The following is a 69,151-nucleotide window of genomic DNA, read 5'->3' as shown; positions in this document are numbered from 1 at the left end:
GTCCCTACCCCTGACTGCTGAGAAGCGACTACACACCGTATCCAATCGCATCCAACGTCAAGCTTTGACCAAATACCTGCAAAGCCGAGGAACGTTTTAAAAAATGTTTTCAAGAAAGACTTTCAAATCTGATTCTGCTTGTCCTCTCTGTGAACAATACAAACGCGAGGAGAGAGTTCTGGCTGTGGTCTGTACACGTTCAAAGGCAGATGCATATGCTTAGCCTCATGAGAAATACAAGTCAATGACTGATCCTCTATTCGAACAGACTGGAGAAAAACTAAAACCCCTTGTTGTGTTGGCAGTACCGCTTGACACCCCATTCCTATGCAGAAACGGAAGCGTTTTATTTTTGGGCCCAACTCAAACACACAGAACATTGTTGCTCGCCCCCGAAAAAATATTCCCCTAAAACCTCCCCTTCGCTTTCATTCCAAGTGACTCATTCAAATTTAGACATTGGGGCAACCCTCCCCTCTCTTCCACAGACAAAAGTATCCGCTTGTTATCCAGTATTTGGATGAGTACACAGGCTCCAAAGTCATGAAACCCATTTTTAAACACATCCTTTGGGGGTGAAAACCCCCATTGTGCTGTGTTAGACTGGACCAGGGAGTTCTCTTTCGAATCAAAGGCGGTCCACGGGCAGGCGTGCAGGAACCGCTCAGAATTACATGCAAAGGCAGACTTGTGATCTTTTTAATTATTCCGCACTTCATTTTTGTCCCACCATTCCAAACGCAACATGAAAATTGATTGCCTTGAAGATCCATCTTTATAATCTCCCAAGCCCATAAATTATCTAATTTTGGACAGGGGACGAGGAGCGTAGTCATTGGAGGAACCCTTTTCCCTCCTACCCCGCAGTGTACTGGGGCTAATTGAATGGACAGCTCTTTGAGGTTGAAAAAATGAAAAGAGTACACTTGTTATCTTGTGAACCCTCAAACATGTAAGATAGGAATCTTTTGAATGTCAGCGACAGAAATGGAATTAACAAGAGATCTTTTTATTGTTCCAGAAGGTCATTAGGCTGCCATTCGGGGTAATTATGGAAATGATCACCCCGGCTCTTTGGAATGTTTTCCAGTTTCCATAAGGACTGGAGAGCATTCAATCAGTCTCTCTCGTGGGAAAGTTCAGCCATAACTGCAAGTGTACCAGCAAAATCAAATTAAGCAAAGAGATTTCATTAGTATTTATAGCCTGAAGGCATTTGTAAAAGTACAGAGCTGAGAAGTTATGTAGGACTGTTGAGGGTGGAATTACAGGCTAATGACAAAGGCCATACCTGGAAGTCATGCACATGGATAATGAATAGGAGGCATTGATTGCCTCTTTATCTGGAAGGAATATTAAACATTGATATTCATACAGTGTGATGTTTGACTTATTGACAATGAGTGTTAGAATATCAAAACAGGCACATTTACAGTCAATTATATGTTTTATGAAATCATGAAACAAGTATCCAAAGGTTGACATAACAATATTAACATAATTTATTGAAAACCAACAATGATAATACCAACATTATTCTGGATGTTTAAGACATCGTTTTAGTATCGTTTAGTAAAACGGAAATAACGATTTAAGAATCCATAATTACATTCAAATTCTGGGAAATTCCAACCATATGAAAAATAAATTTACATTCACTCATAAGTTCATAAATTTAAAATAAAAGAAAATGTTCCGATTGTTTTTCGGAATGAGAGAGATCGTAGACTGAAAAAAATGATCAGAAATCAAATCAATCAGTCAGAAACCTCCTCATTTCTCCGGTCCAGGGGACCGACCTGTACCTGGGACTTCACCAAAAGGCGTAGGTACTCCGCGAGTCCACCACACATCCAACGAGTCTCTTTCACAACAACCACAGGGTTTTCCTCTTCATCCATAATTTGGGTAATTGGGTTCGAAAGAAGGTAAATCGGGTAAAACATTGCTGGGGGAGGATCTGACAGATTATTAAAGGCAGCTACCTCGAGTAGAAGGTAATTTACTGTGATGTTACAGATATGTATGCATCAATAGGCAAGAAGAGATTGAGTTCAAGGGTCACTATAAGTGCCACGCGGAATAGGCTACATTACCAGGCTAAGGAATGACAGTTTCCTTTAACATAAATTACAGGACGTGACTTACCATTTCATCTAGCTGGTGGCCATGTAGGTATTGTCAGGAAGGCAAACATTAAAATAGCGTGTACATGTGGTTTTATCACTCCCTGCTAGCATCTCCAAGGTTCTATCTCTGATGTCGTTTCTAAGGCCTAAGGTTTTGTATTGTTCTTGATGTCACATGTATTTTATCACCTGGCCCTGTTTGTGAGTTCTTCGGTTCCCCAACATTAAATTCTCATCTAGGTGCCCTGACAGCCTACATCTTCAATGTCGGCCTACGTTATCTTTCTACATTTCTGATGCTAAAATTGTCACATTTCGTTTCCTATATCGTTGTCCTGTTACCACAGTAGGAGGTAATGATGTAAAATGCTACTGTAATTTGCATTATGTAGTAATCCAATTTCAACCAGCATTTCCCTGTGCGACATTACATGTGTTTTGTATGTCGGCTAGTGGGCTGTGTTTTTTCTGCTTGATATTGTCACCATTATTTGTTTTCGATAACATTGCACTGAAATACAGAAGCCGTCGATATCCTTAAGACGGAGCGTTGAGCTGGATTTGCGTATAGGCTACTTTGTGTTGTTTACAACCGCAATGGCTGTACTCAAATAACACTCCCTCCACGTGCTAATGTGCAACTTCAGTCCTCATCTAAATGACAATAAAACTTACAAACTAGGTAACATTGCACATACTTAACAAGACACATTGGTATGTAAATCCAGCTCACATTGGTGTTACTTTCCCACCCGCACCATCCACAGGGCCATCCATCCCGGCCAGCCCTCACGGGCCACAGACCCCACTGCAGACCGTCAAACCAGCAGAAGGAGTCTCGCAAGCTCTCGTTTCAGCGGCGAGATGCCCTGAAAATATTGCCGAGATTAAATAAATACACAATAACGACAGCAAATCATGGATAGGCTACACAGGATTGCGGCATCATCATTTTTTAATCACGTGTGAAAATAATAAAGTGGTATCGATCTTAAACATTAGCAAACGGAATAGCAACTTATATTAACAATTTGTACAAATAAATCGGCATATCAAATTGCCTTAATAAGAACAGTGAAAACACAATGACATGTTCTCTATCAAACATGTGTTTATGTAGCCTACAGCCTTATGGAACAAAGTGTACGGCAATGGATGATCATGGTTTGAGTTAAATCTTCAGTAAATTTGATGTTCTCCAAATCTAAATTTCCTAAAGCTATCTGAATTCTAACAACAGGACATGCATATTCGTTTTGTGGCAATAGTTGAACAGAGTTATTATCAGTGACATAATATTGTTCAAATAGTGTTGTAACAAATGTAACAATAAAGCCAAATGGGTGCATGTTATTTATCAAGCTAAGTGGGCATTTGTGAATATTTTGCTAACTCTTTGTGTATGGGCAATCCGAAATGTGAAAATGCACTGTTCCATGTCCATCATCAATGCTGACCGAAATATTCCAGGTGTTCTACAGACGAATCTGTGAACGTATTTGTTAAAATGATTCAGTCATCGGCCTAAATTATGGTGAATCCAAATCTGCAAAAAATAGTCGACGTTGTTCTGGAATTTAACAGTAGACCTATTCTGTCATTTCCTGTTTTGTTAACAAATAAATGATGTCGTTACTTCAGGTGCATCTACTGAGTGCGACACACTCGCTGTTTTGGCCCTTTGCGCAGTGTTGTGACGGCGAGAAGCGCCTCGAAGATGCCCACAAAAGGGACGGTTAAAAATGAGCTACATCATATTGTTTGACAGAAAGTTGCAGGTTGATAGAGTGGATTCTTCAAGGGGGTGAAAATGGCGATTCTGGGGGAAAAAAAGGCTGAGATCCTGCCTTCTGGTGGGTATAGCCTTGAGGGAATCACGGTGTCGACCATGAAAAATCCAATTAGAGATTACATTTAAATGAAAAGTCATTTTTTACCTAAAGTATGACGTGAACACTTTCCCCTCTGCATGAAAAAAAACTGTTTTCCATTGAAAGGCTCGTTTTTATTAAATCTGACATGCTGATCATTCCGCGTTGATGTTAAATAATTAACATAATAGCCGTAATTAAAAGCGCGCTAACAATGCCATTAATTTATCATACCGTTTTACTAGCTTGCTGCCCCCAACTGCTCTCCCGTAATTAATTAAATGAGTTGCCTTTCAAAAATCTGTTTTTCAGAGCAGCTCTTAGAAATGTCTTGAAAAATGTTAACTTTGTATGATCACCCATTTGCGTGTTTCTAAAGGCCTATTTGTTCTATAAGGATGTGTTTTCAGTTATGTTGGTCTGGAACATTAAGATGGAACTCGTTGATTGAATTGTACAGGAATATGTTTGCCGAAAGGCTAATTATTAATTATTTCCTCTATAATATGTTGGATCATTAGAGGCTGCTGTTTAAAAAGCATTGTAGATATTTAAACGAGTTAGGGTTATATGGGTTATATATATACTATATATATATATATCCTATATACTATATATGGGTATGCATCGGTATAGGCTATATAAATACAAAACGTTAACATCTTAAGATTAATATAGCAACCAATTTTGTCAGGTCCAAAAAATTAATAAATAAGGCTTAGATAATGCTGAGTACACAACCATTTACAGAGAGTGAAGGTTTTAAATAATAATGAAGCATCCTTTGATTTGGCAGTCCACTAAGGTGATTAGCTGTAGATATACGTGCTCGAGCCACAAGAGCGTCCTTCGAATCTTTAACGTCTCTTGTTCCTCTAGAACAAGATCACCCAAAACGTTAAAAAAAATGTTTTTATTTTTTTACTCGTGAAATAATGAACACAATTCAGAATCAAGTGTGATTGACACCCTAAATCATGGATATGCATATGGATATCCGCGCGCATTACGCACGACTCTAGGCGCATCATTTCCTCATTCCCTCGGATCCCGTATCCACTCGGAATAGCTCTTCGCATTCAGAACACATCCCACACCTTTCAGTTTCATCCTTCTTGCTTTTTATTCTATCAATTTAATTAGTTAGAAATTCTACAACGTTTTGCTATTTGGGGGTGTATTTGTTTCTGACCTTGCTTAGTAATCACATGCGGCGACTGTCTCCGCTTCGTCACCTGCTATCGCTGCGTCCTCTAATGGTTCATGCTGGAGAGAGTTAGCTTATTATTCTAAAAGGTTTTGTCGAGCTAAGCCGTGCATGTGTGCTTAAATGTACATTTCATTAACAAACTGCGAAGGTATAAAACCGGATTTATGAGGCTTCAAAAGATCACAGGAAGGACAGGTTTGATCCCCTCTCGGTGTAATATCAGTTACGCTGTCTTTCACAACACGGCGGCTCGCATTTAAAGAGGAAGGAGACTTTTACACCGATCTGTCAGCAGCTACTGTTCGTGTTCAGATAATAGATTATCTAATGTATAATTACAGCCTATACGTCATGCTAAATAACTGTGTCAATACATAAGCACTATGTAAAAATTCACTCTAAAAGGGGGGAAAAACGAGAAAAACAAAAAGATCTGTCTCTGATTTCATCTGCTAAGTAGCCGGTATTGATAGACTGCGGATCTTACAGGTCACCGGGTGCTTGCCTGAGCTAAAGATTAGTACAATGCATGTCTAATCGGAGGACCTTGTCACCATTTTCACCATGACACACCATTATTAACGATATCATTAATTAATCCAACTTTTATCCAGCAAAGAGAACACTGTGTCAAAGGTTCTGGGAGAGAGTCCATATGCCAAAGGATATAACATGGAGTTCACAAGGAACCTCGATTATATTCGGACATAATGTGCCAACGTCAACGTCAAATAATAAAGTATTTTTGGGACAGAATCTGAAGCTCAGATATAATAAAAAAAAATTGTATTCGTTCTGTGATACTGTAAACTGTAGGATTTTTCTTGTTTGCACTTTGAGCCTATAATTGAAAAAATAGCTTTTATCATTTTATGAAGTTATAGCCTAATTATGGGTAAAAGATTTCCAAAAGCATGCATTGTACATTATGTTTAGTCATTATTTAATATCATAGGTGACAGATAATACTATGTACACAACTAAAAATAAAAAGGCTAGTAGACTACTTAAATAGGCCATTATTAGCCAATTGGCTAATATTTTATAATAATCTGGTATAATAATCTATGGTAGCCTATAATTGTTTGGTAGGCCAATGTGTCATCAATTAAATATAAATGTATTTTAGGGCAGCATCAACGCGTTGCATGTAATGTGTTCAATGAGAGCTTTGTGGTGCAAGCGGAATCCTAACAGTGTAACGCCAATCTGCAGAGGTAGCCGTTTTCCTTTACAATGCGCTCTAAAGAGCCGCTTTGAACTGAGTGAAATAGACCCTGTCATGCTTAACTGCTACTCCGTACCCATTGTAAAGTTATTTACACATTTTTGTTGGTTCTAAAATAGGAGTGGTAGGAATAATTGATTCTGTTGTCAATTAAAGATATTTTCATTACGACTTTAGAGGAGTGCCCGATAAAATCAATGGGACGTCATTGCTTGTGACATTTAGAGGCCTGGCAATTAGGCTTCGATGCTTCAGTGTGACTTACAAAAAGCATCATGTTTTGTAATTTCGTTATTTAGGCTGGAACATTTAAGAACGAATTTTAGACCCCGATTTTCTTAAAGGAAAGCATGGCAAAGGTTATTTTCATCTCTCCATCTACAATGATATAGCTCTGGCAACGTTTTCTCACACATCGCACGAAGCGTTTCAAGTTCTGAATTTGTCCTAGATCCCTTCTTGAGAACCCCATGCGCTTCGCCGGCAGGCTTCCGAAGGCTTCCGAATGGCTCCTTTGCATTCGCTTGGTCTTTCATTTCCTACTATTTCATATGTTAACGCATGCAATGATTAGGTAGTTAACACCTCAGCAAAAACAGTTAAGAATTCTTTATTGATACTTTCCATTGTTATTTCTCAATACCCTTCCCACCGTTGTCAAATCCACGGAATTAGTCGATTGTATATTGCCTTTTTTCGCATTTCAAATCCACGATTTTAGAGATTCAAAAAGTGAAACGAATTTCCCATGCACAGAAACATTTAGTATTTAGCCCATATTAGGCCTAAATGGAACCACACGTAAAATAAATTAAATTATTATTCAATTCCATGCAACAGACGAGCACAAAATAACTAAAATAGATTCAATTAACTTAGCTGTCGACGTTTTCACCCAGAAGCCCTCAAAACAATTTGTTTAAGTAAAGTTAAGATTTGGTTTTAGCGCAGCCGAGTTAATGCGCATCACATCTTTCAATCATCTAGGGCAACTTACCCCCCCCCCCCCCCCCCCCCCCCCTCTGCTACCGTTAAATGGTCTATGACGGACGGACACAGCCAGAGAGTGGGAAGCAGTGTTCCTGTTGTCCCTCCTTTGTTGACAAATCCATGAACCAACTTCAGTTTGCATGGTTTAACAGGGGGACGTCTGACGTCACGCCGTCACGTGGCGCTACTGATAGTATATCTTAAACAGAAAAGTAATCTATCAGACAGTCCTTAAAGCCGGCTTTAAAAGCATGTGTCATATTGACTTCGCACTCAAAAATCACTTTTTTGCCGTTGCTATAGGAGATACCGACTGAAGGACACCAGGCGTGAAGCACATCAACCGAAATCCGAAAGACGCGACTGGAGAAATATTTTCTGAAGTTTAAGTTTCCCTGGCAGGCGACTCTGCCCTGCATTTAGATTTGGTGACATCTGATCTGACGGCGACGGGCCGTGCGCGCACTCACCTACATCCCAGTTGTTCCTCGGTAAAGTAAGCTGTGATGACCCTGTCTGGAGGCAACAGTTCCAACGACATGTCCGGTCAGACGGTGCTCACAACCGAGGATGTGGATATCGACGTGGTCGGTGAGGGCGATGAGAGTATGGAGAGGGACAGCGACTGCGAAAGCCAAGGTATGCAAGACCGCCCGGAGGAGGTGGAAGAGATCGAAGTGAAGGAGGGGTCGGGGAGCCCCTGTGAGAGCACCGGGGAGGGAGAAACCAAAGCGGACGGACAGGAGAGCGCGTCGGGTGCCACGCAGAGCAAGCCAAAGAACAGCCTGGTAAAGCCGCCGTACTCATACATCGCGCTCATCACCATGGCCATTCTCCAGAGCCCGCAGAAGAAACTCACTCTTAGCGGGATCTGCGAGTTCATCAGCAACCGCTTCCCATACTACCGGGAGAAGTTTCCAGCCTGGCAAAACTCCATCCGCCACAACCTTTCGCTGAACGACTGTTTCGTCAAAATCCCCCGGGAGCCGGGCAACCCTGGCAAAGGCAACTACTGGACACTGGATCCCCAGTCGGAAGATATGTTTGACAACGGTAGCTTTCTCCGGCGGAGGAAACGCTTCAAGAGGCACCAACCAGACATTCTACGCGAGCAGACAGCTCTCATGATGCAAAGTTTCGGGGCATATAGCATTGGGAATCCTTACGGACGTCACTATGGAATTCATCCTGCCTATACACACCCAGCGGCTTTGCAGTATCCTTACATGCCCCCGGTGGGTCCCATGCTGCCCCCGACAGTTCCTCTGTTACCCTCCGCAGAGCTCAACAGAAAAGCTTTCAACTCACAACTCAGCCCCAGCCTGCAGCTTCAGCTCAACAGCCTGAGCACTGCGTCGATGATCAAATCCGAACCCTCAAGTAGACCCTCTTTTAGTATAGAGAATATCATCGGGGTCTCGAGCACTTCGTCCAGCGCCCAGACTTTTCTGCGGCCTCCGGTGACCGTTCAGTCCGCCTTGTTGAGCGCGCAGTCCCTGTCCCTTACCCGGACATCAGCTGCTATTGCGCCAATTCTGAGCGTTCCCTCTAATATCCTATCTGGACAGTTTTTACCCACAGTAACTTCAGCAGTCTCCAAATGGCCTTCTCAGTAAAAGTAAAAACTCTTATTTTTCTATAGCTTTGGGGGGAACACTGTACAGAATTATAGGCAGCACTGGAGATTGTCCGCCAATCTGTAGCCATGTATAGACTCTAAATGAGAGAAACTAAATGGAAAGCTTTCTGTACAGGTAATATTTGTACATATTTGTAAAAAGAAAATATTATACTTGTTTGAATTTGATTTGTTTAATTTTCTTGTTTGAACTGAACGACAGTTATAGATAGACGAGCTGTGGTATTATTTTACATTTTCTTTATTGTAACTGGAAGCTCACTGTTAATGGTTTGTAATCAACGCGGATATTCTTTCCTACAACATGCTCTGAACAAAAAGTCTGTTTATAAATTCAAATATGTATTCTATGTAGATCTATTGTGTTGTAAACTGGATTCATTTGTAAATAAATCTAAGACAGAAACATAAATCCTCTTAACATTTCATTTAACTGATTCGTTAATTCAGAATTTAGAAAACACAAGAACAAGCAAGGTTTCAAACCCTTAAAATATAATTGAACAATCTAGTCCCATAAGTGATAATAATGCAAGTGTAATGGCATGTTTATTGCCTTTGGTAATTGGCAATTAGGTCTGTGTCCTGGAAAAAGGTTCTCAAACATATATAAAATGTGCTTTAGAATTGTCACCAGCAAAATAAATCGTAACAGGTTTTACTTCTTTTGAATTTTAGCAAAACAATTGCCTATAGATACAAAAAAGACTTGGTTTATTATATAATGCTATTTAATAACAAACCATCCTTGGTGTTAAAATGGTTATTGAATATTTTAAATCGTGAAAATATATTACTGTATTTTCTTTATGGAATGATTTAACGAATTGTAAGCCATTTCAAAACCACCCTTGAAATACTTGAAACAAAACAATTTCTCCTAAAATTATTTTTGGGATACAAACCAAGCAGCTTCTATCACAAATGTTAATACATATGTTGTATAGATTTTTAAAATATTTATATTATATTTAAAGCAATTAAATGTACAGATATTTGTAAACATGAAAGGTGATGAAAGGCCGAGGCTTCTTATGTAATGTTAATGGCGAGATACCAGCTTGCTATATCGTGTTACAAGAGAAACAGGCGATATGCATGTTACAGTTGCTACTATAAAAGTAACACTTCGTCTCACAGTTGTGTCTGGCTAATCAGTTTTACACAAACAGCAAATGGCGAGTGGTGTGCAGGCGCGCAGGGGTTAGGGCTATATTTAACTGATACCCATGGGAAAAGAGAAATGGCTGTCTTCTTAAATTCACTTTCAAGACAGAAAAAGCTGCTGATCCAACGCTTCTCGGTGACCGGATAACGGGGGCCCATTCCACGAGTCCATCCGCAACTGTGCAATATTTTATGCCTTTTGATATTATAGTTTGTCGGGTCAGTGACAAGCAGATGCAGGCACCTCAACCAGGTTTAGCCGTGTTTCCAATGAGTCTTGCTGTGAACTATGTATCTAAATAGTAGGCTAAATAGCCTACTAATAACATTATCACATTTAGTTGGTTTTATTACCTTTCTTACTAGGCCTTGTTATATTATGCTTATTAGGCTAATCTTGTTTTGTGTTTTGTCTTTTTCACTAAATATATTTAGATTTAAATACATCTGAATATATATATTTTTTTCATCTAATTTCTAATTTTCTAAACTATTTCATGTCTTGGAATAGGCCCTATATATTTTTTTTAAGAAGCTAAATCCATGGCAATTATTTTCAAACAAAACAAAACACCCAACTACTATTATTACGTAGGCCAAAACATTATGAAACACATTCTCAGACAAAACAAAAAATTGTGAAAATATGGTCTTCCATGTCATGAATGCCTTCCTTTTCTCGTTTTGGTACGTTTCCAAACCTGAATGGTATTCTGATACAAACACTCCGAGACATTGATTGCAGAGACCTTAACTCATAAACACCACTAGGTGGCGTTTATTGACACAGGCAGAGATGTAATTAAACGCGAAGAAACATAAGGATAGACGTCCACATAGGAAGCAACACAAGACTGTTTGTCGGCACCGGAATAATACACTCAACTGTATAATGTACTTATCTGTAAGGTGTCTTTTTGTCTGAAGGTAAAGACACTGCAAAATTGTTTCGATTCAACGGGTTTTGATGGTGGGGCTATTTTAAGACCAGCTGGTAGGAAAGACTTGACTCTTTAACAAGTGCAAGGTTATAATAGATTCCGCTTTCTATAGTCCAACCTGACGTCAACCCGTAACCTTCGCTGGCAATAGGCATCTTATCGCAGAGTTAGGCACGTTTATGTTGCATTCTCTGTCTTGACTGATTGAGGCTATTGTAGATAATAGGGCTACCATTCAGACCAAAATTACTTCCAATTTTTAGCATAAATGAGACTATACATTTTTCTTAAAAAACTAGAAATTGTTGGAGTGTACTATTCAGTAGGCTACTAGACCTATGTGAATAAACGCCAAAGGCCTATATTTTTATGCTTTTAGGAATGTCTGCAAAATAATTCAAATAAATAATTACCAAGTTACCTTATAATCCTTCAATGTAAACTTATTACATGGTAATTGAGTGAACACATCTCTCTTTCTAGAATTAATTTGTGGATCAGACGGACGAAAATTCGAGTGAATGAAAGTTGTTGGGCGCTGCATATCGCGAGAAGTTCACACGCATACTCGACTTTGACCTTTGTAACTGCACCTGCTTCCTCGTCAGGTGTGCGGCTGTGTGCACAGTGAGAGTGAGCGGTTCCCATAACCCCGTCCAGCAACGACAACGAAGCCCGGACCACCTCGAGGAGGACCACACCTCAAGAGGGTTAGGGTTTAGAGTCCTAATTCCATGATTCCATGATCTACTAAAATCTAGGACTAATCAAAACTCAGAGCGATGCAAAAAAAAAAAAAAGATTGATAATGTGAAAAACTGCTTTTCATTTGTGAGTTGTTGATTTTAATTAGATCTAAGTTATTTTAACTATTTATTTGAGAACTAGGATTTATTTTATGGAAGGTTACTTATATACGATTGAAATATTGATTATCGTCATTTATATCATGGCCAGCTGTAGTAACAATAAGTGTCTGTGTTAGCCTACTAGAGCATGAACGAACTTCTCACCAGGGATATGAACGCATATGGCTCCTTCATAAGCCAGAGGTGAGCATTCATCCCTTCATATTGTTGGCCCACACAGTGTCTTAATATCGGGAACATTCTGGATGTCATGATGGGGGTAATAAATTAGATGAGTGCATGACATTGGAAAACAGGGCACAAGCTCTAATTCTTCATGGGCGATCTTCCAGCCCAGGCCATGCTGTCTCCGGGCGCGGATCATAGACAGTAAATGTAGATATAGCAGTTACTGAATATTAAAAGGTACAAAGATGAAGCAATAAATGACAAAGTAAAGCTGGCATGCCATGCATTAATAACTAATGGGCAACAATGAGTCATATAGGCCTCTTATTGTCAGGAAACTGTCGTTGCAAATCAACGGTTGTCCAAGGTTAGTATTATTTATTAACGAATGATGTGAGAATCACAAAGAATGTATTTTCTCTTGCTTCTAAAGACCCTTTGGTAACAGTGGATGTCAACTGACTTAAAGGTCAGAAAGGACCTCCCCTGGGTATGACTCCTGGACAGAATCGCCCAGTGTCCATGTGACCTGCTTGTGTGTGTGTGTGTGTGTGTGTGTGTGCGGGGGAGGGGTAACATTATTTGCTTACACAATAAGACCACTTCAGTTATTCTTCCACACATCAGGAGCCAACAGCCCATAAACTGAACGTTTGCGGGTGGGCTCTAATATCCAGGACTGTATCGAACAGCTGCTACTATTTTTTCATTTTTATTTAATTCTAAAAGCCTATGTTTATGCTATTCAGTCATAGAAAAGCTTTATTTGTATTTACTCTTTTGGATAAGGGTATCTATAGACTCTGTAAGCTAAAAAACTTAGTCTGACTGAATTAACTAATAATCATGTGCATTGTCATTATTTAATGAGGCTATTTACAGTTAAAATGTTCCCCGCACTGAGACATTTATGAATGAACGAATAACAGACCACTTCAACCCATGACATATCGAACATAATCCCTTGTAAATGTTGCACAACCGTTGTTGGGGAAAAAAAACGGGGTTTGGACAAATTGCCGATGTCCTTACAGACAATCATCTGATGGGTGTATCTTCAGAATCAACTCCTCCGGACAGTTTCCAAGACGTCATCAGCCAGCGTCCAATGACACTGTACTACGAATCCATTTCCGCTTACGTATGAGGAAATATAAACAGTCAGTCAAAGGAAGACTTTCTGAGAGTTTTGCATTTAGATAGCGAACAAAATACTCAATCTTTTATGTTGCCATGGAGAGCTGGAGCCTTGTATCTGCCTGTGTTTTGATTAGTCTTACAGCGAGGTGGTGCGTTTCATTAAACTCGTATTCAGGTAACCATGACGACTACTTAGAGAGGTGTATCTACTAGCTAGCAAGGTCTAGTTTAAATGGCCAATACATGCTGTTTTATGCGTATTGTAAATAAAACCGTAATTTCCGACGTTTGGTGGTTTGTATAAACTGCACGCTAACATGGTGGATTAGATTTTCTATCGTTTTACCACAGCTAGATTGCTACTGTTCTGTTCTACAGGGGCAGGTAAACCACCCATGTTCGGCGATTATGAGGCTCAGAGACACTGGCAAGAAGTGACACACAATCTCCCTGTTCATGAATGGTACATTTACAGACACGTCCACTTGATTTCAGCACGTCCACCACACACTCAAAAGTAAGAGGAGGAAAAAGGAAAAACTAGAGTTTGCTTTGTTTGCGCAGGTACTTCAACACCACAGACAATGACTTGAATTACTGGGGTCTAGATTATCCACCCCTCACCGCATACCACAGCCTGCTCTGCGCTCAAGTGTAAGTTGGTAAATGCATTGTTAAAGTCAGTGTGCCAGTTAAATATGCCCACTTCTCGTTACCAGTGGTCAAAACCAGATGTTGTGTTTCCAATTCTGTACACGTGTTTGCTTTCTTTTAGCGCCAAACTGATCAACCCCGAGTGGGTGGCGTTGCACACATCTAGAGGTTATGAAAGCCCAGCACATAAACTGTTCATGAGAGCCACAGGTGAGACTTCTAAATGGCAGTAAAAACAACCCAAATACTGTGTATTATGGGTAAAGTAAAATTACAAAAGAGTCAATGAAATATGTTTTTTAGTGGCTATCGTAAACACTAACCATGTCTCCTTTTCTGCATCTCAGTCCTAGTGGCAGATTTGCTGATATACATTCCTGCAGTTATCGTATACTGTATGTACGTAAATGACGGAGCCCCAAAGAGGAAGGTAATGTTGCTACCTCCATTCGAATCCTTCTAGCGGGGAGCGGGAAAAGAGCGCGTCTAATCACGTTGTGTGTGTTCTCCTCTTCAAGGTATGTACAGCTTTCTGCTTTCTCCTCTATCCTGGTCTGATCCTCATCGACTACGGACACTTCCAGTATCCTTCAGATATTATGCGCCATATAAATCTCTTAATACAATTCTAAGGCATTGAACAAAAAGAGTTCCTTAGGTACGTGAATCTGTGGAAGGCTGTTTCCCTTGACCGGTGTGTCTGATATAACGGTGTGAGCCTGGGGCTGACCCTGTGGGGGGTGGTGGGTCTGGGCCTGGGCTGGGATGTGTTGGGAGCACTGGCCTTCTGCCTGGCTCTCAGCTACAAGCAGATGGAGCTCTACCACTCCCTGCCCTTCTTCTGCTACCTGCTGGGGAAGTGTGCCAAACAGGGCCTAACAGGACAGGGGTGAGGCCACGGGTGTCTGTGTGTGTGTGTGAGAGAGAGGGTGTGTGTGTGTGAGAGAGAGAGAGAGACAGACAGGGTGTGTGTGTCCTGGGCTTCACGAACATGTGTGTGCATGAGTCACAAATGCAAACCAGAGTGAGAAACCTCAGAAAGAGGATCAGTCAGTGCTCTTTGTTTTTGAGACCTCCGACCAGGCAGAATCCTACCCCATTCTGCGCATGCTTCACCGCAGCCCTACTGAGGCAGTCAGATCCCATGCTGACACAGATCCTGCTGACTGTTTATCTAGTAACAATGTACCAAGGGCATGTGGCAGAGCAAGGATAGCTGGATTAGATGGCCAGAGAGAGATACAGTGCCCTCCAAAAGTATTGGAACAGTGAGGCGAATTCCTTTATTTTTGCTGTAGACAGAAAAAATTTGGGCTTGACATCAAATAATGAACGTGAGACCAGAGATCAACGTTTCAGCTTTTATTTCCAGGTATTTACATCAGGATCTGATGCACAACTAAGAAAATATCACATTTTGTTTGAATCCACCCATTTGTCATGTGAGCAAAAGTATTGGAACAGATATACTTAAAACATATTTAAGTGAATAAGACTTAATATTTAGTTGCAAATCCTTTGCTTTCAATAACTGCAGCAAGTCTGTGACCCATTGACGTCACCAAACTTTTGCATTCTTCCTTTTTGATGCTTTCCCAGGCTTTCACTGCAGCCTCTTTCAGTTGTTGTTTGTTTTGTGGGGTTCCTCCCTTCAGTCTCCTCTTAAGCAGGTAAAATGCATGCTCTATAGGGTTTAAGTCTGGAGATTGACTTGGCCAGTCTAATACCTTCCATTTCTTGCCCCTGATGAACTCCTTTGTTGTTTTGGCAGTGTGTTTTGGGTCGTTATCTTGCTGCATGATGAAGGCTCTGCCAATCAGTTTGGTTGCATCTTTCCTTAAATTGGCAGACAAAATGTTTCTGTAGACTTCCGAGTTCATTTTGCTGCTGCCATCATGTGTTACATCCTCAATGAAGATTAATGAGCCCGTCCTAGAAGAAGCCATGCAAGCCCAAGCCATGACATTACCTCCACCGTGTTTCACAGATGAGCTTGTGTGTTTGGGATCATGAGCAGTTCCTTTCTTTCTCCAAACTTTAGCCTTTCCATCACTTTGGTAAAAGTTAATCTTTGTCTCATCAGTCCATAAAACTTTGTCCCAGAATTTTTGAGGTTCATCTCTGTACTTTTTGGCAAATTCCAGCCTGGCCTTCCTATTCTTCTTGCTAATGAGTGGTTTGCATCTTCTGGTGTAGCCCTTGTACTTTTGTTCATGAAGTCTTCTGCGAACAGTAGATAGTGATACCTTCACTCCTGCCATCTGGAGGTTGTTGCTGATCTCACTAACAGTTGTTTTAGGGTCTTTCTTTACAGCTCTCACAATGTTTCTGTCATCAACTGCTGATGTTTTCCTTGGTCTACCTGTTCGACGTCTGTTACTTAGTACACCAGTAGTTTTCTTCTTCTTCAGGACATTCCAAATGGTTGTACTGGCTATGGCCAATGTTTCTGCAATGGCTCTGATTGATTTTCCATCTTCTCTAAGACTCACAATTGCTTGTTTTTCACCCAAAGACAGCGCTCCGGTTTTCATGTTGTTTTCACCTCTGAATACAGTCTGCATAGACAAAACCTATCTTACCCAATCTGAACCTGAGTGTAGACATTCAGTGGTATTTATTGATTGAATAATGTATGTAATAGGACACACCTGGGCAACAAAACACACCTGTCAGTCATATGTTCCAATACTTTTGCTCACGTGACAAATGGGTGGGTTCGAACAAAAAGGTGATATTTTCTAATTTGTGCATCAGATCCTGATGTAAATACCTGGAAATAAAAGCTGAAACGTTGATCTCTGGTTTCACATTCATCGTTTGATGTCAAGCCCAAATGTTTTCAGTCTACAGCAAAAATAAAGGAATTGGCCTCACTGTTCCAATACTTTTGGAGGGCACTGTATGTCCAGATGACTCTCACTATGTCCAGATCCTCAGCTATTCCTGTGAGCAGCTCTTCCACCAGAGAGCTGAGGCCCAAAGGAAGGAGCCTTCTAGCTCATTCACGACTTTCAGAGAGGTTTTAAACATGCGTTTGAATCCTAACATGTAGTTCATGCCATACAGGGACAGTTTCAATGACGAGAAATAAAGAATAGGGTTTTTCTTTAGGCTTTCATTGGATTAGAGTATATTTTTTTCTTTGTCGCCTCTCTCTGACATTTCAGTTCCCTCTCCCGCTCTGCTCAGGTTGCTCCTGCTGGTGAAGATTGGGGTGACAGTGTTGGTGACCTTTGCCCTCTGCTGGCTTCCCTTCCTGTCTGAGCCCGGTCAGGCTCTGCAAGTCCTTCACCGGATCTTCCCCGTGGGACGTGGCCTGTTTGAGGTACACACCGGACAACGTGATTGGACAGTGGCTTGTTCACCGCCCTGTGACCTAGTCCTCTTCTCCATGTCAGCAGAGTGCACAGCCTCTAACCCTTACTTATATATATACACACCCCCGTAGTGGGTTTTGGTTTTGTCACCCGCAAGCTGTATTTTTGTTGTAGCTATTCACCAAATGTGTATATCCGGAAATGAATCCACAAGGTAGTTTGTGCTTGACAAAATGGTTTCTCACTGGTTGAAAGATGTGTGCCAGTCAGCAAAGCCTCCTTTAGGGATGTTACTACCCTTCCCATAACATCCCACACACACGCGCACGCACACACACAACCACTCACACTTGTGGTGAGACAACCTGCTACCCTCCATCAATTGCGCTGTGCTCAGCCAATTGGAAAGGGATCCTCAGCAGGATCAAAGAAAACAGAGAAATAAAATGTTGAAAGGTCAGGAGATCAGTTTTCCCCTCTCTAGACGTGTCGTTGTGGTGAGGGACAGATAAATCTACCCTGTTGACTGCCAGGGTCTTTTCAGCACGTCATTGCAGAACCCTGTTGTAACGGTGTGGTGGGGGTGCCAGATCGCGGCGCGGCACATCCGACGGGCGTCTCCCCCCCCATGCGCCCCCCCCATCCCACTCGCCCCCCCCCCCCCCCCCCCATGCGCCCCCCCCCATCCCACTCGCCCCCCCCCCCCCCCCCCCCCCCCCCACATGCCCCCCCCTCCTCCCCTTAAAAAGAACCCGTGTGGATGCAGCCGTGCACACAGTGTACGTCCAGGGTTGGAAACGCAAGGCGCTCTGCAATTAGTCAGGATGTGGATGAGAGGGCCGTCGCAACGCTTCCGTAAAACAACACCTGCGTCAGGGGGTGGGGGGGGGGTGAGGGGAGCGGGAGGGGTGAGGGGAGCGGAAGGGGGCCAGACTCCAGGGTCCCTGACTCCCTCGTCCTGAGAACCCTCGCCGGCCCCTTGTGCCAGTCCTCGAGGTGTCGTGATACGAGACGTAATTGAAAAATTCACCGGACGCCGTGTTTGTTAGTGACAAGAGGGAAACTGATAATACACAGGGTGAGAGACACTCTATCCTCTCCCCTCCACCCTCTCACCCCCCCCCCCCCGGAGGGGGAGAGGTGGGAGTTTACCCACAGTGCACCTCCACGCAGTCTCAGGTTGCCTCTCACAGAAACGGCACCAAAATGCCGCGGTCTGTGAAATACCACGCTGGCTTATAGGTGAGGGCCTCAACAGCTCCTCTGCAACTGTGTCGTGGAAGCGCCCCCCCCAACACCCCCCCCAACACACACACCCTCCCCCCCAACACACATACACACCTCCCCCCCCAACACACACACACCTGTACAAAAGTACAGACATCCTTCACTCAAGTGTGCTCAAAAGTAGCCATTACTGCTACCTGTTTTAGTGTCACGCTGGTAACTGGACCATTACTACTCCCTGATTTAGTGTCACGCTGGTAACTGGACCTCACATCATATTAATACATGAATACAAAAATATACTCAACACATTTTCCAGGAATCCTTTTAGACATATGTTTTACACACAGTGACACAGTGAGACTGAAAATGTAAGTGAAAGTAAAATAAATAGTGAAATAAAGTACTGATACTGGAAAAATCAAATGGAGTACAGTAACAAAGTATTTGTACTCTGTTACTTCCCATCTCTGTTTAAATCAAAGAAATACCACCGGTATGTCGCTGGCGGTCCAACAGAGAGAGCCGTTCAAGCTGACAGTTGGGAGCAGATTCCTTCAGGGTATGATGTTGGGGCCGTGCGATCACAGACGCCGTGCGATCACAGACGCCGTGCGATCACAGACGCCGTGCGATCACAGACGCCGTGCGATCACAGACGCCGTGCGATCACAGACGCTCCCACCCTACGAGGTGGTCTGAATCTGCCGCCTACGCAGAAACGCGTCTCTCCGGACATTTAACCCTGTGTCTCCAAGTTTACAAATATGTCCACTGCTTTTTTTGACGTCCAGGACTCTTCTGACAGGAGGGATTTACGAGGGGGGGAATGCCTCCTCAAGCCCTCCTGTACAAATGGCTCCGTGGAATGCCAGTGGAATTTTTATTGGCTTTTCAGCTGGGAAATCATTACTTAGAGCAATGCCACTTATTTGCTTTCACTTCGAAATGGAATGCGTCTTCGAAGAGCTGCCCATATTTGTGTGCGTCTAATTTTGAAACTCTTCTTGCGAGATCCTCACAGACGCTATCTATTATATTTCTAGATTTTAACCGTTTATTTGTATATTACAACTTTTGGAAATGTATGACGTGTAATATTGCCAGTGTTCAATGATTAATTAATGGTGCGTGTGTGTGTGCGTGTGCGTGTGTGTGCGTGCGTGTGCATGTCTGTGGGTGTGTGTGTGTGTGTTGACAGGATAAAGTGGCCAACACGTGGAGCAGCCTGAACGTAGTGATAAAGATCAGAACCCTCCTGTCTACTGACTCTCAGCTCTATCTCAGGTAATCCCTCTCTCCATCACTTTATCTCCCTCCTCCTCTCTCTCCGTGCCCCCCCTCCTTCCTTCCAGAGGGAGGCTTCGCAGGGAACACAAGGGGAAGACTGTGTCGTATGAAAACAAGATTACCCTCTTGTAATAATATCTCAGAGCCGCTCCTGAGCACCAGCTGCTGCTGACACTCGGGCAGCGCTCAGATCTGGTGATGGGACGTTTGCTGCCAAGGCCACCGCTCTCCCCTCCTCCCCCCCCCCCCCCCCCCCTCCTCCTCCAGACTTGAACCCTCCTTGTTTTCCCCACTCAAGCCCCACGTCCTAGTCTTGAAAGTGACATGTTATGTCAGCCCAGCGTGTCTCTGTCTCCCCCGAGGCCCTGTTTCAAGATGATGAAGGCCGTGGTGACCTGTGCCCGATGGAACAGGCAGGCTGAATGTAGGCCTCCTCTCTCTCCTGATAGGCTGAATGTAGGCCTCCTCTCTCTCCTGATAGGCTGAATGTAGGCCTCCTCTCTCTCCTGACAGGCTAAATGTAGGCCTCCTCTCCTGACAGGCTGAATGTAGGCCTCCTCTCCTCTCCTGATAGGCTGAATGTAGGCCTCCTCTCCTCTCCTGGCAGGCTGAATGTAGGCCTCCTCTCCTCTCCTGGCAGGCTGAATGTAGGCCTCCTCTAAATGAAAATGCTCAAGGGTGTTTCGGCTGCTGGGACGGTAACTTTTACAAGTGTGCGTGGGGGGATGTGTCACCTGTGGGACTTGACCTTCCAACTCCGCTGAACCCTTCCCATCCATAACACACACCCGCACACATCCATTACTTTCCCAGGCTAGCAGGCCTCACCCCCTCTCCCCTTCTCCCCAGGGGCTCCTTAGGCCCTAATAGATCCTCACCCCCCTCAACCCTCTTCCTGTTCCTATACCCCCAGAGAGAGTGACAATTGAAGGGTTAAACTAATACAGGGCAGTCCTAAGCCTGGGCCTCCGTATTACGATACATTTCCCGCATAGCTGGGTGGCTATGTGTTGACCAAGCCGTGTTTATAAAAAGAGCCGGCAGCCGTGGGTCTCTGGTTCGTGCCGGCAGGTTTGGTTTCACGGCCTGGCCCTTCCGCCGCTGGTTAATAACCCCCTCTAATGAACCAACAGGCATAATGTTATTTTTTCTTCCTCTTTTATTTCTCAGTCTTGGAATGACACTTTTGGCTGTCTTGCCTTCGTCGATAAGACTGCTGACCAAGCCAACGCTGTGGCAGTTTAAGCTGGCATTGGTGAGTGTTGGGTGTGCTTGTCCTGGGGGTTTGGTGTGGCATCGTGCTGGTCTCATGCCTGACCGGTGGTTCTGTTCAGGTCAACTCCTCTCTGGCCTTCTTTCTCTTCTCCTTCCAAGTTCATGAGAAGTCCATCCTTCTGCCTGCCTTGTGAGTATGACACACGCACACACACACACACACTTAGAAAGTCAGGTACTATATGATCAAACACACAGCCTATATTGTTTATTCAATAGATAATCAATTTATCAATCTATTTGTTCATGGTTTATTCAATCCATTGTCACTAGGCTCCTCCTTCTAGCCTCTGATTGGTCAGTATCATCGGGCTGTGTGTATGCGAGCGTGTGCTTGTTAGTGTGTGTGTGTGTGTGTATATATATATTTACTAATCATTTTACCTCACTTTTGTGCATATAGATAAAACAGGCAGCTGTAGGCCCAGATTCACCCTCCTGGATGGCTAGCAGATTTCACTGATCTATTAATCTAGATTAGGCGTATTGTTTCTTTATTAACTATTGAGTTCTAACTCCCACCTGTCTGCTGAATCAATCAATTATGAACGTCCCAGGATTAAGAAGGAATGCAGAACAGCAGAGGAGGGCGGAGTGTGTGTGTGTGTGTGTGTGTGTTTGTGGGATCAATGATTGGGCTGTAGGAATAACTGTAACAGGATCTCCAACGGATGCTGTTGTGATTATGGAAAGTGCTCCTCTGTGTGTGTGTGTGTGTGTGTGTGTGGTCACAGCTACCAACATCAGTTTGACACCGACACAGCTCAAGTTAAGACCAGGCTAACCACCCAGATATAGCCTGTCCACCCGCCTGTCCACTAGATATTTTTGGCTGTAGTGAGAAGGTAAACAAAACATTATACCCAACTGCTGATGTTCTGGAACACAAGTCTGTTAAGCAGTGTCCAACACAAGAGTGTGTGTGTGTGTGTGGGGGGGGGGGGGGGGTGAGGTTAGGGGGAGGAGGGGGGGGAAACAGCCGGTGTCGCACCGTGCACGTAAAAACGAAAATGTGAAATATGTGAGGCTGACGACAGTCTCCCTCGTTCCTGCGTTCCTCACGTCTAGAGCCGTGTGCCTGCTCCTCGACCACCTCCCCCTGACCGCCATCTGGTTCCTGCTGACCTCCACCTTCAGGTAAGGAGCCACTTCACCGGGCATCGACCGTAGGTGCCACACCCAACCAGGAAGTGTCCGAGAGAGCAAGCTCTCAACACAAGGCCAGAAACCCCAGAATTGATGTCGGACGACTCCCCACCCCCCCAAAAAAAGAGAGACCAGTAGATGACCTTGTCCCCTCCCGAGATATTAATTCTGTTTTTGTATTAATGGAGGACAGGTAAAAAGGGAGGATGACACAGAGAGGAGCGAGGGAGGAGGAGGTCTCCAGCGCTTTGCCAGCTGTCGTTACATTCTTCCGGCGAGGCCCTAATTGTTGTGCGCGTGGTTTAGTGTTGGGATATCTGTGGATTAGACTGCATGGTCAGCATTCCTAGTCTGTAAGCACACTTTGTGTTGGGACAGCCAGTCATTCTGCCAGCCCTCCTGCTCCTCCAGTACAGCCTCCCAACGTCTGGGTTCCCCTGTGGGCCAAGACACTCATCTTTTGTTGGGGCCAATTTGTGAGACGAGGCCTTAAGCACACTTATTGTAAGAATACTGAATGCCGATTCTTTGTCAGATTGGGGGGGAAGTATGTATTTCTAAAATGTGGTACGTTTATCCTACCGAATAGACCAGGGTTTTGTTGGATATGAGCGTGCGTGTCACTCAAAAGACCTGTTGTTGTGGTTCCTGCGTGTGCAGCATGCTGCCTCTGTTCCTGAAGGACGGGCTGCTGCTCCCATACTCTGTCACCTCGCTGGCTTTCCTCCACCTCAGCACCCACCTGCTCTCCGCCCTGCAGCGCTGCTCCGTGGAAGAGCTACGCCTGGGGCCGTACCGCCGCCTCGCCTCGCTCTGCCTGCCCTGCCTCCACCTGGCCACGCTGGTCCGCTGGAAGGTGAGTAGGAAGTAGGGGCAGGAAGCAGGAAGTAGGGGGAAGGAAGTGGGGGGCAGGAAGCTGGAAGTAGGGGCAGGAAGAAGGGGCAGGAAGCAGGAAGTAGGGACAGGAAGTAGGGGGCAGGAAGTAGTGGGCAGGAAGTAGGGGGCAGGAAGAAGGGGCAGGAAGTAGGGGGCAGGAAACAGCGAGCTTTGGGAAAGGCGCAGCGCCATGGCGAGCCCAGGAGGTCTTGACCTAAATTGCATCAGCATGAGAAGACGTGGCCCTCAACTGTATAAATATCAGATCATGTGTGACTGTAAGCCTGTGTAAGCTGCCTGGCATGAAAGCCTGGCTGCCAGGCAGGGAATTATTTATCACTTATTGAAGTTTCTGCTGCGGCGTCTGAAGAGACTGCAGCCCCCACAGACAGTCCAACCTGGCAGGGTGTCAAGAGATCTGGAGGAGGTGTCTTTTTATAGAGCGTGTCATTAACACAGGTTTGCCTAGATATATTTATTTACACAAGCGGCGTAAATAACAAGGCCCAGTGATGAGGTTAGGGTTTCACAGGGGGGTGGGGGGGGGGTGTTGGCTTGCTGGCCACAGGGGGGTGCTTACACCACCTGCCCCCCCCCCCCCCCCCGGTCCCACTCCCCCTCGCTGATCCCTGGGTTGCAGGTTCTAAATAGACATGTGAATGATGATCTGGCTCCCAACACAATGTTTGCCTTTCCATCGCTGTGCGAAAACAAAATGTACGCCTGAAGAGCGGCGCCCGGGGCCCTGTCGTGTTCGCGGGTTCCGTCCCCTCGCCGCGGGCTGCGCCGCTTAAGACGATTAGACTATCGTGTTTATGATTCGACTGGAAATAGACCCAAATCTAAAGCTCTGTGTGGGTAGCTAACTCTGTTAGGGCTGGCTTTGTTGATTGGCTTTGATGTCTAAAACTGATACCCTCACTGTCTCCTCTCTCTGTCATGTGTGTGTGTGTGTGGTGCAGTTCTGTGTGTGTGTGGTGCTCATGGCTGCTCTAAGCGTGTCCAGCGTGGTCCTGGTGCCCCCCGCAGGTCTTCCTGACCTGTTCCCTGTCCTGGTGTCCTCCTTCTCCTACCTCACCTTCCTGGGCTGCCTCATCTACTTCAACCTGGTCCAGCTCACAGACCCGCCCAGCTGGAGAGCCCAGAAGAAAAGTAACTAAGCCCTGTTCCAGGAACCAGACACAGCTCCCTCTGGGTCACCTGACATCCTGTCTCTCTGTCTGTGAGTTCTCAGTGCCGCAATATTTTGTAATTTTTTTTCATTAAAAAAGATTTTGTACAAATTGAGTCGTAATTTGTCAAATGTGTGATGTATTAAATGTTTGGCATGCTAGTATAGAAATATAGTATCATTGGATGTGAAATTCATAAAATCTCCACCTATTTCTAAGCTAATCACTATCAAAAGCAACCACTACACAAACTACATTTTCTACTTTTTATTTAACATCATAAAACGGTCATCCAAACAGCAAGGGGGCAGTAAAGGAAAGCAATGCATTTAAAAGTAAATATGTGACAGAAGCCCCTATAACAGATGATGGACGGCAACACATCAGAACATAATGCCATAAAGTTGAAATACCACAGGAAAAAAAGGCGCAAGCAATCTCTTCACCCATCCACCCTCTCTTTCCCTGTAAGTTAATGACGGGCATTAAAAAAAATCCATTACATCTATAAATGTTATCCGGTCAAAGGGAGCTGCCAATGTACCTGCAGGGCTACAGCTCAGAGCCAATTATAGACAAGACAACGCCTGTGGCAATCAATTACATGTCCTCTATCCATATATATGATGTGATGTGTAATAACGCAGCCCTGATTTGAATATTTCAGGAGTGCGGTGTGATGCGTTTTTGTTGCTGTCAGCCCCCTATTTTCTTGGTTGTCGTTTCTATAAAGCTTGAGGAAGTTTCTAGCGCCAGCGATGCAGGTGAATCTGCCGGATCGATGGTCTCCCGCTAGACACCTGCAGCTGCTCTGGTGAAGGAGGAGGACCTGAGCTGGTCCCAGGTCAACAACCATGAGGTGGGCTGTGGAGGGGGGGTGAAGAGGGGTGTGTGTGTGTGAGAGAGAGAAGGGGGGGGGGGGGGGGGTACAGGACAGACCCATCTCTCTCCTCCAGAGGGGCCAGTATGAAAACATTAGTTTAGTTTGTGGGCATGCTCACTCTGTCCTTCACACGGCCTACAAAGGTGATAAAGTGAGAGTTATAGGATCCACCTTGGGCAGAAATAGGAAATGTTTGACTGCACACCAGCTGTTGCTTGGGTCGCTGGGGCAGTAAGATGCCTCTGCTTTCTCAGGCACTGCCAAATAAAGAGACCAGCGCGAGAGAGAGCCTCCTATCAACAGGTTTCAGTTGGCTTTGGGTTTTGAACTGAAGGAATAAGGGAGTTTATATTGTATCAGGTCTAATGGGACATGTGAGTGTGTGTTGGGGGGGCTTCTGAAAAGAACATTATTTTCGCAGCGGTGCAGCATAGCTGTTATCATAGAATCAACATTTGTCAGTGGTGAGGTAGAGACTTCTCAGGAAGACAGGGATCAGTGTGACTGGTCTGAAACTCTCTCTCCCTCGTTCTCTCTCTACCCCTCCCTCTCTCTTTTTGACACATTCCCAGATGAGTGACAGCTCCAGGCACCTCTCTGCCTCACCGCTGACAGCACGCCTTCCAGATCCATCTCTGTCTCCAGGAGGAGGTAAAAGCTATTCCGTTAGCCGTCAACAGCCGTGCCGTGTACTGGGGGGAACCTGGGGAGGGTAGAAGAGCAGGAAAACATGAGTGTAACCTCCCAGGCACTCACATATCACAACAGAGAGCAACACCACACACTCAGCACGCTGGGCGCTGTGGTCAAATACACAAGTAGCATGTTTTAGCTAAATACACTACTAACTGCTAGGTAGGCTCTGTGACAGTTAGCAGGGGTTTGTGAGGGTCACTGTACCTCACGCCATTATGGATCTGAGGAACTCAAAGGAGCTCCCAGCCTCGACAGCTGTAAAACAGAAATGACACAACAACAGTTGGCTGGTTAATGTTTTTAAAAGTTACAAAGTACAGTTCCCAACCTGTGAATGCAAGGAAATGTTGCTGAATGAGAGAAAGAAATCACAGCCAAGGAGGAGTGTCTACTCTGCAGCCTCTAAACAGCCTCCACCATGGCCCTCAGCACCTTTAATTGCAACTGTGTGTTTAATCAAAAAGCATAAAAAGTCCCAGGGTTCTGGATGTGTCTGGGGCCCAGCAGGATTGATGTGGCCCCGCAGCCAAGCCCTTCCCTCGGACACGGCGACGGACACGACCCCATCACTTTTATCACATCTGAAGGAACGCTCTCTTTTAATACAGCCCATTACTGCCGACATACAAATCTCTCCGGCCCCCGGCCCTGTCTGCAGTCTGATCAATTTTTATACTGCTGAGACACACCCTTTCCCCTCATTTTGTCATCTCAAAATTCATATCATATAGGATTTTCTTATGGAAAAAATCGCTATAGAAATCCGTTACTGCCCCGCAGATGTGCAAGAGTCAGGGGTTGCCCGTCACTAAAATGCTTCGGAGAAAATAAAATTTGTTTCTGTAGTAAGCAGAACTGTTTAAATATTATTTATTTTTATGCTCCTAAGAAAATATATTGTGAAGTGAAACATTGATTTGGAACATAACCGTGTCTAGGCCTCCATAGGAGGTGTAGAATTTATGAATCCTTTGCACAACTCCTTTAATTGAATTTTCCAAATCTCTCGCCACACACAAATAATCAATACCCTTTGCTGAGGGTCTATGGAGGAAAACTTGACTCAGAATTATGACGGCCTTTCTTTTCAATTCTGTAGTCATCAGTGAATCCAGCCACAGGGAGGGTCCTTAATGCTGCGTCTTCTGGGGATTTATCTCCACCAGAAGCCTGATTGCTCACAAAAAGTGACTTCTCCAGAATGCTTACCGAAACTTTTGTTAACCTTTAAGGACAGCTGGAAGCGCTTCTAAAGCCTTTTAACCACACTGAGAAAAGATACCCGGACAGTGGTGTTGCCCTGGCCTACAGACATGAGGAGGAGGAGGGAGAGGAAGAGTTAGAGTTGAAACCATCCTCAAACATGCCTCGTCCTCCTTGGTACTGCTACAGGGAGTGAAGGGACAAGCTACAGAGCTGACTTGTTAACAGTTCCTACGCTTCTAGAGACTTCACAGCTGGCCAACTTTCAACTACACACTCTGGGACTTTAATTTAGACGAGTTTCCCGAGAAATATTTGTTTAATGGCAGCCAATCAGCTTTCCCTGGAGAGCGAGGGTGAAATCATCTCATTTTCTAACTCAATTTGTGCGACACTGTATTCTTTCATACCGGGCGAGTGTGCTGCTTTGAAGACAGATGATTAATTAACAGGGACACAGCCCAATCTATAAATCAATTACCACGATGTACTTGAGGAAAACTTTCTCCCTGTTGATGATTGAGGTCAAATCTATACAATCAAATCTATACACTTGGCTCTGAATGTCTAAACTCTTGTCTTGATGCTAACCCCTCTGAAGCGGTCTGTTTTAAGGTTGTCCATCAGCTTCATATGGACCCAGCTGGGTTCCACAGATGGGCCTGTCCTGTAAATAGTTTGATAAAAAACAAAACAACGTCCTGCTAGTCAGTCGTCAATTGATTTGTTGTTCGTCACGTCTGCCTGACGAATAAAAATAAGCATTCATGTGAGTCGGGCAGGTCAGGACAGAGCTGTCAGTTGTCCCAGGGCCTCACAAAGCAGTTACCCTTTTCAACACAGTTTCTTACACCCCCCTGTGCATTTAGCACATGAACCCAGGGCCCACATGCCACGGCGGCAAAGCCCAACAAACATGTTACACCAGGCAGGACTCCATGACCCCCCCCCTCCCCTCCCCCTCATGCTCGGTGCAGATCGAGGCCGTGAGCTTGTTTCTCAACTCTGAATAACAGTTTGTTTACTTTAAATGTGTCTCAAAGCAACAGAGAAGCGCTTTCCCCCCGGAGCAAACTGCTTTGACAATGTGAACTTTGTTTTTATAAGGGGCTGTAGGCAAGGCAGATATATTTCATGCTACACCATGTGATCAAAAATGTGACATTCCTCCGGTGTTGGGCTACGAGGCAATGTACATGTCGGCTTCTGCACTGGAACAAATTAAAACAATTTCTTTTGACCTTATCTGAAAACAAGCTGGACGGCCAACAATCCATCCATTCATCTTTCACAAATAACTATTATATGATCATATCACAAGTAGCTCTTTGCTGGAGGCGCTGTGTGTGCCTGAAATAATCCAATTAATTCTCAGCCTGGGAATCCAAGGACTGACTTGTTTGTTTTGCCAAACAAAACACGTTGGGCTGACATCCTCTGTGAATATTTACCTGTGAACACAGGAACAGGCACACGCTCTGAAGGAACACAGTCGTAGCAGACTTGGTTAGTTACTGTTCTAGTGGTTGTCTCCAGGGCAACTCCCCCTCCAACCAGGCCTTGTGACTGCTTACCCTGAAATCAATCATCTAACACAAACTACTGGAACAAAAAAGGTTTTCATACTGCCTTCTTGTTCCTGGAATAAATGGCACCCCCAATCAAAACATTCCTAATTTAGACAACTTATCTTCGGGTCATGATCAAAACAGTGATGGCGCTGTCAAACGTAGGCCTATTGACCAGTTTCTTTAAATGTTTACTTTCCGCGTACGCTTTTCAATTACGTTGACCCTAATATCCATATCGTCATCCTCGAGAGAACCTCAGTACAACAAGTATTGTTTTTTTTGCAAATAAATTGATTGAAATAGATTAATTCGGCTTGTGTTTCAGTTACCTTGACTGGAGTTCTGTTGAGCCCCGCTCAGCCTCAAACAGGAGTCTGCTTTAGATGCTGAAGGCACAAAGTTCAAACAGTGATATTCATTTGTACATCAGTCACCTCACCCTGAAATCAATCATCTTACACAAACTACTGGAACAAAAACAGTTTTCTTACTGCCCCCTTATTCATGGAATAGACAGAGCTCTGATTATATCTTCATATTTACACTGTGTGTGTGTGTGTGTGTGTGTGTGTGTGTGTATATATATATATATGACGTAATCAGTGTTGTGCATCAAACTGATTTGAAGGTATGGTGTTGCATGGTTGTGCATAGCAGGACTACTGACAGTTAGAGTCCCCTTACCAAGCTGTTTGAATCTGGTCAGTTCAGTCTTCAGGTCGGCTGATCCCTTGGAGAAGAAGGTCTTCAGCTCACTGCTGCCCTCTGCTGGCTGGAAGATGAAAAACACATTTCACAACATTTTAAATGTGTTTTATAAAATTTAAAAAAAGGAAACTCTTAGGACATAGAAGCTTTTGAAGAATATAAAAATGACAAAGAATAATGGATCCTTCATACACTGCAGAGAAGCAACTGAAAGGAATCAACAACAAAGTTAAACTAATTGGAACAGTAGTAAGACAACACCACAATGAGAACAGTCACAGTAGTGAGGAAGTCAAACTGCAACCAGCAAACATGCAGGGGCCGACCCACACCACATTAGAACACAGAACAGAAGGAGCAAGAACACAAGGCCGTTTCTTAAATAGCCAAGAGTTGAGGAGGGAAAGAACAAGAACAGAACCATCAAGACGTACAGTGGGGGTCGACAGACGAAGAGGAAACCATATTGTTGTCTCTATTTTTACATGTGATAGGGGCCTCCTCTGGGTGCCTGAAATACCCCGGGTGAGAGTTCTATCACTCAAACACAGGCAAGGATGGAAACTAGGACATTTCCTTGTGCAATGAGACATAAACGAAGTCTCCCACCACTATTTCCTCCAGCTTTCGTCTGGCCTTGATGAATGCTGGTACGGAGGCCTCCATCTTAGATGCTAGGCTCTTCAAACTGGACAAAGCAAAACATTTGTTTTATAAGCAGCTGAATTGCAGTTCAGGTATGTAATGCAATTTCAGTACACGTACAGTTAAGTTTCTGAAAATACCATCCCCATGTTGGCTTTCTCAATCACATAATTCATGCCTTGGTCATAATACATAACTTCAAATAGATCTCTCTTAAATGACTACACTATAAAATTCAAAACTAATGCTTGTCTTGATGGATTGGTCAGACTCCAAATGGCTACTTTGAGGAAGGAAATGGTTCTTATGTTAAACTACTCTTACACAACTATTTTTAGTGCTATGTAAATCACAGATCATTTGGCCAATGATAAATCCTCCTCATTCCAAGTCTCCTGTCATTAAACTCTGATTTGTCATGACAACCATCAGGGCCCTGTGGTATTTGAAATATATCAACTAATAAAGAACTCCAATCTGCTCCCAGAATCAGAACTGATCTGAGTCACTATCAGTTCAAACTCTTGCGATGAGCTTATTAACATCTTAAGAAAGTGAATTTGTGATAAACAAATCATTTCAGATATGCATATTATATAAACACATAGATGTGTACTCTGCATAGTGCAGGGAATCAAAAACATAAAAATGTTCATGTTAAATGTTCATGTTAATGTTTCATCTCTGCACTGGTTGATGTTTGGCTTGAAGTTCTTCCTCTCGGCAGGTGACTTGACCAACACGTTGAACTAAAACCATTGAGAGGATAAAAATACGTTTTATTTATTGTTTTACTACACAAATGAGGTACTCACTTCTCTACATCGGTCTGGGGCACTTGTGGTTTACAGGAACCGGCTTTGACATTGCCTGTTGATACAGAATGGCATTCATAAATCATAAAGTCAACAAAACAAAGCATTAACGATTGTTGGTGTTTACTAAGCAGTATAGCGAAGTGGAGGCACAGTGTGCTAGACATACCTGCTTGAAGTTGAAGTCTCGCCGTTCCCGTAATAGGACTGAAGTTTCTCTCTGTTGCTGGCTTTTTGACAGGTGTGTGCTTGAGATACAAAGAAAGGATACAAAACGTTTTTCAACCTCTTTATAACTGTTACTGTCAAGTGTCAATGCAAATGTGCTCTATAATTGGAATTAAGAAGCAACCCCACCGTCTCAGCGTTTTCCATACGAAGTGCTCTTTTGACACTGTAAAGAAAAAAGGGATGATCTACAAGTTAACATTCTTAACATCGTTGTGGCAAAGCAATGGTAAGAAGGCAACTTACGGCATGTTTAATTTTTACAGCTCGAAATAAACCGAGTAAAAAGTTGTTGTAGTTGTAGAATTGTTCGCTATGTTTAGACTACAGCCGTGGAAACATAACGTTACTTTTTAGATTAAAAATAGGCGCGGGTGCACTCCAAAATACGACTCCCGGAATGATTGACTGGATTTCTAACGTTCTGCCAATTTGTTTAAAAAAAATCATGCTGCTGCTTTTGAATAACATAGCGTCCAATTAACAGCAGATTCAATATCTTTCTCAATTTGTATTAGTTTTTTTTTACAGGCAATATGTAACTTATTTAAGACAAAAATAACACGCGGAACAGTTGATGGCGCTGTTTCCTTTCGGTGACTACTGTTGGAAACACATATTTGCGTTGTTTACATTAGCAACAGGGAGAACGCCTACTACAGCATTACCAAGCAAACCTGATTCCGGTTAAACGAGGTAAAATCCACACCATATCAATTACTTGATACGTTTTCATTTTCAGATTATTAGTGTTGTGCAATTATCCTATTGTATCGAATGCTAAACGTGAATTGAGGACATTATCTCGGCTAGTTTAACAACCTTTTCTCAATCTACTTTTCCTCAGTCATGTCAGGTCCAAAAAGGCATGGACACGCTAACGATGAAGAGACATTTTATATGCATTGTAGAGCGGCTTACTTGAGCCTTTTCAAATCTAGTTTGACCAATATCACCTCCAAACAGCAGCTCTGTCGCGGTAAGAAATGATATCACGTCATGCGATATGCCAGCCTAGTACATGGAGGCAAATACGATACATACATCCATAAAGATGACGCTGTCTTATCGTAGGATGTCACATATTTAGACTACCTCCTAAATACAAAATGACAAAAGTGAACATTTGTTGAACATTTTATACTTTTGAATGAACTTCCATTTTGTCTAGTTCTCCAGCAAGCTGGTAGGAATCCGTCCCAGGCAACGCTCAACAAATACTGGACCCCAAGAACTACTAAACTGAACTTTGATGATTTCTGTGAGATACTGAAGAGTGAGGTGCCGACTGAGGAGAGTGAGTTATTGAGAGCTTTCAAAAAGATGGACGTAAATAGAGATGGCTGTATCTCACACAAGGAACTGTTCGATGCACTAACCTCAGTAAGTTTTAGTTTGGATTCTGCACAAGGCGGTAATCAACATCCAGTTATAAAATGTTTTTTTTTGTGGTCGACACAGGGCTTTGTGTAAGTTGTCCTGAATGTGATTTACATTCTTCGTGTTCTAGAGAGGAGAGAAGATGAAGCCAGAGGAGGTGAATGTCATCTTCTCATTGGCCGATACCAATAAGGATGGGAAATTAGACTACGCAGAGGTGAGGGTGAACGATTAGTCGGTGTTTTACACCAGAAATACAGTTAGGTCATCTAATCCAAGACAACAACACATGGCCTGTTCCTCTCAGTTCTGCAGACTGCTGTTGTCCACTGCGGAGCAATGTCAGAATGCAGCTCTGGAGAGGGTGGAAGCAGACGCCAAACTGAAGAAGCAGAACTTTGGGAACCAGCCAGACAGTCCTCCACAGAACGCTGGATCAGTGGCAAACCCACAACCTCCAATAACACCACCCAGATCAGAACTAGACGGCACACTCAGGAAAGGTACATCACTGTGTGTGTGTGTGTGTGTGCGTGTGTGTGTGTGTGTGTGTGTGTGTGTGTGTGTGTGTGTGTGTGTGTGTGTGTGTGAGATAGGTTACTCATTCATACTCACAAATGCTGTCAAACACGCTTTCAAACTTTACAAAAACATTCCCCCCAGTACACATACTGCTTAATGCCCTATTACTACTGCACACACACACACACACACACACTCACACACACACTCACAGGACAGCACATAACAGTGTAGCCTTTGTGTCTTTTTCTTCCTGTGGAGTAGTTTTGAGGGAACAAGTAATTGCTTTGTTATCGATTGATTTTCCGTGGCCCGGTGACAAAGCACCTCATTAGCACACACTCCATACATCATCATCTCCGCACAATTACAGAGGTCTGTTCCCATGGTGGGGATTTGAAATCCTTTTGATTTGGATAATCATATCAGCTGTTATGAGATGACTAGTGGGCTGGTGTGTGTGGATATGGGAGGGTGTAGTGGGGGCGGAAGAGGAGAGGGGGCGGTGGGGTAGACCAATGTTCCTAGTGAAAGCCTTGAACACGGGGCAAAGGGAAGATAGAGAGGGTTATGTGGTCAGCCGGTGTTCATGTTATTGATTGGGGCGATCCCGCTGCGGCGAGCGGGAGATCGTGAGGGATTACTGAGGCTGCCCTGGGGAGGGGCTGCCCTGGGGAGGGGCTGCCCTGGGGAGGGGGTGCCCTGGGGAGGGGGGGCCCTGGGGAGGGGGGGCCCTGGGGAGGGGGGGCCCTGGGGAGGGGGTGCCCTGGGGAGGGGGGGCCCTGGGGAGGGGGGGCCCTGGGGAGGGGGTGCCCTGGGGAGGGGTTGCCCCAAAACAAACGGGTTCCTGCGACGGGTTCCTGCGACGGTGTCTGGATTATCACCTCGTCGTGCCTCTCCCTCTCATGTTGATCCATTTGAACATGGATTCTGACACAGGTTCACATGTGGCCTCACACATCGTGCAGTAGATATTTTTAGCGCTCCGGATGTGTTGACTGGTCATTTAGTCGGTGATTTGTCTGTTTGGCTGAGGAGTACATTCCTCTGGTCTCTTAAACAGACACATCAACAGTTTGGTTCAAACGTCAACCATAAAACACAGTCATCTCTACTAGTTGGGTCCTGCCTAGATAGTAGGCCATTCATTTCCCTGGTATGTTTGGGGTGTGGCACATCACATTAGTTTGCTTCCCTTGTTCTTGGTCATGGAAACAATCAGTCAATTCATTATTGGATTGCTATTTTCCAGCTTCAATAAGCGTTTGAGTAAAAAAAACAGGTTGAAGGATAACAGATTGGATGGGCTGTGGTCGTGCCATTTGTAATTTAGAATTCCTCCCCAATTAATGAGGGCTTTGAACTCTTGGGATCGTGCCTTACTCTTGCTGGTGGGTAAACCTCTGTCCTGTTTTAGTGTGTGAAGACGGACTGAAGGGAGCGGGATGTTTGCCAGTGGGAGTTTTGTACACTTTTTGTAATACCTTTCGCTATGAGCTTTTTTGCCGGTTGTGTTTTGTCAATATAAATGATATACATTTGTTGCCACATGTGGCCTTGTGTGTGTGTCCTGTGTGTGTGTGTCCTGTGTGTGTGCATCCTGTGTGTGTGTGTCCTGTGTGTGTGTGTGTGTGTGTGCGCGTCCTGTGTGTGTGTGTTCCAGACAGCCACCCGCCCTCTCGTTCCTCATCGGCGAGAAGTAGGCGTTCCTCGCTGTCTAACAGCGTCACCATGGCAGCCAGTGCCAAGTGCACCAGGCCGGTGGAGCCTGCTTCTCTACAGGTGGGTCTCCCCCGGCACCAGGAACACACCATGACCCACCATCAGCTTGTCACCGCACACATGGACAGTTTGTGTACAAGGGACAGTGCAGTATCTACCTCTCTGATTGGCCGCCCAGTAGTTTAGACATGGGGTCAGCGATTTGTACATATTTGACCTTTGAACTCTGATTTGAAACCCTAAAGTGGTAACATGAAGGTGGACCACATTCACAGTGTGTTGTCCCGGTAACGGGCCTGGACGGTGATGATCACAGTGTGTTGTCCCGGTAACGGGCCTGGACGGTGATGATCACAGTGTGTTGTCCCGGTAACGGGCCTGGACGGTGATGATCACAGTGTGTTGTCCCGGTAACGGGCCTGGACGGTGATGATCACAGCGCCACTGTGAGGAACACCCAGACAGTCCCAGCCTCGGCCTGCTGTTGTTGTTGGGCAGTTGTTGTTGCGAGGCCTTTTGGTGGCGAGTTGAACCCGGGGTCGATAAGTATAGAGTGCTGGTATTGATCCTGCTCTCTTTGTTTTTCCTCTTTTTGACCTAAGCCCAGTCAGTTTGCTTTACTGCAGCGAGGTAATAGCCTAGCCATGCTCCAACCGGGGGCGGAACGGGGAGATTGGAGGGAGCCAGACGTAAAGAACGACTCGGGAGATCCGAGCTGCTGACAGAAGTTCCTCTCCCCCATTCTGCTCTGGAGCGGGGGCTGGTAATTGAGAGGGGGGAAGGGGTGAGTTTGGTTTTGAGGGTGGAGGGTCGGGGAGCAGGTTGTGGCTCCCGTAGGGCCCTTAAATCCGAGTCAGGGGCAGTTAGGGGTGACAGGGGCCTGTATCAGACTGCTGGCCGGCCCGCTCTGCAGTGCTCCATCTCAGACCCTCGGAGTGGACACGCACCCACGGGCACAGGGCCTCGTTTGATTTCAGGTGGACAAACCTCCCAAGGGTTATGATTTGATCCTTTATATGGTTCACAAGCCAACATAAATACTTGGAAGGAAATGGATTTTCTTTAGAAGTGACGTTTTTCTGTCCACCTGGTGGTTTGTTTCTTTGTTTAACTTGGTGATTTGTAGGGCTGCTAAAGAGATGGATAACCTAATGTGTTTTCAGACTGCAATCTCCTGCCATATTTCTTGGATGTCTGACTTAACAGTGTTTCTTTTAATGTGTCTCCAATGGGTGTAATGGGTTTGTGTAGAACCTCTTTACCTTGGCTGGATGTTGTGTGTCAAAGGATTGACATGACTGACTGAAGAAAAGAGCAGCGATAAGTAGCTACAATAAGAACAACAGGATGGTTTAGTGTTGCTGTGTCGCCATCTAGTGGACGTTCTGGATGATGTCCAGCATCTGTTCATTATTGAACCAGGGGCACTGAAGCATGAAATTATGAATATGCTTTGTGTACTGCAAATACAGATTACTGTCCCCACTGTTTGCTCAGACGCCTTCATCTCTGTCGGCTCGGCATAGCAGGGTAATGGTTGCGTTAGCGCTTGTCTGTGCTTCCTGGTTCCTGGTGGTCAGCGTGGCGTTCCTGTGTCTGCAGGAGTGGTCCCATGCCAGCGCCAGAGGCTGCTTGTTCCTGGAGGAGGACGGAGGGGTCAGCTCGCTGCAGTACCGCCTCCACCTCCCCCAGACCACCTGCGTCTACCTCACCATCCAGCCCCTCAACCTCAGCCAGAGGCCTGGTAAGTGGCTGGCACTCAGTCACATGATCAGTCTCTCACTCACTCAGTGAGTCAGTGAGTCAGTGAGTGAGTCAGTTGTGTTGCCCTGCCCTCAGACAAGCCCTCGTCCTGGATGGCGGTGGACACGGCCCTGTTCGTGGTGTCGGGGGGAGACACCAAGGAGGAGTCCAGCCTGGTGGGCTTCACTGAGCAGAGGGACAAAGAGGTCAGTCGTCACATGTCAGCGTCTGCTGTGTCGAGGCACCGTCTGAAAGGGTTCAAGGGGGAGAACACTGACACTGAGCGCTAAGTGTCTGTGTGTGTGTGTGTGTGTTTGTGTGTGTGTTTCAGAAGTTTGTCTGGAAGGGGGAGCTGAACGCTGGAACCTACTTCCTGCTTCCCTTCACAACAGGCTGCCGGCTGAGGAAGAGAAGGAGGAAGAGCACGTCTAAACCTGTGCAGCTGGTCAACACGTCCGACTCAGGACAGCTGGACCTCACCCCAGAGTTCAGGTAACACACTCAGGACAGCTGGACCTCACCACAGAGTTCAGGTAACACACTCAGGACAGCTGGACCTCACCACAGAGTTCAGGTAACACACTCAGGACAGCTGGACCTCACCACAGAGTTCAGGTAACACACTCAGGACAGCTGGACCTCACCACAGAGTTCAGGTAACACACTCAGGACAGCTGGACCTCACCACAGAGTTCAGGTAACACACTCAGGACAGCTGGACCTCACCACAGAGTTCAGGTAACACACTCAGGACAGCTGGACCTCACCACAGAGTTCAGGTAACACACTCAGGACAGCTGGACCTCACCACAGAGTTCAGGTAACACACTCAGGGCCTACCTATGTCCGTTCTTACATTTCTTAAACATTTGACAAAAGTAGTAAAAAAATAAATATTCTCAGATATTTTGCTCGAAAGTTTTGGCCTCTAAACCTTCCTCAGGTTTCCTGTGTTTTGGTTTTGTGTCCGCGACAACTTCCACCGTTGTGCAGTACGAGGTCTGCTGTGCTGTCGTCCACCACAGGGGGGCGCTGTCGGACATCTTCGAAGTCATCGACCTGGACGGGAACGGCCTCCTCAGCCTGGAGGAGTACAACTTCTTTGAGATGCGGACCAGCGGGGAGAAATGTGACGAGGAGGCCTGGGTCGTGTGCAAGGGTCAGGAGAGAGCTAGGGTCTATGGACGTAGATCTGCAGATCTGATCATATTCATGTACTTGCGTTGTGTTCATACCAAACGTGAAGCGTTCCATTTTAGTTTCCGTATCAGTACCAAGTGGTCAGGATGATGTGTGTTGTGTGTGTCGGCCCGTCAGAGAACTTTGACACCAGGAGGAACCAGCTGACGAGGCAGGGCTTCATGGAGCTGAACCAGATGGAGGCCAGCGAGCGTGGAGGAGACCCCACCGACCTGTGGCTCACGCTGGAGGCCATGGGCTACAACCACGCCCTGGAGATGGTGGAGGTGGGGCGGGGGCCGTGCATGCACACACACACACACCCACAGTCACTCAGTATATGTGTGTGTGTTTGAGTGTGTGAGATCAGATCATCAGTCTGACCCTGCCCCCCCTCCCCCCCCCCCTCACAGGCCTGCCCCTTCCTCCTAGACGCTTACTGTGAGCAGGGCCAGCTCTCTGTGCAGCCGGTCAGCCTGGACGCAGCCCCCAGGATGCTGAACGCTGGGCTGCACAAGTCCATCACAGCCCGGGGAGAGGCTAGGGCCCTCAGAGGCGAGGCTGGAGCCCTCAGAGGCGAGGCTGGAGCCCTAAGAGGCCAGGACAGGGGCCCCCGGGGCGAGGACGTCCTCCTTTACACTTACAAAGGAGAGCACAGGATCTCCTCCCTCATCGCCAACAAGGTAGCACGCTGGAACGGGGACGATGTTTAGCTTTTAAAGAACCAAACCGTGGGTTACTGGTGGGTAAAGCCCTGGTATTTGTTGACATGTGGAGACTAAAATGTGTGAATATTTATAAGATATGTCACGTATTCTGGATTTTACACTTGTTTTACACCTTAACGCTTCTCCTTAGAGGCCTGTCCTAGCTGCAAAGTATCAAGTCAGTTGCCAAAGTCATATGGCTCCTAAACCTGCGGTGACTGTGGAGCCATTATCCCAGGGTGTCATTGACATGCAGCTATGTCTCCTATTGGCATGGCAACAGGATCCCCTGCAGTAGGAATGTACGGGTCACATGATGAATAGAGGACAAGGTTTTTATTTCCTGGTTGTAGGAAGAACTACAGCATAGTCTAGGTTAGCAGTAGCCAGTGTAGCATCCCACATGTGGCTTTAAGGAAGTGTGGCAACGGAGAATGAAGACATTGAAATTCATGACTTGAACATGTTGCTATTGTTTCCTTTTAGCCTATCAGAGATGAGATCAGAGATGTGCGTTTTGAAGCTTGAGAAATGTGAACGCTGCTGAGTTTGTCCCTCCCTGTCCCTAACCCTTCCTGTCCCTAACTCTCTCTGTCCCTAACCCTCCCTGTCCCTAACCCTCCCTGTCCCTAACTCTCTCTGTCCCTAACCCTTCCTGTCCCTAACCCTTCCTGTCCCTAACCCTTCCTGTCCCTAACCCTCCCTGTCCCTAACCCTCCCTGTCCCTAACCCTCCCTGTCCCTAACCCTCCCTGTCCCTAACCCTTCCTGTCCCTAACCCTCCCTGTCCCTAACCCTCTCTGTCCCTAACCCTTCCTGTCCCTAACCCTCTCTGCCCCTAACTCTCTCTGTCCCTAACTATCTGTCCCTAACCCTTCCTGTCCCTAACCCTTCCTGTCCCTAACTCTCTCTGTCCCTAACCCTCTCTGTCCCTAACCCTCTCTGTCCCTAACCCTTCCTGTCCCTAACCCTTCTTGTCCCTAACCCTCTCTGTCCCTAACCCTCTCTGTCCCTAACCCTCTCTGTCCCTAACCCTCCCTGTCCCTAACCCTTCCTGTCCCTAACCCTCTCTGCCCCTAACTCTCTCTGTCCCTAACTCTCTGTCCCTAACCCTCTCTGCCCCTAACTCTCTCTGTCCCTAACTCTCTGTCCCTAACCCTCTCTGCCCCTAACTCTCTCTGTCCCTAACTCTCTGTCCCTAACCCTCCCTGTCCCCTAACTCTCTGTCCCTAACCCTGTCCCTCGTCACAGAGCAGCCACAAGGTGACAGTCCATGTGAACAACGAGCAGAGCACCAACTGCTCCAGCAGCAGGGGCATGAGTCTGTTCGCCGTGGAGGTGCCCGCTAAAACCAAGATGGTGAGATGTCGACCAAGAAACTGTTTTGATCTGTCTTGAGTGATGGAGTTCAGTTGAGTTAAGTGTTACAGATCTGCAGATTGGAAAGAGAGTTTAGCTAACACCTTGACATAACAATGAGCAGTAGATGACACCAAAATGACACAACATCATTAGCAAAGTCTCTCTGAGGCATGAAGGTTTAGCCAACAGGAAATGAACATCTGATCGTGTGTGTGTGTCTGTCTCAGGTGTGCCAACATGTTCTGCCCACCAACGAGAAGCAGGACTGGACCTACAGCTGTCTGGAGAGCATCATACCTTGCTAGCAGGAACAGCACCCCCACAACCCCAAACACTGACCAGGTGGTCCCCCAGGGCGTGGCAGTACACAGGGTTCTGAAGCAGACCCCCCCCCCTGTCAGAGATGGGCTTCCTCAGCCCTGGTCTGTGTGACGTGCTGAAGAGAGCACAGCGTTCAAATGGTGTCAGAGATGGGCTTCCTCAGCCCTGGTCTGTGTGACGTGCTGAAGAGAGCACAGCGTTCAAATGGTGTCAGAGATGGACTTCCTCAGCCCTGGTCTGTGTGACGTGCTGAAGAGAGCACAGCGTTCAAATGGTGTCGTCGGCACAAACAAAACGTTTTTCAATCAAAGGTTTGATTCCCCACAGAGCCCCATTATACATGTTTAATGTTTGGGTTTATGTATACATGTAATTCCGTGTATAGCTATTTGACCAGTCATGGTTTTTATCTATTTTTCATATTGGATAAAAAATATCCTTTGCCTATACTCAATAATACATTTCATGCTGTGCCTTGTCTTGTAGCAATTTAACACCAGCATTTAAAGTTGTTTTATGACACATGTATTCAGATCCCAAACTGTTTTCACTAATGAATTCACTACAATAAACTTCTAACACTGACGTGGCCCTGGTGCCTGGCCATGGCTTCTGTGACTCAGTGACGTCATTCTGTGGTTCCAGTCTCCAGTTATTGTGAGTTATCGGTCTAGAACTTCTAGATCAAAAAGGCACAGCCATTCGCTCACTCTGCCAGATCCTTCTGTGGCTACTTCCTGTTCATCCGTAGAGAGTGGCGCTTAGCAACATGGCTGCTGGCAGTCAAATGCATTCCTCTGCATTGCGTTCGGGGCTAAACTTTATTCGCCCTTGGCCTTTACGGCTAAGCTCTGACTTGACCTGCTATTAATAACTCCCAGACCATTCTTTTCACCTTTGACTTTCTCTACTGTAACCATAGAGGCAGACAGTAAATGTCACATGACAGCTGAGATTCACTTCATTTGCTGCACTCTCCTCCTCTTCCTGTCTCACAAAGACAGTTTCCTCGAGCGTTCTGCTCCAGATACAGCTAGGACCCGCCATCCTGTGTGTAGGGCCTCCTGGCCCGCATGTGGGGCTCGACGTCCTGGATGTTTTAGACGTTTCCCCGCTCCAACACACCTCATTCACATGATTCGGTCATTTGAATCAGGTGTATTGGAGCAGGGAAACATGTAGAACATGCAGGACAGTGGGTCCTTAGGACCAGGGTTGAAGACCACTCCCCCAAATCATTGAATTACCTCACGACTCTTCATTTTTTGCTTGTTCTTTTTGCACTAAGATGACAGCGTCATGATGGCAGTGTTAGTGGATAACCTCAGCTTTGCTCTGGGTGATGTTTGAACAAGTTTTGATGCAATAGACAAACAGACCTGACCCGGCCTGGCCTGTTACCCAACATCCCTCTGTGGCCTTCGTGGTAATGCTAGACTTTGTTACTCTGAGAAAAACACAATCACAACCGTTGGTTATTAGCAGAGAAGTTCAGTCTATAGAGTCCAAGTCAAGTTTTACAGGGTCGAGTCTCAAGTCTCTTTTGGCAAAGAGCTTTCTGTCAGTCTCCGAAATACTGTTAGAACTATGCATTTCTGATCCTTTATATACTCTTGTACTTTCTACATGCACTGTTTATGTCGCTATGGAAAAAAGATTCAGCAAAGTTTTATTGCTAAATCTGCTCAAATCTTGTGGTGGTCCACGAAATATTTGCAGTGAGTTTTTCACCCAGTGATGTTTACATAATTCCACTGTTCATGCAACAACAAATGCTCTGCCTTTTATTATTGAAAAATGAGGTACGGGCCCTTTAAATGAAGGAGTGGGCGTGTCCATGTAGGCCAGGGGGAACTGGCGACGCAAGAGCGTACGTGTGGCTGCTCTTGTTTGCATCTGCCTCCACCGACAACGCGGATTACCCGGGCAGTCCATTATTGGGGAAAAATGACTAAAATAACAGTTGTCAAAACCAAGGCTTATACCGACCAGAAGCCCGGAACGAGCGGTCTGAGGAAGAGAGTTACCGTCTTTCAACAGAATCAACACTATGCCGAGAACTTCATTCAAAGTATCATATCTGTCATCGAGCCGTCAGAAAGACAGGCTGCCACGGTCGTGGTGGGAGGGGATGGACGTTTTTTTATGAAAGACGCTATTCAGTTGATCGTTCAAATAGCCGCAGCTAACGGGGTCAGTAGAAATCGCCTGTGGTGCTTCTGTATGCCTGCAACGAAGGCCCCGTGCATGCAGTCATAGACGCTAGTTAGCTAGCTCACTGTCGCTTGACAAGATGCACACAAGCGACTGTGAGTGTGACAGATTCAATGGACAGCTGTGTTGAAGCTGCAGTCCTAGTAGGGTTGTCTATTCTGGGTGACGTGTAGGCTAAGTGACGTTTTAGCATGAAGCTGTGAAGTTGCATGAAGTCTTGCAATGTGATACAAAGTTTTGGGGTAAATTCGAACACAATGTATAAGTCCCTAGCATTAATGCACGTTGTTATTTAAAAATGTCTCATGTAAGCATGGCATGCGTTCAGTGAGTTGCCCTCTTCAAGAAGCGGAACGTGATAGGTGTCACTGTGGTCCTCGTCTGCCGTGCCAGATGACCTTCCTGACCTTTCAAGAACCCCGGGGGGAGATTACATGCAAATAGTTACCTTTGCCATTTCAAAGAGAGACACGGTCCGAAAACAATACTACTGGTTCGGTTCGCGAGGACGATCTGTCCAATCAGTTGGCGTAATACTTCCATAATTTCTGAAAATCGGCCACTGTATTTGTAACCATGATCCCACAGTGAAGCGATTGTTTCATACTGGGGCAGGAGCATAGCCATAAGGGGCGTGTCAGTGCGCGGTCACGTAGCTCCCCGTGCGCTGCAGTAGCCTGGGACACTGGACCGTGCGTTTAACACGCAGAAGGGTTCAAGATGTACAAGTTGAAATCATCACAAGCCGGTCGGTCACTCCAGAATATTTACAGTGTCCAACGTTTGAAATTATTGTGCATCTGTATAATCGTATAATTGTCATACCGACCATTGTATTACATTGTTTATTTTTCTATTTTGATTCTCACTGCTACCCTTGTCGTCATCACCTAGCCTTGTGGTGGGCTAAGTAAGTGGGGAAGGAGATGGTTATAGACACACATTATAGTGAATGTGAACATACTCAAATTAGGAATAGTTAGTGTTAAAATAGAAGAGAATAGAAGTCTAGCTCTTAGTGTCATAAACAGAGTACCTGCTTACCACCCATATTTGTCACTTATACAGAGACCCTAGTAACACATGACTATATGATATAATCAATCAATTTATTATTCATAGAGCACTGTTAAAAACAACTACCGTTGACCAATGTGCTGTAGGTTAAAACATGTATTAAAACACAATCACTTAGGCACAAAGTAACACACGAAAACAAAAACAGTGCACGTACAGTAAAGCATCGCAAATCGCAGGCCGGACCAAACTGAAATGTATAAGGATGCAGTTTCTTAGGATTGAAACTCACCCTTCCTCCCCTCCTTGTCTGTGGGACAGATCGGCCGCCTGGTGATTGGTCAGAACGGCATCATGTCCACCCCGGCCGTGTCCTGCGTGATTCGCCAGATCAAAGCGGTGGGCGGGATCATCCTCACTGCCAGCCACAACCCTGGAGGGCCCAACGGAGACTTCGGCATCAAGTACAACATCTCCAGTGGAGGTGAAGGAGGAGAGGGTGGTGGTGGAGGAGAGGGAGGTGGAGGAGGAGAGGGTGGTGGGGGAGGAGAGGGCGGTGGAGGAGGAGAGGGCGGTGGAGGAGAGGGGAGGAAGATGTTTGAATGCTGACGTGACAGAGGGCGGTGGAGGAGGAGAGGGAGATGTGTGAATGCTGACGTGACAGGGGGAGGTCTGGGATGTGTGTGTTTGACTGGAGCCTCGGCGCTTGGGGGAGAGAGTGTGGGGGACGTCTCAGGGCCACGTCGCTCTCAGCTGAAGGTGAACATCTTGGATGTTCATTGGTGAAGCATGGGATCACCAGCCTTCATGTCTAACTGTGTCTTCCTCACTAAACCCCACCCCCACCCCCAGGTCCTGCACCCGAAGGCGTCACAGAGAAGATTTACCAGCTCAGCAAGAGCATCCAGGAGTACTCCATCTGCCCGGAGCTCAAAGTAGACCTAGCCACGATCGGCAAGCAGACCTTTGAGGTGGACACCTTCAAGCCCTTCACAGGTACCAGCAAGGCCAGTTTCTCAGCTTTGCACTGTGAGATGGTCCACTCTACAACGTACCGTTTGACTGGAACAAAACACTCTGTGTCAAGCTTCTGGTTTGGTGTTTAGGCTTTGGTTTGTTGTGTGCGCTAACGTCCCGGTTTGGGTCTCCTCCCCAGTGGAGATTGTGGATTGTGTGGAGGCCTACGGGGACATGTTGAGGGACATCTTCGACTTTGCTGCGTTGAAGGAGCTCCTGTCCGGAGCCAAGCACATCAACGTCCGTCTGGATGCCATGCACGGAGGTACAGACCGCCCCCTCACCCCCTGAACCCCACAACTAGGTCCCCCGGTCAAGGGTTTTCTTTAACATTCACGCTGTGTGACCGAGCCTACTCTTATCTGCTGTTCTTATGTGCTGAGGTTTTTGCCTGTTCCCACACTGTACTCCTCTAGGAGCATTGTCTGGGGGTTGCCTTTTTCTCTCCTCCTCTCTCCTCATGTTATGCTTTGCTGTAATCTTTCTGGTGGGCGCCTCTGATGGCTGCCTAGGTAGGCTCTCCTGCCAAAGTAAATTCCGTGTCTGTGCAAACTTTCATGGCCAATAAACATCAATTCAATTCATCTGGAGCCCATTCAAAGTAACAGCCCTCTTGGTTCTTCCTGCAGTGGTTGGTCCTTACGTGAAGAAGATTGTGTGTGAGGAGCTGGGCTCTCCCGTTGACTCTGCCGTGAACTGCGTCCCCAAGGAGGACTTCGGGGGCCACCACCCCGACCCCAACCTCACGTACGCAGCCAACCTGGTCAACGCCATGAAGGGCGGAGAGTACGACTTCGGAGCCGCCTTCGACGGAGACGGGGTGAGGTTGCTCGGGCGAGAGCGCCGACAGTTCTGTGTGTCTGTTTCCTGTTCCTCTTTTCACTGTCTGGTTCCTACCTCTCATACAGTCTCATTCTTCCATTCCCCCCCCCCCCCCCCAGGATCGTAACATGGTCTTGGGAAAGCACGGTTTCTTCGTCAACCCCTCGGACTCTGTCGCCGTCATCGCGGCCAACATCACCAGCATCCCGTACTTCCAGAAGACCGGCGTCCGAGGCCTGGCCCGCAGCATGCCCACCAGCGGAGCCCTCGACAAGTGAGCGCGCCACAACCGCTCACCAAACACTGCCCTGTCTATCAGAGTCTTCTTCTGAGAGGACCATGCTCTGAACCGTGTGTGTGTGTGTGTGTCAGTGTGGCCAAGGCCATGAAGATGCAGCTGTATGAGACTCCGACAGGCTGGAAGTTCTTTGGGAACCTGATGGATGCAGGCAAGCTGTCGCTGTGTGGAGAGGAGAGCTTTGGCACTGGTGAGTGTAAGGCAGGCAGCCTCAGTCCACTGGAGCTGCATCCACAGGCTGTGTTGGTACCAGCTGTTTGCTTCATTCAGTTAGGCAACGCAGTGTGGTCTGTTTGCACAACACCGCTAACACGATGAACACACACACACACACACATCCTCCTTGTCCGCTTTGCATACCAGGTTCGGATCACATCCGTGAGAAGGATGGTCTGTGGGCGGTGCTAGCCTGGCTGTCGATCTTAGCCACCAGGAAGCAGAGTGTGGAGGAGATCATGAAAGACCACTGGCAGAAGTTTGGCAGGAACTTCTTCACCAGGTCAGAGCTTTTTCTATATACTATACCCCCCTCTGGTGGGGAAACAGAGAACTGCAAAGTCTTGGTTTATTGGATATTGGATTATTTTGATTATTTTAGCTTTTTTCTGCTGAGTCCTGACTTGACATAGTTGCCAATGATTATACAAGGTACATTACATATAATAGTATTCATTTATCATGATATGATAATAAATAAAACAATATTACTTATTATAATACTTCAAGCCGACACGTGTAGTTACTACTCTCCTCCTTCCTGTCCTTTGTGTGATCAGGTATGACTATGAGGAAGTGGACTCAGATGCTGCCAATAAGATGATCAAGGATTTGGAAGCCGCCATGTTTGATCCGTCCTTCGTGGGGAAGAAGTTCTCCTCGGGGGACAAGACGTACGACGTGGCCGTCGCCGACAACTTTGCGTACACAGACCCGGTGGACGGAAGTGTGTCCAAGAACCAGGTGAGGGGGGGCCTTTGAACCGTGGGGGTCGGGGAGGGTAGATGAATGTTGATATTCGAGTCGGGGATATCTCCTCCGCGTGTCGTATCCACGGGAACCGACCAGGGCAAACAAAGATGTTTTTAGTTTGGGCATTGACAATGCTGTGTCTCTGGGTCAGGATCGTCTTGTTCTTCCATCACACATCAGGAGTCACACGTTCTGCTCTAACAGTCCATAACGGTGCTTATTGGTTTTCCGTAGCTTCCCAGAGTACCCGGTAACACGATCCTTTCCTCCTCTCTGATTGGCAGGGTTTGAGGATTATCTTCTCTGACGGCTCCAGGGTCATCTTCCGTCTCAGCGGGACAGGCAGCGCCGGGGCAACTGTCAGGTTGTACATAGACAGCTACGAGAAGGACCCCCAGAAGATCTACCAGGACCCCCAGGTGAGGGTTGAGCAGAAGCCCAGCAGTGATTGGATGTGACTGGGGTACGAGGAAAGCCTAGCCGGGGAAAAGACCGGCTAGCCTGTCACGACGGCTCGTCTTGATTTGAAATTTGTTTCGAGATGTCGAGACGAATTGAGCTCAAACGGCTTCCTTCGTGCTGGAAACGGGTTAGGATCAGGGCCAGCTAGCGTGTTTTCAGTCCTCTGATCAAACAATACTTTCCAGAACTCGCATTTGAGGGAAAGAGAAGTTGAAGCCAAGAGTTGAGTTATGAGTGATATCAGAGCCAGGATGAGGTGAGGAGGAGGGGGGGGGATCCTGAGGGAAACGGAACATTGGAAATCTCAAACTTTACACTTCATAAAGTCATCTTGACTGATTTAGGAAAGAGAGGGAGAGAAAGAGAGAGGGTGAGAGTGGGAGTGAGTGAGAGAGACGGAAAGAGAGAGACAGAGAGAGAGAGTTCTAACTGAGGGTTCTTGTTCGATGTTCCCAGGTGATGCTGGCTCCTCTGGTGGACATAGCATTGAAGATCTCCCAGCTCCACGAGAGAACTGCTCGCACCGGCCCCACTGTGATCACATGATTCCCCTCACCCCCTCGGCTACCCACCCGTCACCAGGATACCGCTGTCCAATCAGAAACCTTCCCTACACCCTCTCACCCCCCCCCCCCTCCCTCCCTCAGAAGAACAATCGTATATCACCCTTGTACCATAAAGTCCTGCTGAAGCCTTGAAAGCCAAAATATTCATCATGAATAAAACACACATATTCAAATGATTGTAATGGTTTTTGTCGATCCCTCACGCAGCTTCGAGTTAAACTTAAATGCTTTTTTTTTTAAATTTGGGTGATTCTCAACACGCACAGATAGCTGGACCCATAAGGCAAGATCAACCTGATTCTAAACGCAGAGACACCATGTCTCGAAGCCCAGATACCAGCCACCGCTGGAATGCCTAATCCTGCCAGTGAGGGCTAGGTTGTCAACAGGGAGGTGAGATCCACACAGCTGGAATGCCTAATCCTGCCAGTGAGGGCTAGGTTGTCAACAGGGAGGTGAGATCCACACCGCTGGGAGGACGTGCTTGTGAGATCCAAAGCACTGATCCTCTTAGCAGGCTCGCACCAGAGGCAGAGGGAGTAACGGCCTGTCGTCCTCAGAGAAGGCAGACCCCAGAGGCAGAGGGAGTAACGGCCTGTCGTCCTCAGAGAAGGCAGACCCCAGAGGCAGAGGGAGTAACGGCCTGTCGTCCTCAGAGAAGGCAGACCCCAGAGGCAGAGGGAGTAACGGCCTGTCGTCCTCAGAGAAGGCAGACCCCAGAGGCAGAGGGAGTAACGGCCTGTCGTCCTCAGAGAAGGCAGACCCCAGAGGCAGAGGGAGTAACGGCCTGTCGTCCTCAGAGAAGGCAGACCCCAGAGGCAGAGGGAGTAACGGCCTGTCGTCCTCAGAGAAGGCAGACCCCAGAGGCAGAGGGAGTAACGGCCTGTCGTCCTCAGAGAAGGCAGACCCCAGAGGCAGAGGGAGTAACGGCCTGTCGTCCTCAGAGAAGGCAGACCCCAGAGGCAGAGGGAGTAACGGCCTGTCGTCCTCAGAGAAGGCAGACCCCAGAGGCAGAGGGAGTAACGGCCTGTCGTCCTCAGAGAAGGCAGACCCCAGAGGCAGAGGGAGTAACGGCCTGTCGTCCTCAGAGAAGGCAGACCCCAGAGGCAGAGGGAGTAACGGCCTGTCGTCCTCAGAGAAGGCAGACCCCAGAGGCAGAGGGAGTAACGGCCTGTCGTCCTCAGAGAAGGCAGACCCCAGAGGCAGAGGGAGTAACGGCCTGTCGTCCTCAGAGAAGGCAGACCCCAGAGGCAGAGGGAGTAACGGCCTGTCGTCCTCAGAGAAGGCAGACCCCAGAGGCAGAGGGAGTTACGGCCTGTCGTCCTCAGAGAAGGCAGACCCCAGAGGCAGAGGGAGTAACGGCCTGTCGTCCTCAGAGAAGGCAGACCCCAGAGGCAGAGGGAGTAACGGCCTGTCGTCCTCAGAGAAGGCAGACCCCAGAGGCAGAGGGAGTAACGGCCTGTCGTCCTCAGAGAAGGCAGACCCCAGAGGCAGAGGGAGTAACGGCCTGTCGTCCTCAGAGAAGGCAGACCCCAGAGGCAGAGGGAGTAACGGCCTGTCGTCCTCAGAGAAGGCAGACCCCAGAGGCAGAGGGAGTAACGGCCTGTCGTCCTCAGAGAAGGCAGACCCCAGAGGCAGAGGGAGTAACGGCCTGTCGTCCTCAGAGAAGGCAGACCCCAGAGGCAGAGGGAGTAACGGCCTGTCGTCCTCAGAGAAGGCAGACCCCAGAGGCAGAGGGAGTAACGGCCTGTCGTCCTCAGAGAAGGCAGACCCCAGAGGCAGAGGGAGTAACGGCCTGTCGTCCTCAGAGAAGGCAGACCCCAGAGGCAGAGGGAGTAACGGCCTGTCGTCCTCAGAGAAGGCAGACCCCAGAGGCAGAGGGAGTAACGGCCTGTCGTCCTCAGAGAAGGCAGACCCCAGAGGCAGAGGGAGTAACGGCCTGTCGTCCTCAGAGAAGGCAGACCCCAGAGGCAGAGGGAGTAACGGCCTGTCGTCCTCAGAGAAGGCAGACCCCAGAGGCAGAGGGAGTAACGGCCTGTCGTCCTCAGAGAAGGCAGACCCCAGAGGCAGAGGGAGTAACGGCCTGTCGTCCTCAGAGAAGGCAGACCCCAGAGGCAGAGGGAGTAACGGCCTGTCGTCCTCAGAGAAGGCAGACCCCAGAGGCAGAGGGAGTAACGGCCTGTCGTCCTCAGAGAAGGCAGACCCCAGAGGCAGAGGGAGTAACGGCCTGTCGTCCTCAGAGAAGGCAGACCCCAGAGGCAGAGGGAGTAACGGCCTGTCGTCCTCAGAGAAGGCAGACCCCAGAGGCAGAGGGAGTAACGGCCTGTCGTCCTCAGAGAAGGCAGACCCCAGAGGCAGAGGGAGTAACGGCCTGTCGTCCTCAGAGAAGGCAGACCCCAGAGGCAGAGGGAGTAACGGCCTGTCGTCCTCAGAGAAGGCAGACCCCAGAGGCAGAGGGAGTAACGGCCTGTCGTCCTCAGAGAAGGCAGACCCCAGAGGCAGAGGGAGTAACGGCCTGTCGTCCTCAGAGAAGGCAGACCCCAGAGGCAGAGGGAGTAACGGCCTGTCGTCCTCAGAGAAGGCAGACCCCAGAGGCAGAGGGAGTTACGGCCTGTCGTCCTCAGAGAAGGCAGACCCCAGAGGCAGAGGGAGTAACGGCCTGTCGTCCTCAGAGAAGGCAGACCCCAGAGGCAGAGGGAGTAACGGCCTGTCGTCCTCAGAGAAGGCAGACCCCAGAGGCAGAGGGAGTAACGGCCTGTCGTCCTCAGAGAAGGCAGACCCCAGAGGCAGAGGGAGTAACGGCCTGTCGTCCTCAGAGAAGGCAGACCCCAGAGGGGGGGGGGGGGGGGGGGTGATATTAAAGCTGTTAAAAGACCCAGAAGTTCTGGATCCAAACAAGATAAGTCATCTCCTCTTCCGCTAATAAGCAAGCCAAGACTGGACTGGATCCATTTGAAGGAGAATGAGTGTTTCCAAACAGCATAATGCCTCTCCACAGACAGTCCAGAGGCTGTGTGTGGAAGAAGTGTTTCTTCTCTCTGTGGGAGGGTGTATGGGGTAATAGGATAGTCCCTATAATCCTGGCTGACGGACAGAGCAGAGAGCTGTCTTATAGTCGGGCGTCCCATAAGCAGTTTCTACCGCCAGCTAGACCTGAGAGTTGAGCTGGAGGAACGTAGAGAATCTGAGGAGATTTAAGGTAGAAGATGAAGAGGTCAGGCTTTTCAGGAAGACGTCGGGTCCATGACCCTGTGTGCTTCAGCTTGTGGCAAGAACCACTTAACACACCAAGTTTGTTGTTTTCATTCCTTTATATTTAAAGTTGCAGTAGAATCAGGGAGGTAAACAAAGCCAGTTGCTCCTTATCCGAGTTTTCTGGTTGTGGATTGACGTCATTCTTTTTTTCTTTTCTTCTTCTTCATACTGTAACTTCCAGGACTGGAATGACCTCTGATTTAGTTAATAGCTGTGAGGGTGGAAGACCAGGTGCACCCATGCCTGTTCTTTCCCCAGGCATGAGGAAAGGAAAAAGAAAATTGCTCGGAGCACATATGGGAGCTCTCCACTGACGCCTGTCATGTACGTCAATGTCATTCAAACTGACAACTAGTCAAATCCAATGAACCGGGTTTCGCTGCTGAAAATCACTTTATTCCAGAAGGGGTTATTAACCTCCCAGTCGCCCATCAAAGGAACCGTGGCAGAAGGCTGTGTAACCGCTCTAAATGGTTCCTCTTTGGGCGCAAGGGAGAATAAATAATAGGGTGGCACGATATTCCTGCTGGTTGGGGTCCTGTGATGCCTACTCGGTGCGACACGTAATGTGTTCCCCGTTTGGGCCGGTAATGGCTTGCAGGTTGTGTTTTGATTGGCTGTCACTACGTCAGGTAATCACAATAAAGGCTTGCATTAAGCTGAGCTGGTCTGGACCTATTAGAGCACTAAATGACTTTCTCTGGGGCTGGCAAGGAGACTGTTTTTACAGGATGATTACTCCGGTAGAACCAGTCTCCCTGGACAAGAGACACAACACATCAGCTGACTAAGACAACGGGCTGAAAGGAGAGGAAGGAATCAAGAGGGAAACCTCCAAGACAATAACATCAAGGACAAGTCTGTGTTCTCTGTTCGTTTCCAAGGGAACGCAGATTGCAGACTCTTTTTTATGAGTGTGTGATTAAAGAGTGCTTTGGTGAGTGTGTGTGTGTGTGTGTGTGTGAGTGTGAGTGTGTGTGCGTGAAGAGAGAAAGGGGAGAGAGTTTATGCATCCACAGTTAAAACGGTTTGGCTCATATATCTTCTTACTTACCAGGAAGTTGGCTTGTTTCCCTTCCTTGTGTCAGAGGGACCGAGTCAGCCTGGTGTAGAGTCAGCCTGGTGTAGAGTCAGCCTGGTGTAGAGTTAGCCTGGTGCAGATTCAGAGTCAGCCTGGTGTAGAGTCAGTCTGGTGTAGAGTCAGCCTTGTGTAGAGTCAGCCTGGTGTAGAGTCAGTCTGGTGTAGAGTCAGCCTGGTGTAGAGACAGCCTGGTGTAGAGTCAGCCTGGTGTAGAGTCAGCCTGGTGTAGAGACAGTCTGGTGTAGAGTCAGCCTGGTGTAGAGTCAGCCTGGTGTAGAGTCAGTCTGGTGTAGAGTCAGAGTCAGTCTGGTGTAGAGTCAGTCTGATATAGAGTCTGCTCCTCTCTCCTACCAACCGTCTCTGGAGGAGGGGATCCCTCTCTGAATTGCTCCTCCCAAGGTTTCTTCCATTTTTTCTCCCACTGGGAGTTTGTCTGGGAGTTTTTCCTTGTCTTCCTTGAGGGTTTAGGTTGGTTGAGGGGCAGTTCTATGGGCGTATGTGAAGCCCTCTGTGACATGCTTGCGTGTAAAAAGGGCTATACAAATAAATTTGGTGTACAGTCAGAGTCAGTCTGGTGTAGAGTCAGTCTGGTGTAGAGTCAGTCTGGTGTAGGCTGAGGTTGACCACCAAGGGATGCTCTGTTGTTGTCGCCAGAGAGAACTGAGGGAAGGATAAGGGCTGGCCTGCATCAGGAGAAAACTCAGCCTCAAGTATGAACTGTCAGGCCATAAAGCAGTTTGGTGTGAGTTTCAGGAGATGAGCCCCGGACCACAGCAGAGCCTGGACTCTGTCCATGCATGGCTCCATATCCGCTCCACATCTGCCCCTACAACCAAACCCTTGAGGAGGTGAAAAGCTTTCTTAAACTTTTTATCTAATGTTTTTTTTTTCACTTTCAAAACTTTTTTTTTCAGCGAACCCTTTTTCGAAAAGATTATTTCGACTTTTCGAAAAGTTTCCAAGTGGTTTGGTTTGTTTATGTTTGTTCGGTTTCTTTTCTCTTTTCAAACAGGCTATCCTTGACAGTTGACGTGCTCATTCCTGTGTTACCTGTTTCAGCCTCGTGGTTGTGCTCCAACATTGTGCAAACATGTTTAATATCGGACTGACTGGACTGTTAACAGTTTCATTCCATGACCTGCTCTGAGTCTACCGGAAAAGAGCGTTAAGCATCCTACTGCTAAACAATAATATAATGATAATAATTTGAATTCGTGAGAAATTAGCAGGCACATTATCGCATCATTATCCCGCGAAATTACACTGTAATTAATTTGTAGGTCCTGTTGTCAATGCCAATTGTGTGAATGTAGCAAACAAACTTCTCACAGCAGTAGGCCGCCTAGATAAAATGTATGGTACTGAGGGCTTATTTAATATTACATTTCATTGAATTTTATGGAAATTCATATTTTCAACACTTGGTGGCGACACCAGGAGACTCTAATCAGAGCCAGATGGCTCGCGCAAGCCTTCACAGAAGTTTTTGGAAGCGTGCGCTGAGAGCGCGAGGGAAGCCAGTGAGTTTTTTTTTTTTTTTGGAAAAGAGAAGACGGGAGAAGGAGAGAGCATTGTGCCTTCTGCTACTCTCACTTACTCACCAGCATTTACAGAGACCTTCTTGCAGTATATTCACGGGACAAAGGAAAATTGCATTGTAGGCTGCGTTTAACTGATTTACCCCAAATAAACGTTCGCACGTGAGTTTACGGTTGTAGGCTAGTGGATGTAAAGGGACAAGGGTCGGAGAAATGTATCCAAGTCGGGCAACAGTAACTCATCGTCTTGGGGGATGTCAAGTCAACGTTCTCCGGGCCATTGCGCTCCTCCAAACTTTCGTAGGGATGGCTGTAACTGGTAAGTAAAAGTTTTATCAATGCCTTGCTAACGTTGGTTGTTGTTCGTTCATTTCCCCCACACTGAGTAATTTTGAGCAATTCAGTTCAATATAATGATTCATGATGAATAGTATTTTCCTCTCGAATAACTGGGTTGTGTCATTTCGTCAGATCATTTGAGATTTTTCATAAGCTAACAGGCAGGCTACTAAATAGTTGGTATGTTATTACTTGGCCTACAACTAGCCTATTTTATGTAGTCTTATCTAAACAGATTCCTTGTCAACCGCTGTTTTTGCATGACCATCGTGCTCCATGCATTTAGCTTGTTCTGTGAATTGATGAACCTTATCGGGCTTTACCGCTGGGTTCTTTCAGGAAAGCCAATTCAAACATTTATTTATGTAATTAGGAAGACAAAGGGACCTTGGTGATGATGTAGGAATTCGTAAAGAGCATCTTCACACCTGGAGTTGCTTTGTGTCGGTCACCCCACTTAACATTTTAAGCTAATACATTACAATAAAAACGTTTTACTAGTATTACAAAAGAAAAGAAAATTCCAGCAGTGGCAAATGACTTTGGATTTGCAGGATGTAATAAATTAACTTGTGGCATGATGGTAAAGTAGCCTACTATTCGGACTGTTACGGAACAGTTTAGCTATGACCTGCAAAATGTTATTACATAGCGAGGAAGTCAGTGTGTCATGTTGTTTACCTTCCTGTCAAAGCAGTTTTGATTTCAAAGACTTTAAAGTTTACGTTCGAGCAGATAATAGCCCTTCATTTAGTCAACGCTGTAAAATCCAAACATTGCCCGCCCTACATAAACCCGAGTCGCTCTAAACATTCTCTTTGAGTGACTTGCTTATTCAGGAAGGTGGTTGTAGGTGTTAAAGTATTTTTTACTTCGTTTTGTTACCACAAAGAGATGTTTTTTGATGCATGGGCTTTCCTCTAACGTGAATCAAATATTGTTTTATTTCATTTTTTTGAGCCCTGTTTGATTATGATTTAAAATCCGCTGGAGGATTTCGCTGAGTTTGTTTGGATTAACGTGGTCCTCCCTATTCGGTATGGATGTTATTTACAATGGTGGTGGGTTAGCCAGGGCAGGTTTTCCTGGGCCATCTGGCGTGCCACTATGCATAGGAACTGGAATGTTAATCCATGATATTTGACTGGATGGATGAGTTATAAATTCTTCAAATGCTATTTTATGCTCTGGGAAAGATGAGTGGAAACACCATTCTGCCGTAATACCGTCTTGTACTTTAATAACAGTCAGGAGACCATCAATCATAACGAGGGAAGTACCTCAGCAAAGATTTCAACCAGACACACTGTTGACACTAAAGGCACTCAACCTTCCAAAAACCCCTCGCCCCTCCGGCTCCGTCTCCGGGAACATGTCATACTCTTATGAACCGTTACACACTTCTCCTCGCGCAAAGCATACACCTAGGTACCAAGGGTGGTTCATCTTTAAAAGCAGACTTTCAGGAATGTTCGCATCAGAACTGTAATGAGTGAACGATATGTAAAGTTTATTTTTTAGTGTGTGGGAGATTAATTATTTTGTGACAGTTTGAGTCCCATTTGAACGTTCGGAATGGCGAGAAGCTCGCATACTTTCGATTATTACGCGCTCTGTCATCAATCATGTGCAACAGTACATGTGGACTCTTATCTTGTGTTTAAAGTAAAGTCGTGTGAAGCTTGTCATCCATGAGCAATTACCAACCACTCAAGTTATGCCCTTTGCATGTAAACTGCCACGGTGACGTGTAATTATACAGAATTAGTAGAGAGTTGTTTATGTATGAGTACTTAATCGGCGGTGAATAACATAAAATAAGATTTACTTGGATGAACAGTAGAGAATTGATAACGTCAGCTCCACACTCAGTCCCCATCCTTTCTGATTTGAATTTGTTTGTTCTCACTGTTTTAACGACTGCGTGTTTGTGTCTGTCGTCTAGCAACAGAAAGTAGTTGTAGTGGTGAATAACTATCATTACTTTGAGTTTGCTGAATTACATCATCGAGAATAGTAAAGTAGAACACAGGTTGTGTGTTTCCTTGCGATTGTTGAGACCAAACTGACACAATTATAACCCCTTTACAGCCGAGATGGAATCTTTCGATACTCTCATAAACTGACTGAACTAAAATATTTCTGAAAAAACTAAACATTTATAGTCATTGGGTTTGTAATGACCTCAGTAAACATAAATTACGTTGTAAGTACATCATTTATGAAAACGTTGGTGTGTCAAGTTTTTCTCATGGTAGCTGAGCACTTTTCACTAATAACCTCATCGGATCGCAGACGGAAAAGACGTTTGATGACGTTTCGCTCCTGCAAACTGAAGCAGAGCATAGAAAGGCCTTTCCTGCAATTAAGGTCTGTACTGTGGCAGAAAGGGCACGGCGTAGACTAACCTCTGCCCCGGAGAACGACGGTTGAGTTTTTGTAGAACAATGTTGAAAGGACTTTTTGGCTCTTGTGCTGCAGTTTAAAGGCCTTCTCCACTTTGTCGAGGGTTTAACTGTTTTAACGTTTAAAATATGGTGTGCTGACACTGATACATCATGTCGAATAAACAATTATGAGATGTGCTTCGGTGCATTCATGGCTCTGTGTGCTTTGACTGACGAAAGACTATTGGGGTTTGGGTTGACGCGTGGCTTATCAAATTACAATTTCCTTTCCAACATTTTACCAACTTAATAGGAAGAGCCCCTTGCTACATTTCATTTAACTTGAGTCCGGATGAAACATGACTTTCTAAATTGTGCTGTAAATGTGTCAGTGCAAATATTAAAAGCCTGTTTGCATTGCATTAAGGACTTAAGAAATCCCCTTGCATGCACACTGGAAATCTCTCACCGCCCACAATTAGGTCTTTGTACATGCCACGCTCCCTGTGAACTAATAAATACCCAACATTTATGGTCTTTTCAGACGAAGATTAATATTTATTTAAAAAAAGAAAATATATGTGCAACTTATCAGTCAACATAGGGAGTTTTCCCCCCTTCTAGTCATTTCTTTTTTCCTCTGTGACGTGACAGCGTCAGATTTCTGGCCATGAAGAAGGCTTTTATGCATTCATAATTTCCTTAAGTATGTCCATGTCAGAACATTTCCCTGCTTAGTGTTTCCTGGGCCAGGGCCAGGGCCAAGGCCACAGCCGTACTGGTGATGATGAGCTAGTATTGAAGCATTCCTGCACAACCTCTGGTGGTCTCTCTCTCTCTCTCTCTCTCTCTCTCTCTCTCTCTCGCTCTCGCTCTCGCTCTCGCTCTCGCTCTCGCTCTCGCTCTCGCTCTCGCTCTCGCTCTCGCTCTCGCTCTCGCTCTCGCTCTCGCTCTCGCTCTCGCGCTCGCTCTCGCTCTCGCTCTCGCGCTCGCTCTCGCGCTCTCTCTCGCGCTCTCTCTCTCTCCCCCTCTCTCGTGCTCTCTCGTGCTCTCTCTTCCTGTCTCTCGACGGACTTGTGTTAGAATTAGTAAGCTAGCACAGGAGGTTCTGATGAGAAAAGAGCCTGTCAAACTGATTTCCCATGCTCGCAAGTGTTAAAACAGGCCTCTTTGGATTGCCGGAAATTACATTTCACAGACATCTACTGATTTGTGTTCAGAACTGGAAATGTCAACTTAACATGTCTTCATTATCATAGTGTATATGGAGGAATAATCAGCTATACTGTTCTGAAATTCTTCACTTACTCTGCATTCTTGGTGTTTGTTTAATTTACAAAAATGTGTTTAACTCCCTTGTGCTTTATTGGTTGGTAATTACTATCAGTAGCTATAGAAACTTTAAGCCTGTTGTATTACGGAGCGAAGGAATTCTCCAGCCTTTGAAGATTAGTTCTTTTAAAAAGGTTTAGGTGTAAGCTGGTGGTTTTAACAAGGTCATTTTAGCCACCAAAGGCGGTTATGTTGAAGATTTGTGAGACACATAACTGGATTATGAAAATCTCAGCTTTTTGTCATCCATTTGTTTGGGCAGAGTAATTGAGGAACGTAGGATTCGCTTTACTTCTGTGCATCAAAGGAGCAGAAGTTGTGTGTCATAACTAATCAGCAACTCGGAGAGAAACATGTTTTCGTCCTTCTATGAAAACAGAATATTCGTCAATGTGATGTAACACTCTCTCAAAGAACAGAATCTCAGTGACAAAAATTCAATAGAGTTCGATTAGCTGTAAATCTTTTCTTTCCTGTTCAATGTTTATTCCTGTTTCTCTCCAGCTCCTCCCTCTCTGTCTCTTTCTCCTAATTTGCCCACTTTCCCCCTCTCTCTCCTCAGTAAATCATGCTCAGTAGTTAAAGGCTACTTAGGATTAGTGTCCTTCCTCTCAGAGGCCCCTGCCTGCCACCCTCTCTGAACTGCCTTCCAGTGCGAGCGCCGCCTGTTTGTTTAGCGCTGGCTTTTGTCCGATTGTTCTCCGTCAACCTCTGACTATTAGACGGCAGACGATGTTGGTCTGGCCACTTCATTCAGGAACAAAAGAGTGAAGAGCCTGGATCACTTCATGAGGTGGGGGTGGGGGTTGGTGGGTGGTTGAGGGGGGGTGGGGGTGTGGCTGGCGTCTTGACCCTGGCCGTGTCGGTGAGAGAGGAGGGAGACCCGCCTATGACATCTTCTTGGATTTTCTCAGCTTATTCTGCTCGGATTAAAAAAGAAACAAACTTTCTGTTTGCTCACTTTTCCTCTGTTTATCTTTATTTGAGTGTTTGCGCTCTCTCTCTCTCTCTCGCTGTGACTTTCTCTCGCCCTCGCCCTGCTCGCTCCAGCTTGCGGCGAGCGGAGATGACTCTGCGACCACGCTGACCCAGGCATCCAGAAATATAAATCCTCATTGGGCTGATTTCTGAGTGATCGGCAGCCAAGCTCCCTGCCGCGGCCGATGAAGCTTGTGCCCAGCTATGCGCCGCCCGGCGGAGAAGCCATGCCTGTTCATGGCACCAGAGGCAGGGTTGCATGTCTGGAGATAGCTGTCTGTGGTCCAAGCCCTTCACCAGAGCCAAGGTGGGACTGTGTCGGAGGTTTTCTCCAGTCCTGGGATCCATGGCCCAGGAGGGGAGAGACCGGCTTGTCTAGGCCCAACATCACATCCTCATACTTGGGAGAGACATTTCAGCCATCCCCCTGGCTCTTCCACACAGGCCTCGCGAAGCAAAAAGCCACGTTAAGCACTGATGGCTTGATGGCCTCACCAGAGGTCTTAGGAAGAGTCCTGACTTCTCCTTTGTCCACTGGCCAGCTTTAAGAAGTGAACGAGAACCACTTAGAGGGCTACTCGCTGGATGTGTTAACCAGAAGCCCAGTAGAGCCTTTGAAGGAGGCCTCTGTCATTGGGTTTGATGTCTGAGCAGTTGTGGGCTCGGTGGAATGTGGCGGAATTCTAATAGGAGGTTTCGGAATAGTCATCACATCACAATTCTGTCTTTTAGCTTGAAGCCTTGAAACTCTGAACCAACTCCCAGATAGTAGTCTGAATGCTGATAGTTGTGTTTCTGTGGGACGATACTGTGTGTGTGTGTGCATGTGAACACACACTGTAGTTCAGGAAAGCTGTCTCTCTCATGGGGATAGTTGGAGTACGGCTCATGTGGGAAGACTATGTATTTATGCTAGGAAAGGAATCTCTCTTTTGACCAGGAATTCATCCATTCACCCTGCGGTTCATCAGCCTGGCCTCCTCAGTGTCTCTCTGAGGTGGATACTAATCTGAGGGGAGTGTTGAGGGGAAAATTGAGTTTACCCTTTCGGCCAGCCTTTTTCTTATTTCCACTTTAACAGTTATTTCATTTCCCTTTTGGATGTTTATCAAGGCTGGCACCAGAGTTTTTTTTCTCTCTCTGGGTTTTGGAGAGGGGCCCAAGTTCAAGTTCACTCATTGGTACCCTCTGTGTCAGGGCTTGTCTCTCTCTCTTTTTCTCTCTCTCTCTCTCTCTCTCTCTCTCTCTCTCTCTCTCTCTCTCTCTCTCTCTCTCTCTCTCTCTCTCTCTCTCTGTCTCTCTGTCTCTCTGTCTCTCTGTCTCTCTGTCTCTCTGTCTCTCTGTCTCTCTGTCTCTCCGTCTCTCCGTCTCTCCGTCTCTCTGTCTCTCTGTCTCTCTATCTCTCTCTCTCTATCTCTCTCCTTCCCCCTCTCTCTCTCTAAGAGCATCGATTTCAGCCCGGCCGGAAATGAAATTGCATCGCCCTCAGAGTTTCAGTGAAGCGAGGGAACTGGAACAGGAGGGAAGGAGAAGAGGTGAGAGAAGAGAAAAGGCTGTCCGGTTGCGAAACAGGTTTGGAAAGAAACGGAGAAGGAGAGGGAAAACTCCCCCCCCACCCCCTCCACCGTTGTCGTCGTTTTAAGGAGTGGGGGAAGAGCCAGAGAAGAGTGCTGTCACGTTGACAAGTCTGTGCTGCACAAGCTGACTGACAGCAGGATTAAGACTACCCAGCCCCTCTCACCCCCCACCCTCCAAACAGAGAGAGAGAAAGAGATAGGGAGAGAGACCAGAGAGAGAAATATGGAGGGAGGGGAGATAGAGAGGAGAGAGTGAGGAAAAATAGAACAAGAGAGAGAGGAGAGAATCGAAGGGAGGAGAGAGGAAGAGGAGGGAGGAGAGAGAGAGGAAGAGGAGGAGGGAGGAGAGAGAGAGGAGGAGGAGGGAGGGGAGAGAGAGGAAGAGGAGGGAGGAGAGAGAGAGGAAGAGGAGGGAGGAGAGAGAGAGAGAAGAGGGAGGAGAGAGAGAGAGAGAGGGGAGGGAGGAGAGAGAGAGAGAGAGAGAATGCATGGGGGGGTGGGGGGTTGGAATCAGGAGGGGTCTGTGTCTCTGCCATCACAAATCAACGATCTCCTCTTCTGTCGGAGCCTAAGAGGCTTAGGCGTGCGTGATTCCTCTGGCTGTTTGTTTAACCTCTGTGTGGCAGCATGGCTAATCCCTCCCTATCATGCTGCCTTCCATCACTGTTGGCACAGACAGGGTTCTCTCTGCAGACATACAAGTACCCCTGCAGGATATCCCTCAGCTGATTGATGGACACCTTGATTCCATTCACCCGCCTCATGGAGTAGGGTTTCCTCAGAAGATCAGACTAGCGTTATCTGGTCGCCGGTCCTGCTCCCGGTAACGGTCTGGGCTTGCGTCCGTGTGTCGGGGCTCTCAAGGAAGTTACCGGGTGTTTACGTCCGCGATTGTGTTGTGTAACGGTGTTTTGTATTCGCTCTTGTCAAGGAGAGAATTCTTCCTCGGGGTCGGCTGGGGTTGAGCTGCAGTCCTGGCCCAGGAAGCTTCCCCTGATATGGGCATGGCGGCTTCTTATGTCTGGCAGCGAAGGCTGTCTGTGGTAGAACCCTCTGCCTGCCCGCTCTGCTGTGACTCATCGTGTTTGAGTGCGATACTAAAACACGGGGGCGACCAAGACAGGGCCCACAGCCTGGCCAAACAGCTCTCAGGAACACAGGAACCTGGGTGAGAAGTGGACTGGACCGACCTCTCCCTGGAGTCAGAGCTGTTAGGAGAAGAGGAGAGGTTTGGGTTTGTCCCCGAGGGGCTGGTCTCCGTGGTTACTGGAGATTAGCCACTGACATGAAGCCTTGAACTTTTGCCCCCAGAATGCACCTAGGCTTCAGTCAGTTTAATCACATTTTATCCGATGGAACCTGAGTGATTCCTCTGACATCACTGCTTTGGATGGTTATTGAGCAGCACTCTCATGCTGTGCGTGTGCATTTGTGTGTGGCTGAATGTGTGTGTGTGTGTGTGTAATTTGTATCTGTGTGTGTGTGCTCGTGTGTAGGTTTGTCTCAAAGCATCTTCAACTGAACTCTCCTCTGTCTTCAAACGGATTACCTCGGTATCACAAACTCCTTCTAATTATGAGAGCTGTGCTTCCCCGGTTCCCACAGCCCGATAAACACACTCCTTCAAACCACACACGCACACACTAACACTTATGGACCACTTCAGTGAAGTTCTAGTTAATTAATGGTTGCCCTGTGACTAGTGAGAGTTGTAGTGACCTAAATGCATTAGTCTCAGAGTTAATGGACCTTAAGATGACCTCAAAAGCTTATTCTCCCTTTACTGCGTGTCATCCCCCCCTCCCTTTCTCTCTCTTTCCCACATTTCCTGCCCTCTCCGTAGTTGCTATCTCTGTCAATAATATAATCAAGGCAGTTATACCCCTAAAAATATATGTGTAAAAAAGAACTTGTTTCTCCAGGGTGAGGGAAGCTGAGAGGTCTCACAGCGGCCTGGTGACGCAGAGGTGGTCTTGGAAAGCCACCAAGATCGCCCGGCCTGCTTTGTAATGTGAAAGCAATTAACTGCGGTTTCCCCTCCCCCCCCCCCCCCCCCCCCCGAGCGCAGAGATATGTGGAATAACAAGAGACTAACGAGGCGGTCTGGGTGCATGTCTGTGCTTCCACTTCTTCACCTGCCTGCTGACATAAACAACAGGATTCACGTGACACACACCAACATGCCCCCCCTCCCCACACACACACTGTTCCCCTCTTGGATGTCTGCCCACTGTTATCTTACCTGCCTCATTACCTGACTGGGTGTCAAGACCATCTGCCTCCTGTCCACCCAGGTTACAGGTACATGAGTGTACACACATACACACACACACACACACACACACACACACACACACACACACACACACACACACACACACGGTGCTTGCATCTGTTATCACAGTAAACAGCTGGTGTCTTAGGAACAACTTATGTTGTGTGTGTGTGTGTGTGTAAGATGTCTGTTTACACTTGGGCAAGTGCCCCTAGTTACATCTGGCAGACAGTTTCTTTTCTGGTGAACGAGAGGGAAAATATTCCCAGCTGCTCTCATAGTTGCTCACCTGAAACTCTTTTACCTCCTTTTTCCTTTTCACTACTCTCTCTGTCTCTGTCTCTGTCTCTCTCTCTCTCTCTCTCTCTCTCTCTCTCTCTGTCCCTCCCTCTTCCTCTCTTTCCTCTGGTGTTAGAGGTGATTGACCACCATGGTTTCCTCTGACTTCAGGCACAGAACTAAATCAGTGAACCTGGTCACGGTGTGTCCTCGCTGGGCTACATAGTCTGTCCCCTGCGACCTCCAGGGTCCCCAGGGGCCTCCTCTCCCCCACACTGGCTCCTGGCCGCTGGCCCCTGGTCCCCGCTACGGATCCTGAAAAGTCCCAGAGAATAACGTGCAGCCAGGAAGAGAAGAAGATAAAGATAACAAGTCAGGGTAGTTTGTCAGGGCGGGTCCTTCTGGCCGGTCTTCCTGGCTGTCCGCTGGCTGCTGGGTGGAACTCTTCCCCAGAAGGTAAAGTCATTTTCACCTCCTGGTCCCAGAGCAGCTCAGCCAAGAACATCTCCAGAACTCTGCCCCCCTCTCCCTCCTCCCCCCCCTGTCCCTCCTCCCTCCTCCCCCCCTCTCCCTCCTCCCCCCCCTCTCCCTCCTCCCTCCTCCCCGCCTGCCCCCCTCTCCCTCCTCCCCCCCCCTGTCCCTCCTCCCCCCCCTCCCTCCTCCCCCCCTGTCCCTCCTCCCCCCCTCTCCCTCCTCCCCCCCTGTCCCTCCTCCCCCCCTCCCCCCTGCACTCCTCCCTCCCTCTCCTCAGCACCTTGTCTTATGTCTTATGTACTTACCTGAGCAGATATCAGTCCACTGCCTCCCCCTCCCTCTCTTCCTCTCTCTCCCTCTGTCACCCGCGTATTCCAAGCTGACCGTACAGATTCCTGCTATCATCATAAACTAAAGCAGTGTGTGTGAAAGTGAAAACACAGGACTGTGTTAAATAAAACTACCTCAAGCATGTGAAATGTAAATATGATGGCAAAAAAAAAAAACACGACATTCAAACAAAAACAAGCTTGTGATTTAAACAAAGTGTTATTGTTCCGTGAGTCAGTAGGAGATCAGAGGCAGACAGGCAGGGTGTGATGTCTGGAGGGCTGGAACCCGTCATCTGAAGTGGGAAGGTGATGGAGTGTGGATGTGTTGCATGAGGATGTGGCGTGTGTGAGGCTGAGGAAGATGGAAAGAAACAGAGTGAGTGAGTGAGTGAGTGAGTGTGTGTGTGTGTGTGTGTGTGTGTGTGTGCACACCCTACAGTACATGCTTTGATATCCCTCCCCTGCTGATGAGAGGAGAGAGACCGCTGGTCAGTGTTGTGTCTCCTCTGTTCTGTGTAGTCAGCAGTCATGTCTCTACCCTTTCCTCCCCCCACCCTCCCTTGCCCCACCTCTCCCTGTATAGACCCCCCCGAAAGCGTCAGCACCCCTCAATCTCCCCTCCCTGCCTCCTAAAATAACCAGATGCTACCACACTACTCTGCTTCTCCCTACGGCCTCTCTGCACGACACTCCAACTCCCCCTCACCCCCAAACCATTTCATTTCTTTTTTCCTCTGAGACGGGACAGCGTCAGATTTCTGGCCATGAAGAAGGCTTTTATGCATTCAGAATTTCCCTAAGTATGTCCATGTCAGAACATTTCCCTGCTTAGTGTTTCCTGTGCCAGGGCCAGGGCCAGGGCCAAGGCCACAGCCGTACTGGTGATGATGAGCTAGTATTGAAGCATTCCTGCACAACCTCTGGTGGTCTCTCTCTCTCTCTCTCTCTCTCTCTCTCTCTATCTCTCTCTCTCTCTCTCTCTCTCTCTCTCTCTCTGTCTCTCGCTGTCTCTCTCTCTCTCTCTCTCTCTCTCTCTCTCTCTCTCTCTCTCGCTCTCTCGCTCTCTCGCTCTCGCTCTCGCTCTCTCTCTCTGTCTCTCTCTCACAGCAGAGAGGGGGGGCATCTTAGTGGGAGTTATTTCAGGCAGTGCGTCTATCAGAGCAGGGATCAGGAGGAGAGATTTAGGAGGCTTTACACTTCTTCCTCTGGAACGTCCCTCGCAGGATCTCAGTGCTTCACACCGATTGGCCGGTGGATAAGCAAGAAGTGTTCCAGCGCACCATAGGACCCCAGCGTGTCCATCAAACTCGTCTCCTAGCAACAGCCTGTACCCAGCCAAGGCCCTATGAACATGGAATTACAAGATTAGCTCTTGATTATCACTTACTTATTAAACATGAAACTGGAGTTTCTACCATAATAGGACATTTTAAAGCAGATAACCCATTAGAATGGTTTGTACTTTCAGTACTGTGGTACACCCAGTAACACCTTGAGTCAACGGTTTCTTTGCACATTCTCAAGCCAGAAAAGGCAGAATCCCTGAACATTGAAAGCAGCTGGAGCCCTGAAGTCGGTCAATGATGCAAAGAGAGGGAAACAGGAAGCGAGGGGTGGGGGGTAGGGCAGGCGGAACTACGGACAGAGCCAGCCTATCCCAACCACACCTCCATACAGGATACAACTCCCTGTTCTCAGAGACAAACCAAGAGGGTTTGTCCATCTCTGGCTGGCTGGCACCCCCCTGCCTGCCAGCCAGCCAGCCAGCCACCCAGCCACCCAGCCAGCCAGCCTGCCTGCCTGCCTGCCTGCCTGCCTGCCTGCCTGCCTGCCTGCCTGCCTGCCTGCCTGCCAGAGACCAGGGTGTGTGACACAAACTTCAGGCCAGAGACAGGGAGGGGGGTGTCCATGGAGGAGAGGGGCCCCGGGAGAGGGCAAAGATGGGCAAAAGAAGTAGGCGGGGAGGTGAGGGGGGTAAGTGGGGGTGGATGGGGGAGGAGGAGTGTGAGATGAAGGGGGGGGGGGGGAGGGCCGGCCTTTTATGAGGCGTGGGGGAGGAGAGGGGGGCGACCGAGCCTGTGGTGGGTCAATAGAGAGACTCCATGTCCTCTTTAATTCAGAGGGACTAACTCCTGACCTAACAGGGGCTCTGGATTAGCATAACGACCATCTTGACTTGAAGTGGAGGGGGGGGAATGGCTGGCAGTGTGCATGGGTGTTTGTGTGTACCAGCGTGTGTGTTCAAACAAACATGTTTGTGTTGAGTGTGTGTGTTGTGTTTATTGTGTGTGTTTCCATTGTACAGTCTCATGTACCAGTACCTGGGTACAAGCATGCTGGGGCAGACTCAGGTGGTGGGGGCTGTGGGAGGGGGGCTGGCAGGATCCTGAAGCCCCGCCTCTGGAGCCCCTAGGAGCCTGCTGCTCTGGACTGGAGAGGGGCCCAGGGTCTACGGGGCGCCCCCCACAGGAGGAAGGGAGGCTGGGGAGCGGAGGGGGCTGAGAGAGGCAGCTCAGACAGAGAGCAGGAGAGGGGCTGAGAGAGGCAGCTCAGACAGAGAGCAGGAGAGGGGCTGAGAGAGGCAGCTCAGACAGAGAGCAGGAGAGGGGCTGAGAGAGGCAGCTCAGACAGAGAGCAGGAGAGGGGCTGAGAGAGGCAGCTCAGACAGAGAGCAGGAGAGGGGCTGAGAGAGGCAGCTCAGACAGAGAGCAGGAGAGGGGCTGAGAGAGGCAGCTCAGACAGAGAGCAGGAGAGGGGCTGAGAGAGGCAGCTCAGACAGAGAGCAGGAGAGGGGCTGAGAGAGGCAGCTCAGACAGAGAGCAGGAGAGGGGCTGAGAGAGGCAGCTCAGACAGAGAGCAGGAGAGGGGCTGAGAGAGGCAGCTCAGACAGAGAGCAGGAGAGGGGCTGAGAGAGGCAGCTCAGACAGAGAGCAGGAGAGGGGGCTGAGAGAGGCAGCTCAGACAGAGAGCAGGAGAGGGGCTGAGAGAGGCAGCTCAGACAGAGAGCAGGAGAGGGGCTGAGAGAGGCAGCTCAGACAGAGAGCAGGAGAGGGGCTGAGAGAGGCAGCTCAGACAGAGAGCAGGAGAGGGGCTGAGAGAGGCAGCTCAGACAGAGAGCAGGAGAGGGGCTGAGAGAGGCAGCTCAGACAGAGAGCAGGAGAGGGGCTGAGAGAGGCAGCTCAGACAGAGAGCAGGAGAGGGGCTGAGAGAGGCAGCTCAGACAGAGAGCAGGAGAGGGGCTGAGAGAGGCAGCTCAGACAGAGAGCAGGAGAGGGGCTGAGAGAGGCAGCTCAGACAGAGAGCAGGAGAGGGGCTGAGAGAGGCAGCTCAGACAGAGAGCAGGAGAGGGGCTGAGAGAGGCAGCTCAGACAGAGAGCAGGAGAGGGGCTGAGAGAGGCAGCTCAGACAGAGAGCAGGAGAGGGGCTGAGAGAGGCAGCTCAGACAGAGAGCAGGAGAGGGGGCTGAGAGAGGCAGCTCAGACAGAGAGCAGGAGAGGGGCTGAGAGAGGCAGCTCAGACAGAGAGCAGGAGAGGGGCTGAGAGAGGCAGCTCAGACAGAGAGCAGGAGAGGGGCTGAGAGAGGCAGCTCAGACAGAGAGCAGGAGAGGGGCTGAGAGAGGCAGCTCAGACAGAGAGCAGGAGAGGGGCTGAGAGAGGCAGCTCAGACAGAGAGCAGGAGAGGGGCTGAGAGAGGCAGCTCAGACAGAGAGCAGGAGAGGGGCTGAGAGAGGCAGCTCAGACAGAGAGCAGGAGAGGGGCTGAGAGAGGCAGCTCAGACAGAGAGCAGGAGAGGGGCTGAGAGAGGCAGCTCAGACAGAGAGCAGGAGAGGGGCTGAGAGAGGCAGCTCAGACAGAGAGCAGGAGAGGGGCTGAGAGAGGCAGCTCAGGCAGAGAGCAGGAGAGGGGCTGAGAGAGGCAGCTCAGGCAGAGAGCAGGAGAGGGGCTGAGAGAGGCAGCTCAGACAGAGAGCAGGAGAGGGGCTGAGAGAGGCAGCTCAGACAGAGAGCAGGAGAGGGGCTGAGAGAGGCAGCTCAGACAGAGAGCAGGAGAGGGGCTGAGAGAGGCAGCTCAGACAGAGAGCAGGAGAGAGGCTGAGTGGAGGCAGCTCAGACAGAGAGCAGGAGAGGGGCTGAGAGAGGCAGCTCAGACAGAGAGCAGGAGAGGGGCTGAGAGAGGCAGCTCAGACAGAGAGCAGGAGAGGGGCTGAGAGAGGCAGGTGTTCCAGCCTCACCCCGGCCGGCCTCACCCCCCACAGAGACAGACCGCAGACACCAGAGATCCCTCCCCCGGCCTTCACTTGGACACCTGTCAATCAGTCTAGCTCTCTTTGAACGGAGCTTTGCCTTGGTGTCTCTCTCTCTCTCCCTCTCTCTCTCCTCTGTACTTCTTCTTTCTTCTTCTCTCTTCTTTCTCTCTCTCCCTCTCTCTCTCCTCTGTATTTCTTCTCTCTTCTTTCTCTCTCTCCCTCTCTCTCTCCTCTGTACTTCTTCTTTCTCTCTCTCCCTCTCTCTCTCCTCTGTATTTCTTCTCTCTTCTTTCTCTCTTCTTTCTCTCTCTCCCTCTCTCTCTCTTCTGTACTTCTTCTCTCTTCTTCTCTCTTCTTTCTCTCTCTCCCTCTCTCTCTCCTCTGTATTTCTTCTCTCTTCTTCTCTCTTCTCTCCCTCTCTGTAATCAGTCTGGTTTCCCTCCCTCCCTCGTGGGTTTTCCTCATCGCAGAGGGGCCACCTGGTTCCTTGATTTCAAGTAGGAAGCCCCTCTGTTGTTTTTAGCAGATGAACACTTTTCCTCTCTTCCTGTCTCCAGCTGTCAAATGAATTTAGATTGGTTGGAACTTGGGGAAAAAAAGAGAGAAGCCTTCAAAACCCAACGCTAAAAACCGAGCTCGCACTGCGTCTGAGACAGGAGCTGACTGAGGTACAAAAGCTTCCTGTTCTTAGGAATGGAAAGTGATGGCATGCAGCTAGGTTTCCCAACTCAAAGATGGCGGCTTCTTTCCCCCCGTCAGAGAGCTGATGTCCATCGGCATGTCTGTCATACCAGTCAGTCAGTCAAGCACAGACGGCACCCGCAGAGTTAGAGTAACATTATTGCGATCCCTAACTCTCTGGACAACTACTTCAGAGAGCCCGCTTTGTAGCGCAACCAATTTATTTTCATTTTTCCCCTTTTGACTGGCTCACAATGCTCCTTTTGTGAGGCAGCGCACTCTCTCTCTCTCTCTCTCTCTCTCTCTCTCTCTCTCTCTCTCTCTCTCTCTCTTTCTCTGTCCCTCTCTCTCTCTCTGTCTCTCTCTCTCTCTCTCTCTCTCTCCTCTCTCTCTCTCTCTCTCTCTCTCTCTCTCTGTCCCTCTCTCTCTCTCTCTCTGTCCCTCTCTCTGTCCCTCTCTCTGTCCCTCTCTCTCTCTCTCTCTCTCTCTCTCTCTCTCTCTGTGTGTGTGTGTGTGTCAGCCAGGACACAGCTGGAATGCGGAGCCCCTGTGACTGACATGTATGTATCTTCTGATCCACGGTGGAGTCGAGGGCTGGAGCAGGGCTCTGGAGGCTGGGGAGGATGATGAACGGGTCCCCGAAGAGTTTCTGTTCAAGTCCTTCGAGGGGCCCTTCTTTGTGCCTTGTCCTTGAGCAACCTCGCTCTGCATCGCCCCAGCCTGACTGAGAAAGCCTAAACTGTAGGAATTGTGTGTGGGCCAACAAACAGCACATGTATGTAACACGCCGTGAAGTGACCACACAGTGGCACATAAGCCCCTCTCCTCCAGAGCAGATAACCGCTCTCCAGGAATAGAAACACCAACCGCCTGTCTCAAGTCTCTTCGATAACAAGCTGGTCAAAGGGCTCTGGGGTCTTTTGAAGGGGGAAAATCGGGATATATTTTTATTCGGTTCCAAGGGGGGGAAAGGAAAATGTTTATGAACCGTTGTTGGATTTTGGTTGCGGTATGTT

At 47.5% G+C, this 69,151-nt stretch overlaps 5 protein-coding genes across 6 annotated transcripts; 4 read left to right on the top strand and 1 right to left on the bottom strand.

The window, feature by feature from the left end:
• Positions 1-7,660: 7,660 nt before the first annotated feature.
• Positions 7,661-9,473, top strand: foxd3 (forkhead box D3). The gene has a single exon (XM_047014279.1). The coding sequence runs from the start codon at positions 7,935-7,937 to the stop codon at positions 9,042-9,044; it is 1,110 nt and encodes a 369-aa protein (XP_046870235.1). The 5' UTR covers positions 7,661-7,934; the 3' UTR covers positions 9,045-9,473.
• Positions 9,474-12,027: 2,554 nt separating this feature from the next.
• alg6 (ALG6 alpha-1,3-glucosyltransferase) lies at positions 12,028-24,411 on the top strand. Of its 2 annotated transcripts, none has more exons than XM_047014278.1 (14): positions 12,028-12,227; positions 13,731-13,815; positions 13,917-14,006; positions 14,128-14,216; positions 14,354-14,436; positions 14,525-14,589; positions 14,710-14,895; positions 17,199-17,334; positions 19,755-19,840; positions 21,014-21,098; positions 21,178-21,248; positions 22,187-22,255; positions 22,925-23,120; positions 24,103-24,394. In XM_047014278.1, exons 2-14 carry the CDS (start codon positions 13,748-13,750, stop codon positions 24,298-24,300), a joined length of 1,422 nt encoding a protein of 473 aa, XP_046870234.1. In that variant the 5' UTR covers positions 12,028-12,227; positions 13,731-13,747; the 3' UTR covers positions 24,301-24,394. The 2 variants fall into 2 exon arrangements, with proteins under 2 accessions (XP_046870234.1, XP_046870233.1); XM_047014277.1 differs by lacking the exon at positions 12,028-12,227 and adding an exon at positions 13,291-13,527 and having other exon boundaries at positions 24,103-24,411.
• A 146-nt stretch (positions 24,412-24,557) lies between these two features.
• On the bottom strand, positions 24,558-31,476 carry LOC124462696 (integrin subunit beta 3 binding protein). Its single transcript, XM_047014275.1, has 9 exons — positions 31,308-31,476; positions 31,191-31,227; positions 31,003-31,081; positions 30,834-30,888; positions 29,983-30,061; positions 29,350-29,437; positions 28,995-29,051; positions 26,096-26,146; positions 24,558-25,898 (listed from the first exon to the last, which is right to left on the bottom strand). The coding sequence occupies exons 1-8, from the start codon at positions 31,310-31,312 to the stop codon at positions 26,097-26,099; spliced, it is 450 nt and encodes a 149-aa protein (XP_046870231.1). The 5' UTR covers positions 31,313-31,476; the 3' UTR covers positions 24,558-25,898; position 26,096.
• A 196-nt stretch (positions 31,477-31,672) lies between these two features.
• efcab7 (EF-hand calcium binding domain 7) lies at positions 31,673-40,581 on the top strand. The gene is made up of 14 exons (XM_047014280.1): positions 31,673-31,757; positions 31,909-32,040; positions 32,233-32,444; positions 32,572-32,658; positions 32,749-32,944; positions 34,627-34,745; positions 36,288-36,429; positions 36,525-36,634; positions 36,760-36,920; positions 37,454-37,587; positions 37,746-37,894; positions 38,021-38,290; positions 39,565-39,672; positions 39,903-40,581. Exons 2-14 carry the CDS (start codon positions 31,911-31,913, stop codon positions 39,978-39,980), a joined length of 1,896 nt encoding a protein of 631 aa, XP_046870236.1. The 5' UTR covers positions 31,673-31,757; positions 31,909-31,910; the 3' UTR covers positions 39,981-40,581.
• Positions 40,582-41,853: 1,272 nt separating this feature from the next.
• On the top strand, positions 41,854-47,538 carry pgm1 (phosphoglucomutase 1). The gene is made up of 11 exons (XM_047014281.1): positions 41,854-42,189; positions 43,549-43,711; positions 44,080-44,223; positions 44,384-44,509; positions 44,874-45,064; positions 45,186-45,340; positions 45,439-45,554; positions 45,728-45,863; positions 46,141-46,324; positions 46,618-46,752; positions 47,252-47,538. Exons 1-11 carry the CDS (start codon positions 41,944-41,946, stop codon positions 47,339-47,341), a joined length of 1,686 nt encoding a protein of 561 aa, XP_046870237.1. The 5' UTR covers positions 41,854-41,943; the 3' UTR covers positions 47,342-47,538.
• Positions 47,539-69,151: the final 21,613 nt, after the last annotated feature.

The sequence above is a fragment of the Hypomesus transpacificus genome, unplaced genomic scaffold (assembly GCF_021917145.1).
Source record: "Hypomesus transpacificus isolate Combined female unplaced genomic scaffold, fHypTra1 scaffold_234, whole genome shotgun sequence".
Lineage (NCBI taxonomy): Eukaryota > Metazoa > Chordata > Actinopteri > Osmeriformes > Osmeridae > Hypomesus > Hypomesus transpacificus.
The sequence above is the reverse complement of the archived record's forward strand: the minus strand, read 5'-3'. Positions and strand labels throughout refer to the sequence as shown.

Bases quoted from the DNA above. Each gene is read 5' to 3' on its own strand.
- foxd3 (XM_047014279.1), top strand. From the start codon at position 7,935: ATGACCCTGTCTGGAGGCAACAGTTCCAACGACATGTCCGGTCAGACG.
- alg6 (XM_047014277.1), top strand. From the start codon at position 13,446: ATGGAGAGCTGGAGCCTTGTATCTGCCTGTGTTTTGATTAGTCTTACA. The intron at 14,896-17,198 runs GTGAGGCCACGG...CGCTCTGCTCAG, and splicing joins CAGGGCCTAACAGGACAGGG to GTTGCTCCTGCTGGTGAAGA. The intron at 21,249-22,186 runs GTGAGTATGACA...CCTCACGTCTAG, and splicing joins TCCATCCTTCTGCCTGCCTT to AGCCGTGTGCCTGCTCCTCG.
- LOC124462696 (XM_047014275.1), bottom strand. The intron at 31,082-31,190 runs GTGGGGTTGCTT...TTGTATCTCAAG, and splicing joins GTATGGAAAACGCTGAGACG to CACACACCTGTCAAAAAGCC. The intron at 29,052-29,349 runs GTAAGGGGACTC...TTGTGCCTTCAG, and splicing joins GACCAGATTCAAACAGCTTG to CATCTAAAGCAGACTCCTGT.
- efcab7 (XM_047014280.1), top strand. From the start codon at position 31,911: ATGTCAGGTCCAAAAAGGCATGGACACGCTAACGATGAAGAGACATTT. The intron at 37,895-38,020 runs GTGGGGCGGGGG...CCCCCCTCACAG, and splicing joins ACGCCCTGGAGATGGTGGAG to GCCTGCCCCTTCCTCCTAGA. The intron at 38,291-39,564 runs GTAGCACGCTGG...CCCTCGTCACAG, and splicing joins CCTCCCTCATCGCCAACAAG to AGCAGCCACAAGGTGACAGT.
- pgm1 (XM_047014281.1), top strand. From the start codon at position 41,944: ATGACTAAAATAACAGTTGTCAAAACCAAGGCTTATACCGACCAGAAG. The intron at 43,712-44,079 runs GTGAAGGAGGAG...CCCCACCCCCAG, and splicing joins GTACAACATCTCCAGTGGAG to GTCCTGCACCCGAAGGCGTC. The intron at 45,555-45,727 runs GTGAGTGTAAGG...TTTGCATACCAG, and splicing joins AGAGGAGAGCTTTGGCACTG to GTTCGGATCACATCCGTGAG.